The sequence below is a fragment of the Octopus sinensis genome, linkage group LG4, assembly GCF_006345805.1.
Source record: "Octopus sinensis linkage group LG4, ASM634580v1, whole genome shotgun sequence".
Lineage (NCBI taxonomy): Eukaryota > Metazoa > Mollusca > Cephalopoda > Octopoda > Octopodidae > Octopus > Octopus sinensis.
The window spans coordinates 103482259-103544791 of record NC_043000.1 but is presented as its reverse complement, the minus strand read 5'-3'; the positions used below and the strand labels follow the sequence as shown (position 1 = coordinate 103544791).

Here is a 62533-nt window from a genome sequence, read left to right as displayed (position 1 = left end):
CAAATATATATACATATATACAAACATATATATGTATACAAATATATATACATACATATAAATACATATATATATATAAATTAATAAACAAAATAATATATAAATATAAAAATATACATACATATATATTTAAAATTTATAAGTTTAAATTATTTTAATAATTTTTAAATTTTTAACTTTATATTTTAAAATTAATTTTATGTATTGGCTTATGTTTTTCACTGTTTGATTTGCCTAATAGTGGTTTTATCTCTAATTTAATATAATATATATACATACATATATATATATACAGATATACATATATATAAACATATATATATATATAAACATATATATATACATATATATACACGGGTATATATATGTATATATATACATATATAGGCGCAAGAGTGACTGTATGGTAAGAAGCTTGCTTCTCAATCACATGGTTCCAGGTTCAGTCCTACTGTGTGACACCTTATGCAAGTTTCTTTTGCTATAGCCTCGAGCCGATCAAAGCCTTGTGAGTGGATTTGGTAGATGGAAACTGAAAGAAGTCCGTCATATATATATCTATATGTATATATATATATATATATATATATATATATATGTATGTATGTGTTTGTTGTTTGTGTCTATGTCCGCCACCATCGCTTGACAACCGATGCTGGTATGTCTCTGTCCCCGTAACTTAGCGGTTCGGCAAAAAGAGCCTGATAGAATAAGTACTAGGCTTACAAAGAATAAGTCCTGGGGGGCGATTTTATCGACTAAAGGTGGTGCTTCAGCATGACTGGAACAAGTAAAAGAGTAAAGTGTATATACATACGTATATATGTATACATACATATATATATACATGCATATATATATATGTATACATACATATATATACATATGTATACATACATACATATACATACATACATATACATACATACATATATATACATATGTATACATACATATATATATACATACATATACATATGTATACATACATATACATATGTATACATACATATACATATGTATACATACATACATACGTATATATATATATATATATATACATATATATACATACATATATATACATACATACGTATATATATATATTATACATACATACATACGTATATATATATACATACATACGTATATATATATACATACATACGTATATATATATATATAATATATACATACATACACATACGTATATATATATATACATACACATACGTATATATATATATATACATACATATATATACACACGTATATATATATATATATATATACATACATATATATATACATACGTATATATATATATATATATACATATATATATATATATATACATACACTGGCAAAAATAAATTTAAGACCGGTGATAAAAATTCTATTTCTTACAAAATATTTTGTTACTAACACCATACAAATTATTTCTATCTTTTACACCTTATGCAGAATTTATTTCTCTTTCGAATGATGCAGACAATAACTATTTTTATAGAACTTGAAGAATTCTAATGCTAAATTAATATAAACGTTTCAAATTTACCGGCAAAATTAGTATAAGACCATGTAATATGTATGCAAATTTTTTCGCCAAAATAGGTGGTCACACAACTAGCCTAACTGCACATATATATACATATGAATATATATATATACAACCGGAAGTTGTAGTTCACAAACAGTAGCAGTAACTTCAGCTGACTACATGTCACTGATTGGTTAAAATTACTCAAATACGACAGCTTTAACACAAAATAACTTCTAAAATACAAAATTTTGTCAAAAACGCTAAAAGTAAACCGTGTTCTATGTGACACATTCAACCAGTTTCCGAAGTTCCAAACTGTTTTGTTAAAAAAATTTTTTTAATGTGTGCTTGAGATTGAACAGATCTGACTTAAATTTTTTAATAATAACATATGACTTGAGATGTTTGTCTTGCCTTAGCATTTGTTGTTCTCTTTGACAAATATATATATATATATATTTATATAGTTAAATTACATTGGCAAGGGATGTAAAGATAAGAAACAGGTGGTATGTATATTAATAAACAAACATTAATAACAAACACAAAGAAAATATCTGACAAATAACATTTATTGAAGCATAACAAAGAGGTTTGTGATTTTTGAGATCAAGTATCTTTGTTATTACCTTTTTTTTTATCATGTCAGTCATAAATTCTAAAGGCATAGACACACATACTACTTATGTGCATCTTGCTCACATTTACCTATATTTCCCCCCAAGTTCTGTTAATACAGAATTATAAAAGAAAATACAAATATAGGTAGGTGATTCTCACAACCAAGTATAATACAATTTTTATAACAGACGACAAATCTCTGTCAATTTGTGTCTGCTAAAATTGTTCTACAATCAACTTAAATACTATTGATGTTCATTAACAATGAACCCCATCTTCAGTGATAAATAGAGACAGATCAAGGAAACCCGTGCAGGTTATTGTGAGTGTAGTAACTGATTTTAATGCAGATGCATAACAGGTTATCATCTGAGTGGTAAACATTGATTTATAGTAGAATGGTAATTAAACTAAGAACACTAATATGGCATTTGTTTTTGGTTAAAGAGAAGATTTTCTGTAAAGCATCACAAATACAATACAGACTGAAAACTTGAAACAGATATTATACCAGAAGTTTCTTAACTGATATAGGGGATTTGAAATTTGTACTGATACTTAATCATCTGATTTTATTTATTGCTTTCTAGTTTTCAGAGCAAGGAAAAGAAATGACACAAATGATCAATAGCTGATGGCTTAATATTTTCCATTAAGCATGGAAAATATGCAGATCCATTAATTCCACTTTAAAATACAACCTCACGCATAATTGTTGAAATGACTGACATAATCCATCAGAACACAAGTACTTTACCTAATTCAAAATCTGTCATTTTGCAGTAAACCAATGTGAACAAATGATGTAAACTGTTGAGCAAGAAATATTTATGTCAGTGAAATTTGGCTGAAACTTGAATTGATTTATTCCTTTTATCTCCGAGAAGATAAAATCTTCTGGGCTAATTCTTCCAGCATTTCAACTTCCAATTACTTCTAAATACACAAAGCATATAATCATTTTATCTCATCACTGGTATTTTAATGTTTGCTTGAATTAAGTGGACCTTCATGTGTACAACCTACACCATAGTAACAGTAAAACCTTGAAGATTTCTTACAGCTGAAACACTGCTCCCAAAATCAACCATGGCATATAAGGAAAAGATAGAAAGGAGGAGTAAGAAAAGAGGGAAAAAAAAAATTAATACATGCAAATTTCAAAGCTTCATGAAATTTTAATTAAAAAATAGTTTTGAAATGGAAAGTTTTTTTGTTATTTCTTTAATATTTAAATATTTTAGAAAAGAATAAACAAAACTTGCAATTTATAGTAAATTATGTGGTTTCTCCTTGATTTTTAGTTGAATAATTATCTCTAAAAATATGACAAGAACTATTTTTTGAAGAGCACTTGAAGTAGCTGTAAGAACAAATAATCTAAAACAAAAGCAGGGATAGTGATCAGCAAATTTTGATATAAGTGGGAAAATTGCAAACAGAGAATTAAGATTTTTATAACACTGGGGTAACATAAGAAAAAAAGAAAAAAGAAAACATAACCGTAATACCACAATAACCAAATTTAGTTAAAGTATGACAGCCTTCATGGCATTATTTTCAAGACCTAAACAGTTGGTTGACTCAATAAATATAGACATTGAAATATTAAATTTTCTGTTAGCAGAAATTGTACATGAAATCAGAATTGAATATTTTCCATCTCTATGAGCAAAGGATTGTTGGTTGCTTCAGAAAAATTCAGATTTTGCATGATTAACGTTGAAGCAAGAATTTTATGGCCGGCTACTTTCGCTAATTCCAGTTAAGCGCCACATGGAAACTATATAAGCAAGATAAAGCTGGGTTGTATACCAAGATAAATTCAGATTGCTGTTATAATGGTTCAAAGTATCATGGATATGTTTGTATGCTAATAAACCAAGATGGTTTAGTAACATTGCCATGCCACTTTTAATTATTGTATACATGATCAGAATGGGTAAATAATATCTATATAAAAAGACCCAGCCCAATCAAATAGCAATATTAAATATTTGTAGGGAAATTTACTCACTGAAGCAATAATCATATTTCCACAAACTGCTATAAACCAAGCAATATATATAAGCATACTTACACTCTAGTTTCATATATACATACAAACATATATATATGTATACATATGAGTGTAGTTACACTTTAACACTTTAGCATTATATGTGTGTGTTATGACAATGAAGTCAAATGTAATAGTGACATTTTGAAATCATTTAATACATTTCAGGTTTGCTTAATACATAATAGGAAATGCATCCATTAGGTAAACCTTCTTCACTTAAAACATTTCAAAATTGGATTTGATTTCATTATTACAACTTATATGACTTGATGCCAATACAAATTGTCTGGTTTACATTCCACTTATGCAGACACTAATTCCTATACTGTGCACTGCTTCTTAGTGAGACATGAACTATATATATATAGTGTTACTTGTGTGAATTTTGCTACCCTGGTAACTGTTTATTGAATTTTCCATGTTAACGGTAAACAAAGGATAATTCATTCATCCATTTATATATATTGGAAAATATATGAAGCTAATGTATAATTACACTTTAACGGAATGTATTGTTACTAGAGGATGGAAAAAAGAAAAAAAAAGAAAGCAAGCAGAAAGTAGAGTTTTACCGAAAATCATTGGAATGTAAGGCAACAGTAGAGCAAGGCAAAGGCTCACATACAAACTGCTTAAGCCAACTAATAAATATATGTTTATATTTTCTGACTTTGTCCAATTATAGATTAATCCTCAATAAATGTAAATATAGTAGATTAAATAATCATCATTAAATAATAAGTATAAAAACAAAAAAAACTTAAGGAAACTGCAAAACTTCAGGTTTCACAGCTTTGCCAAAAGCAAATCTCATTTAAATTACTGCCAGTCCATTTAAAGAATAAATAGATAAATAAAAGAAGAAGAAAAAAGGGATTTGTGGAAGGAGTATTTAAATATTTTCATCGTTGTTGTTTTTATGGGTTTGCTTTTTAAAATTTTTTTTTAGTTTTAAACATACACTTTCTGACAAAAAAAAAGACAAAAACTCAAAAAACAAAATAAAAAAAATTCTCATTGAGTAGAGAAAGACTGCTCTTATGATGAGATGTGCTGCAGAGGTTTAGGAACCATTTTTGATCAGGGACTACTGCTTTTTTTGATTTGCTCATTTACATCTTGGCATAGCAATCTTTTGCACTGGTCCAAATTGCAATACCCTGCAAAGATAAAGAATCAAATCAAATTTAACTTTTTGGTAAGTGTAATATGGGAATTGGAATATAGGTAAATATGTATTCCTACTAACCTTTTTTGATTGCTTTATTTGCATAATAGCATAGTTTGTGAATATTTCCTTTAAGTCTTTCACCTTTTGTCTCTCAAATCTATCAATATCTTTGAGTGCTTGCTCCATGAAAACTCTGTACAAGAGAAAATATTTTACATTTAACCCATTTATGTCGAAAATTTTTCTAGTGAATGAAATTGCCTGAAAATTCAGATACTATTATTTTGAACTAAATAACAACTGAAAAAAATTTCATTCAAATCCGTTTGATACAGACTGCATATGCATTAAGAACACATTTCATTCTTTGATACAGATCATACACAAATCACAATTTGTATCAAGTATTTATTTTATACCCTTATAAATAAGGTGTCAGTTTAAACAGACGACTGGCATGAATGGGTTAATCACCATTTCCACCTCCAATTCATTATTTTACATCCACTTTCTATGCAAACATGTACTGAACACATCACCACAGTTTGAATCAGTTCTTATTCAGAATTACTGCTCTTCTAGACAAGCTAGAGGACCACATGTTCATTTTTGGCATGGTTTCCACAGCAGTGGGTGGTGGAGCAGTCTTTGTACCAACCACTTTACAAAAGTGTACTTTATTGTGGCAACAGCACTAGAGTAGAAACAAATGATGTTACTTGTATGATACTGACACTCATTTATGACTATCAAGGAAGACCAAGATAAGGAGGTACAAGCACACACACACATGGGCTTCTTTCAGTTTCTATCTACCAAATTCACTTACAATACTTTAGTTGATTTGGGGCTGTGGCAGAAGAAATGTGCCTAAATTTCCATGCAGTGGCAGTTTGGGCCAGTGTCTTCTACAATATAACCCCACAACCATGCTGGCACCTATATACATATGATGAGGGCACATAGCTCAGTGGTTAGAGCATTGGGTTCACACTCATGAGGTAATGAGTTCAATTCCCAGACCGAGCTCTGTTGTGTTCTTGACCAAGACACTTTATTTCACATGGCTCCAGTCCATTCTGCTGTAGAAATGAGTTGTGATGTCATTGGTGCCAAGCTGTATCAGCCTTTGCCTTTTCCTTGGATAATATTGGTGGCACGGAGAGGGGAGGCTGGTATGCATGGGTGACTGCTGGTCTTCCATTAACAACCTTGCCCAGACTTGTTCCTTGGAAGGGAACTTTCTAGGTGCAATCCCATGATCAAGCACGACCGAAGGGTGGGGTCTAGTGAAGATGTATCTCTTACAATACAATAACATTTCAAATAATTCACTATATCTCAATTTGGAGTATTTGCCTTCAATGTACAGATGGTTGTAAATACATACTGAGTATCTGCTGTAACAACTTTTAATTCAACTTCAGAATCCTGAATTTGCTGTTCAAGGACTTTAACTTTCTGGTCTCTTTGCTCAGGTGTATCACCTCCAAATAGTTTGGTTTTGACATTTGAAAGAGTAAAGCCACCTTGCTGTTTCCCTTGATTCTAGAGATAAAAAAAAAGGAAACAAAAAACAAAATCTTTTGTGAAAGCAGAAAGTTAATTTTAACAAGAGTAAGATATAAACAATTGAATCATTATATATATATACATTGTGGCAATCCGTTGGTTATGATGACGAGGGTTCCAGTTGATCTGATCAACAGAACAGCTTGTTCGTGAAATTAACACCATGAATCTTCGGAGAACTACATAAAGGTCATGCATATTCGTGGCGTGCTCAGTCGCTTGCATGTTAATTTCATGAGCAGGCTGTTCCATTGATCAACTGCAACCCTCATAGTCATAACTGATGAGTTGCCAATACATACATACATGATAAGCTTCTTTCAGTTTCCATCTACTAAATCCATTCATAAGGTGTTAGTTGGCCTGAGGCCATAATAGAAAGCATCTCCAAGGTGCTACACCATGGGACTGAACTCAAAACCATATGGTTTGGAAGCAAACTAGTAAACTACATGACCATGCCAAGATAGGTTTATGCATAATTTACATCAACCAAATTTCATTCACAATGTATCTGTCAACCCTGGGCTATGATAACATTCAATAAACAATTTTATTGTCGTTATTATGAGGATAATTAACTGAAAATCTATATACTACTAAAACTCTGGTTGCTTGCTTGCTTGTCTGTCATTTAATACAGCCAAACTGGCGCATAATGGGAAAATACTATGAATGTGAATACAAACAGAAAGAAACAAGTTTCGTGTAAATTGGACCACGGATTCCTAAGATGTGGAGTGGTTTTAGTATTTATCAATACCCAAAACAGTGCATAATGGAACAATACACCAAAAATAACAATCCTGGAAGGGAAGAAACTCAGCCCCACGTGAGTTTAAACCCATTCTAGATTGGAAGGCAGACATTAAACACTGATGATGATGAATTTATTAATAGTGTCCCAGTTATAACCATCCCTACTTTATTTTGGTTTTTTGTTTAGTCATAGTGCAGCTGCAATTGAACTGATCTTAGATCAAAGGCATTCTAGTCACGACCATCTAATCCCTGGTTTTATTAATAATACTGAGTCGGCTTTGATTCAGCAGACGTAAGAAAGGTGTACAAGATGTGGCCATCATGTCTTTTACTGTTGTTGCCAACATTCAAGTTGTAACCATCTTTTGTTCTTATTGCTGTTTAGCCATAGGTTAGCTCAGATCATGCAGAGCTATCTTTGATGAAAGGTATTCCAGCCTTGACTATCCTGTCTTTCATTAGGAGTTCATTATCCAATGTACATTTTTCTAAGATAATGAGATATGATTAGAAGGAAATTTGGCTGCTATTTCTGGCACCTAGAGCAGTGGTTCTCAATTGGGTTCCACATAAGATTTTATTGTTAAAACATGTGCAATAAATTGCCTATACTTCTACAATACACAAAATATTTTAATTATTCTTTTTTTTATATACAATTCCTAATATTTAATTATAAAAATATAATAGGATTTTTGAAAGATTGAATGGTTAGGAGGGTCCATCTGAGTAAAATAAGAATCAAAGGGGTCCAAAGGTAAAACATACTTGAGAAACAATGACATAGAGCAATCAACATAATGGTTTTCTTTTTGGCTTGATTACCAGTGTTTGTCACTTGGAGTGACACCTGGGTAATAACATACACAAAAATACAGCTGTACTGAGGTTAATTCATTGGTAATTTACATATTTGCTAGGTTGATGATAGAACATTTAGATAGTAATTTTAAAACAAGAGCACTCGGAGAGTGCAAACCTCCACCAAAGCAACACCAATGTCTTCTCAACAATTAGCCAGAGATGATTTTAAAATGAGACTATCTGAAATAAATTCAACTGCTCTCACAAACTAGAATACTAAAAATGAATCGGACTGCTCTCAAAAATTTTGTAAAAAAACAGGGCAAATAATCCAAAATCCTTGTCTAGAACTGGATCGATCCCAAAATCTAATCACTTTGTGCTAGTCATGAGGCCAAACATCCCTAAAACTTTCATCTGAGATATCTTGTCCACAGACAAACAAACATGACTGAAAACAATATCTCTGCCTTCGCTAAGGCAGAGGTAGTAACAAGGAAACACAAAAACACTTTAATTTCCTAGATAGTAACATTATGTGATACATAAAATATTGAACAAACATAAAATATAAGCAGCAAGTAAGCTGTAAACATACCAACATATCCTTTTGGCTTCCTTTTGTTGACAAACATTCTTCAGTTTTTTCCAGGTCATACTGTATGCATTCATATTTTCGACAAACAGACCTGAAAGAATTTAAAACAATATTGCAATTTAAAATATTTGCATACACACAAACAGGCACACACACAAATATACAAAATCACAGTTTTTGTGTGTGTGTGTGTATATATATATATATATAAGATGTACTGATCCATGATAGAAAATTCAACAAAAAAAGTACTCCATCTGGTGAGAGATAAATATTTATTTAAAGGTTGCAATACATGTATTAAAGCACTACTAATAGTTTCATATTCTTCAGGCACAAACCATCATAACAAACTAAAGAAATTGAATAATAAAAGAAATGTGTAAAAACTGAGAAGGCTGCATATAGAAAACGCAGTCAGTAAACAACAAAAAACAACAAAGAGAAACTAAAACGTCAAAAATAAAAAGTAAAAGGTAAAAGCGCTATCCTCCTTAGGGCTTAAATGATAAGACTGGAAAGATATTAAGTTAGTCAGGAATAGGTGGAATTTTCCAATTCTTAAGAATATATTTATACATATGCATGCAACTATTGAAAATTTCTGACCTGAAGTTCAACAGAGAGTTAGGCATCTTAGATCTGAACAGGATTTGCTCTCTTTCAGCCAAACAAAGTCTATGTTTATTCGATCCATTCACATTGAACTTAATGAAGAGTAAGCTTTTCTTTTTGTAACCAGTGAATATGCAAAGATTGTATCCTACATAAATGGATATACAATGTGGTGATGCATACTAGTGGATAAACCACAATTTGTCAATCACATTATCAGATGTATAGACTACAATTGTGAAGGTCCATGGTTCAGTGCTTAGAGTGTTGGGCTCATAATCATGAGTTTGATTTGTGGATCATCCAGTGTGTTGCATTCTTTAGCAGGACACTTCATTTCACTTTGCTCCAGTTCACTCAGCAGTAGAAATGAGTTGTGATGGCACTGCTGCCAAGCTGTGTTGGCTTTTGCTTTTCTCTTGGATAGCATCTGTGACATAGAGAGGGGAGGCTGGTATGCATGGGCGACTGCTGGTCTTCCATAAACAACCTGGCCCAAACTTGTGCCTCAGAGAACTTTCTAGGTGTAATCCCATGATCACTCATGACCAAAGGTGGTCTTTACTCTTTATATTACAATTAAGAAGTATATCATCAGATATATCACAATTAGAATGCATACTAATGACACTTAATTACCTAAACTCAGAGCAGAAGCAAATAGAATAACAGAAATAGTAAATGTCTTTTCTTGTTTTCAAATAAAGTTTTCTTGGAGAACTTACCTTAAAGAATCAGCAAATGCCAAGTACTCTTTGAGTTGGTCTGCATATTGTTCTTCCTCCTCCAAGATTGCATCAACAGAATTAGCAAAACTAAATGAGAGAGTAAGAGAGAAAAGCAAAATGAATAATTGTTATTTTTAATAAATGTCGAGGATTCTAGATTATTTCTTTGCTAATTTATAGATTATTGTGGGAGTGTTTATGATTTTTCAATGTATATAATGTGGGATGTAATGGTGTAATCAGGTAAATGTGATGGAGGTGGGGAGTAAGAAAGCTGTGGCTGTTTAGTCCTCAGATCAGATCTAAACAAACCTATATCAAAAGCATTTTTACCTTGACCATCCCATCTTTTTAGGAGTACATAGGACTACATTAACTAATGTGTCCAGTCTTTATTCCAACTGTAGGGAGATTTGGTTGCTATTTCTAACTGCTATAGTATGAGAAACCATTAATAAAGAATTTACAGCTTACATGTGGGTATTTCAATTTGTTTCATTGTATCCACACATACACACGCACACATGCACACACACACACACACACATACATTTCACTTTAATGGCTAAGTCAGGGGAGGAATGGCAATGCCCTATGATATTTTGCAGAGTTTCTGAAACTGGTGAGAATAGAGAGGACTTTGCTAAGACCATCTAAGGGTTGCATGGTAATGTTAAATTGGGTAATAGATTAAACCAGCATACACAAATATATTCAGAAGCACACAAAGTACTTATTATAGTACGAGCTAACTATGTGGTCACTTGACCTGCTAGAAATAATTTTAAACCTCCTTTACATCATTAAACTGCTTTAAAACAGAGAAGGACACATTGGACAATGTAATTCTAGATATACAAAACTATAGGATGTTCACATCTGGAACACCTTTAACTATATCGTTCATATTAATCAGGGATGAGTTAAGCTAAACATTAATACTTCCCTATAATATTACATATTTACTTTAGTTAATGGTAAACATTGCAAAAGATTCATAAAATTATAAAATTTAGGCTATGTTTGATATTTGCAAAATTATGTAATGCACAGGCAATAGGTTTCACTCTTTGATTGTGTCCTGAAATACTATCAAACAAATTTCTTCATATCCTGAGACTATATTTTTCATGTCCATAATGTACCTCAGAATACAGGCGCTCATGTAGCCAATAAATATCTAGAGAGTATATTTCATATAGAATTTAGATACTAGCAAATCACACATGAACAAATGTCAAGCAATAGTAACTTACACATCCATATAATGTCCAGATCCCTTCAAGCCTTCACTCATCTCTTTCTCTAAAGAACTCCATTCAGCGTAACTCTGGCATAATTAGCATGAATTTTGTGAATACCATAAAGCCGGTCGGCAAGTTTCTGAATTAAAAAAAAAATAACAATTAAAACAAGATATTATTAGGTTAGTGTTTTCACTTTTGTGGAAACCATTATCTTTTAATATGGAATTATTGTAGAATTTAGTTAACACAGGTTCTATATTCAAAATTCAAAGACACTGGCATAAATAGCATGAATTTTGTGGATGTTCTAAGACTGGTTGGCAAGTTTCTGGATTAAATAAATTTTTTAAAAATCAAACAAAAACAATGATTGAATTGGTGTTTTTAATTTTGTAGAAATTATTATTGACATTCAATTATTGTGAAAGTTAGTTAACATAGGTTCTACATTCAAGATTTAAAGCTGATAGCTGTCATTTTACATTTGTAACATAAGTATGTTGTGATATTTAAGAACCACAACAACTCTCTATATAAGGCTTATGTCACTGTTTCACAAAACTGTTCTTTCAATGTGAATATTTTAGTTTTTCTTTTTTCATTTCCTCCCACTCTGTCTCACTTCCCATCAGATATCTTTCTTGATCTTTTCTCCCCAGTTCAACATTTTTCTGAATCTGACCAGAGAATCTCATCCTGTGGTCTATAAATGCCTTAAAAACCTATGGGTATTGCTTTTCATTTTCAGATTAACTAAAGAATCTGAAGAATGGAGGTGTATGGTTTAGTGGTAAGGTGTTACACTCATGATCACAAGGTCACAGTCTCGATTCCCAGCCTGGCTGTCCATTGTGTTCTTGAGCAAAACACTTCATTTCATGTTACTCCAGTCCTCTAAGCTGTAAATAAGTAACTTTGTGATGGATTGGCATACGAGGGCAAGATGGTGACTCAGGAGAAACTAACCCAAATGGAGGCCTTGCAAGCCATGTTTTGTATTCAGCAATTAAAAGGATCAATAAGTACAACACATACTGTGAATCCCAATTGGTTGGGATTGGTTGTCCAACTATGTTGAAGGTTGATTGAACAAATAAAATACAATAGAACTCAGATGTGCATATTATCATCAAAATAATCACAATAATCTGCTTGGCTGTAAAGTTAAACAGATGAACTATTGACCACCATAAGGCAACAAGTTTAAAATCTTGCTAATAGTTATCATTTTTTTCCCTAGCTGCTCATAATTCAAAGATGAGTGATTATTTGCAATAGGAAGGATATTTAAATGTACAAGTATTTGTTGCAGATAAACACAGATGTCTAAATAGGAAAAAAAAAAATCCCATCTAATTCATGATATTATGTTGGGAAAATGGATGTAAAACTGCTATTGAGGTAAAAATTGTTTTCAAGATATAATTTTTTTTTCACGCCAAAAATAACGACAAACCTGAAAAGCATATTATAACACTTACTGCTCTGATTTTCAGTATTGTTGAAATAATGGATTGAAGTTCGTTACTGTAGTTTTTAAGCTCTTCAAATTGTCTGTAAACAAAATAAAAGAAAAACCAATAAACTTTCTGAACTGTCTCAACTGTACAAAGATCAATTTTTGTTAGGAAAAAAGATAAAATCAATTGTAACTAGAATGGTATTATTTTTCTTAATTTCTCTAAGATATAAACAGCAAAGTTGAGTGCAGCACAACTTTAAATGAGGATGTAGAGAGAGAAAATAATATTACTAGAAAGGTGCTGGCATGACTGTGTGATAAGAACTTTGATTTGCAACTGCATGGAGTTGGTTTCAATCCCAGCGCCAAGCACTTTGGGTATTTGTCTTTGACTAATGTTTGAAGTTGACTAATACTCTGTGAGTAAAATTTTCTAGATGATCAGGTGTAATTTGAGGGAGATACAGTAAGCTGAACAACCACATAGAAGCTCCTTCATAAGCTCTTATTTACAAGACAACTTACCGGTCTGGTCTTTTAAGTCGAAAGGCAGCACTAAGACTTTTAATTCTAGATTCAGCCTGAAAATATAACAGAAGTGAAGGATTAATATCTAAATGCATCTACAATGATGCATATAAATGTACGAGAACTGTACTAACAAAGCATTTAAAACTTGATATCTGCAATGACATACATAAATATATGAAAAAAACAGTACTGTCAAAGCATTTAATATAACTGGTATCTATAATGTGTACAAGTCTGAGAAAACTACTGCCAAAACATTTAAATTGCTTTAGTGGCTCTGTACTGAAGGGATTCAACCAAGCTGAAATGGGAGCTATATAAGAATATTAAAGACTTTATGGACAAGAAAAGTTGAATTAAATAAATGCATGAAGGTGATATGATATATTTAATTCCTTCAAATTCAGATTCACTACACTAACAAAGGAATATCAAATACTATTGGCTTCTGGCAAAATGATTCACTTTCTTACAATAGAAATAAACAACCTATAAATCAGTCATTTAATACACTGATACCCAAGAATTCTGTGAAGAGCAGAGCTAACAGAATCAACTAAACATCTCTACATACATACACTAATAAGAATGGTCATATGGGATGGTGATGGTTAGATCAGTAATCCTTGTAAATTGTTGTTGTTTAACCTCAGGTCAGTTTTGATTAAGAAGATCTATGACCATAAGCATACCAGCCTTGGCCATTCTGTCTATTTTTGTTCAGACATAGTATATCGAGAACTACATCATCTTCATTTAAGACAAAATGATCTGTAATATCTAGTAGGTCGAGCAAGCACATAAAATATTTCTCATTGGTTCATACAGGATTGTTAAAGCAGAAGGCTCTGTTTTCATGTCATAATTCAACAATAGGTTCAGGAATCAAAACCACAATCTTATGATCATGCATCCAACACCCTAACCACTAAGCCATGTGCTTCCATATGTAATGCTTGTAGTTATGTTTAGATGATTCTTTTGTCTCTGCTTTTTCACAGAATTCTTCAGAGTCAGTATATTAAACTATTGGTCAATTGGTTGTTTATTTCTGTTGTAAGGAAGAGAATCATTTTGCCAGAAGTCAATAATTGAATAATTCATCCTCTCTTTCTCCAAATTCAATGTGAGTCAAGTGTCATAGACAGACAAAATATAGTGACAATGAGGACATGGACTGGCGACCACTTTGCTGTTTGCTTCAAACACAGAAACACAATACCATTTGATTGTTTAAATTGTCATAGAAAAAAAAACGTAGACTGCTGCTCAATCCACAACTCTGTTAGAAGTATGTAAATCTTGTTATAGTTAAGTGTCTAAACTGGATTGTATGTTCATGCATAAACTGGATTGTATGTTCATGTGTAGTAGATGTACTCATCAGTGAGTCTGAAACTATGTGGGCATAGTTAGTCTCCACCATACAAAACCCTCAGATGAGGAAATAATCTGGTTTATTAATACATACATGTGTGTGTGTGTGTGTGTGCATGTGTGTAGTACAGTTTTGTATTTATATATGAGGGGCAAGTTTGGCTATATGAAGCTCATTTCTACTATGTAGTTTTCGGCTCAGTCTCATTGCATGGCACCTTAGATAAGTATCTTCTGCAACAGTGCCAGGCTGACCAAAGCCTTGCGAATAGATTCTGTCTCACTCAAGTAAGTATGGAAAAGTGAATGCCAAAATGATGATCATAAGTGTTAAGTTACTTTGAGTGCCACTGATAATATGTAACACAGTACAACTTGGTACACAGTCAGGTTCTCATCAACTAAATTGGCACCAGGTGAGGAGCACTACTGAAAACTCAGCAGGGCAAAATCAAAATCTGTCCTAAGGATGGATGAACCAAGTTCAGAGACTAAATAACTAGTAATAATGTGGGTTATATAGAACTACCTGAGATAGTGAACAAGTGCACTGTAAGAACACCTTAGGAGTTATAGATCCCCACATTTTGTCAGAACATCTGTCTAGGAGGAGGGTAGTTAGGGTTCCTTAGTCATAGTATGGGTGACTTGTCTGCATCAGTCTGCTGTTTTGCAAGTAAATCCAAGAAGACAAAAGATTGAAAGAGTACACTGAAAGAAAAACAAGCTATGGTAATCAACTTTTAGGTGGTTTCCAATATACTGGATTTCAAGTAGCCACCTACAACTGAGATGAAGTATTAGATGTGCTGGGCCATGCTTGTCACTGGACCTATCACCTTCATAGTGAAGATTAATGACATTGGGAAATGTACCTACCAATGTCATTATAAGGCTGCTTCTGCAATATCTAACATCTTTCCCTCTTTTTCCAGCTCCACCCCAAGTACTCTCACCCACTCTTATATAATGCAAGGAGACATGTATCTCCTCTACAACAGGAAACCTGTTCTGGCCCCTTCTTTCATAACTTAAAACCTCTTATCACTTAACATAAAGCTGTCTCCCTCTCTCAGGTAATAACACTCAGTGAAAAGAGATCTTAGTCTTGTGAGCTACATAGTGGTCTCACTACACTGGTGCCATGAAAAAAAGCCTCCAGAATACTTTGTAAAGCGGTTGGCATTAGGTGAGGTATCAAGTCATAGACATCATGTCAAAACAGACATTAGAGTACAATTTAGTCCTCAGACCCATCAGATCCTATCAAACTGGCTAACCTATGCCAGCATAGAAGATAGATGATAAAAAGAATAAGGATTTACCTTTTTCTTATGATAAGACATACAGATATATATTTTTATTTTTATGTATCACTTTACAAAAAGTAATGGTGCTATGTAATACCTGGACATGACTTGGTATTTGACAAATCAACAGCAAAAATTACATAATTAGAAATATTATGTTAAAGAATTTATTTTCACCTTGCTTTGAAACTCAGTAGCATAAGCTAGTTCCTTCCATCCAGAATCCTGAAAGGAATAGAATAAGAAAAAATATAATAACAAAGCTATGAAATGTTCAGTGATCTGAGATATGAATAATGATATATAAATAAAGAAAAATTGTTTATTTGTTTATAAAAAAAATCCTTCTCCATAACAAATTTTAAAAAAGAATTTAAATATTTTACCTGTCGAAGAAAGCTAACAAACACTTTGTCAGCACAGAGAGTTGGATGCGATGAACAACGTAGTAGAAAAATCTGAAATAGTAGATATAACACAGAATTATGCTAATCTAGAAATGCATTATCAAAGTAGTTATTGTATAAATGTAGCTGAAAATTACATTGGAAGTTGTCCTTTTAAATTTCCATAGTCTTTCAGGTATGTAGATCGAAATGGCTGGGTAAGTTGAATGTGATTAATGCTTAATTTAAACTTCCCCAGCTTAGTGATTAATGCAAAACAAAGTTGTGTGTGAGTGTGTAACAGAGAGAGAAACAGTTTAAAGGAGAGAGTTTGAAATTATTGATGAATGAAGTTTGTCTACCAAAAGCTTTGTTTTTTGGGGTGTTTAGTTTAGAATGACATTGGTGGGTGTACTGTCTCAAATACATGAAGAGTACCCCAGTGTGGAATATAGTTGAATCTTGTTTAATAAATAGTAACTGCTGAATAGGAAACACTGCTTTGTTGAGACAATTTTTGGAGATATGTGTGTAATTGTTGTGGGTGGTCAGCAGCAATCATGAGGCCTTGTATTTGTAGGCAACATGATGGATTATTTTGCTATAAAATATAGCAAACACTGATTTATTATTCTTTCCTCAAATCAATAATCTAAACTAGTAAAAATTGACATTGTTAGCTCCAAATGGGAAAGTTAAAATGGAACCAATTATTTTGAGAGAAAGGATATAAATCCACCAACCTCTAGAGCTGCTCTTCTCCTTTCAATAAATTCCAAGTTGAATTTATCAGATGGTGCATTCTGCCAGAGAAATGTTGCCTAAAAAAGAAGGTGAAGTAATATTCAATATTTAACAGGTGTCAATGACAGAAATATTAGGTTGAATCAACAAAGATAACACTTAGTATGCCATTTTGAAGTAATTTCTTTAATACTCCTGGTATTGTATTACTACTTACCTGTTCACATATATTTTAGTTTTAAGTAAATTCTTAAAGATAAGTTTTTTTCATAAGAGTATATTGCAGAAAAGTTTTTTTTCTTCCTTTTTTTGGCAAAGTACATGTAAAACATAAACACTTGTAATGTGTCACTGTCAACAAGTGTCTTAAGTTCATCATCACTGCTCTGGATAATTCCCAGACTTGCTAGAAACAACAATAGAATCTTTGTTAAATCACACTTCACCAGCTTAAAAAAAAAAAAAAGAAAGTTCACATTGGATAATGTAGTCCAGGAAACGTGTTGGAATGCTCAGTTTGAAACATCTTTGGTCCCAGGTCTGTATAATCAGAGCCGAATAAGGCTAAACATCACCATCATGTTTATGATGAATTCATATTGAAGAATTTACCATGAGAAACAATATCTGAGCTACAAACCTTTTTTTCTGGTAAAGGTGGGACTACAACTTGTGGGTAAATTGCTTCTAGATAATTCCTGATCAATTCAAATTCACTGTAACGCCTCCACACTGAAGTTGCCCCATCACCAAAACCTTTCATTTCAGGGTCAGTAACTCTGCAAAGTTCAAGAGAATATCAATTAATTTCATTAGCAAAAAAGTTTGCATATGTGCTGCAATGAGAGTACAAGGATCTCAGGTGCTCCTGATTGGAAGACAGTGCATAAGGAATAGCTGAGACATCATAAGGGAGAAGTGTGTTTGGAATGATAGACACACCTGACTTTACTGAAACTAAAAAGGAAGATGGAGAAAAAGCTACTCCTGTAGATTGTTGAATGACAAGAATGCATGAAAGAGATGACCTACTCTAAACAGAACAAAGAGGGACTAGCCATTGAAGTTGCGAACCATTTGGTCAAAAGTATGAATGAGGATATGAAAGAAGGGAAGGCAGTTGGATCATTAGGAATATTTGCTGAGATTCTTAAAATATATGGCAAAGCTGGTCATACTTTAATCACAAGCGGTTAATTAAAAACACATCATACCCAATAACTGGTGAAGTAGCATCATTATCAACTGCTACAATGGTGAAGAAGATGCAAGAGAGAGAGGGGATAGGAGTGGCTGTGTGGTAAGTAGCTTGCTAACCAACCACATGGTTCCGGGTTCAGTCCCACTGTGTGGCACCTTGGGCAAGTGTCTTCTGCTATAGCCCCGGGCCGACCAATGCCTTGTGAGTGGATTTGATAGACGGAAACCGAAAGAAGCCTGTTGTATATATGTATATGCTTATGTGTCTGTGTTTGTCCCGCTAGCATTGCTTGACAACCGATGCTGGTGTGTTTACGTCCCCGTCACTTAGCGGTTCAGCAAAAGAGACCGATAGAATAAGTACTGGGCTTACAAAGAATAAGTCCCGGGGTCGATTTGCTCGACTAAAGGCGGTGCTCCAGCATGGCACAATCAAATGACTGAAACATGTAAAAGAGTAAAGGAGTAAAAGAGTATATATATATATATATATATATATTATATATATATATATATACTCTCTCTTATATATATATATATTATATATATATATATATATATATATATATAGAGAGAGAGAGAGAGAGAGAGAGAGTTGATTGACCAGATGATGAAAATTACTGAAAGAATTAGAGCCCAGCTGAGTAGGAAGAGAATTAACCCAGAAGAGATGTACTTCAGATTTATGGCAGGACAGGATATCATTGAGGTTCTTTTCCTACTGAAGCAACTGCAGAAAAAGTTAACAAGTAAACCATTCTACCTAGCTTTTGTCTACTAGGAAAAGTAGTTTTTACAGGGTTTCATGATCTACAGTCTAGTGATCATGAAGAAAACTAAGGATAAATAAATGGCTTGTTTTAGCTATGCAAACCATGTACAGAAGTGCTGTCAGCAAGGTGACTGTTAACATTGAACTCATCAAGAAATTTAGAAAGCAGATTTATTTACATCAGGGCTCAGTCCTCCTCCCTTTTTGTTTGTTATGGTTCTCCAGACCAAAACAGAAGGTTAAGACTAGTTGTCAATGGGAACTTGGTGATCTAGTTCTTATAGGTAAACTGCTCAAACTTGGAAACCATACCCAGAAATGAGAAGCCCCAAAGTAAACATAAAGAAGACGAATCCTAGTTAGTAGGAGAGGAGGCAGGGCTGTACTGCTAGCAGAAAAATGGACATATTTGATATGCAGAAATGAAGTAGATAGGAATTGTTTCATATGGTGTTCCCTCTGTAAATTGTGGATGCACAAATGGTGTAGTGAAATCACAGGCAGTTGACAAAGAAGGGACACTAATATGTGGCAGATATCTGGAAGTAATTCGTAGCTAAAGAACACATGAAAGGAATTCCTTCAAATGTTTGGAAGGCTCTCTACAAGTAGTTGATAGCATTTGTTATCTGGGTGATTTAATTAGCACCAAAGGTGCTGGTTTCAAAGGCACCAACTTTATTGCTAACCATCACATTCTCTCTCACATTACTCCTGATATTAATCATACACACTCTTGCCATCACCCATTTCCATTGCTATTCATCACTCTCTCAACTTATTCCCTCTTCAATTGCTGAATCTCCAGTACTCATGCTTCCATCATGCTGACTTCCTCTTCCTTCAATCATGCTTTTTCTATTCAATCTTGTTACCAACAACCATTATGTAGCAATTTATCTTATTCTCTCTCTCTTCCATTATTATCAAGTCAATTACACTCTCCTCTATCACTGGCTCTCCTCCATCACTCTTCTCATACAAAGACCTGTCCAACTCATACTATGATGGAAAAACAAACATAAAATGATGATCATGAGTCTTATAGTTAATCTGAAAAAGGTTAGGTTAAGATCATTTAAGTGAAAGTTCCACACTAACTTCACAAAGTGTAAAAAAAAAAAGAAGAAAACTGAAAAAAAAAAAAGAAAACGATTCTTACAAAATAATTAAGCCACATTTTTATCCTACCACACCAGCACTATTATGAACAATTATATATAGATTTTGTATTATAATAACATATATAATGACCATTGCTTAAGTATTGAGTGTTGCAGTTCAAGTGGTAAGCTTGAGTTCAATGCCCACTGGTTTCAGTGAAACATTTAAATGGTATCACATGTATTAAAATGACTAATACTAGAGGATACTGGACATAGACAATGAAATGAGAACAATCTACCTGAGTGGTTTGTATAAAGGGTTCAATCTGAAATACTGAGAAGAGTAACAAGGCAGATACCTGAAGAAGATCAAAGGGTAAAATAGCCAAAACATGACAATAACAAACCGAGATGAGGATATTAGTTTAAAGAAATCTGTGTATAATAATAGGTAGTGTTAGCTAAAAAAGAAAAGAGAAAGAAAAAAAACTAATAATTTACCTTGTTTCAACAAGGTACACAATATATGTATCTTGCATTTTCATGGATGGTATGGTCCTTTTTTCTGGCTCTGATACAGTGATTTCCATCCATTGTAGCAAATGAGTCTGAAAGAGAACAAACAGATCAAGACATAAATAAGGGTGAAACAGCAGAATCAAAAGAATCTAGTGATAGTTGTATTGGATTACTGATTTGGTATCCTGATATGTATATAGAACTCACAAAGAAAGCTGGTAGCCATAAAAGGATTTTACTGTTACAGTACTAGGAAAGTGAGCTGTGTAACTTACAGTTACAAACATTTAACATATGTCCTAAAAGAGTGAAACACAACACTTGGCGGCAAGGATGACAACCAGAATACATTCAAACTTGAACAACTTGGAAGAAGCTAATGCCTGGCTGATACAGTTTGAAGCAAAAATTGAATGCGATGACATTGAAGATGTTAAAAAGAAACCAACATTTCTTTCTACCTGGTGGAATTTTGGATCATTCTAAAATAAAATACACTGAAATTGCTGTTCTCACATCCACCATAGAATTGGAAATACTGTATGCGAGTAGTCAACAAACAATAACAAACTTTAATGTCAACAAGAATATCCCAAGTAGCAGTAATGATGTAGTGAAATGTTGAAATTGTGGGTGTACACACAAAGCTCATGCATGTCCAACACATGGGAAAAACTGCAATAAATGTGGCAAAATAGGGTATTTTGCAAGATTTTGCCAATCTAGAAACTATTACCATATGGATAACATAAATGTATCTGTGAGTAAGACGGGATCTGCCAACAGTTTGTTGCTAAATGAGAGTAGAGATAACATAGGTTTTTGCAAGTGCTTTATAAATAACAGAAGCATAGATATGAAAGTGGATACTGGGGCAGCTGGTTCTATAGTCCCGTTATATTTGCTTCATAGTTAGGTATCCCAATTGAATCATGCCACAGTAGATTAACCACCGTTGATGGTTCAGATCTAAAGGTTGTTGGATCTATCCAAGTGACATTTAATCTCAACAACACCGATGAGTCATGAAAATTTATTGTGGTAGACAGCCTATAGTCTTTTGGGCTGATTGGAAAAGATATTAAAGGCAACTCATTTTATTTCAATTATGGTATTTTCTTCTAGGAAAGCAGTTTTGTCTGGAAACATCACCAGCCTTTAAAAAGCCTGTTTGCAAAGGATTTAGATGTATCTCGACATGCTTGACAAAAATAGCCAGGTGGAGTTTGATCCTATCACAGTACAATTTCGTCGCTAAGCATGTTCTGAGTTAAAGTATTTCACATGCCGATGCCCTCTATCAGTTGAAGTATGATGAGAATAACAACAGTGATATAATTTTCTTTGCTTCACATTTAAACAAATGTGACAATGCATGGCAGGACATTGATCCCATAATGATGGAAGGCATCCGAAAACAACTAAATACAAAGGCATTATATAACAAAATAAGAGAAAGAATTTTACAGCAAAATTGGAGATTGGTCTTGAATCTGGAACATGCATTTGTTAAAGAGAAGGATTTTCTAACATGTGAAAATGGCTTAATATATTGTAAAAATTGTCAGTTTATTCCAGCACCAGTATTAACTAAAATGCATGACACACGGAAGGGCATTCAACAAACAATAAAGAAAGCATGACTGTGTTAGGTGGCCTGGATTGGCTTATTTGGTAGAGAAGCTTGTCAAATCTTGTGACTGTTACCAGAGTGAGGCCAAATTTAGTAAAAGCAAATGATTCATGGTCTATTTCAAGGCCCTGGGAATGTATGCATATGGATTGGGCATATGTTCTAAATATTGGTAATATACTCATAACTGTAGATGCCTATTCAACATGGATCCAGGCATTCTTGTGTCCTAATCACTTGACTGAGGTGGTAAAAAGCAAGCAGCTGAATGTCTTTGCTTGTTTTGGTGTACCCCTAGCTTTAGTATCAGACAATGGGCCTGAATCTGTTGTGTCAAAGAATATGTTGTCATCAATGGGTTGCAGAAAGAGTGAGACACCTGTTGTGAAAGCTGAACTGAAGCATTTTGATCCAAAGACAGGGAATTTTGGCAACTACTTGAACAAAATTCTGTTCAACCATTGGAGTGCCTCAAGTCATTATAAATTATCACTGGCTGAAAAGTTAATGAAAAGATCATTGAGGGTTGCCGTAAACTCATTCTTTGAAATAGGTGAGGACGTGATACACAAAACCATGTTCAACAAGGTTGCAACCAAGGCAAAATGTTTAACACATGTCGGAAAGAATACTACATGGATTAAGGTGGGTTGCCCACTGCAATTAGTGGCAGTTGAGCAACTGGCTCTGCTAAATAGACAGGAACCAGAACCAGAATAGAGCACAACACCTGGCACAATGCTGAGTTTGCAAAGATGCCTAACAGTGATGGGTGTGACCATATCAAGTCCCTGGGCTAGGTATGACCCCAATGCCGGAGTCATTGAAGAAGTAGAGCAGCCTATTATTGACAATGCTAGCTGTCGAAGATTGAACATGAAAATTGCATCAAATCCTCAAATGAGGTGAAGTGCAAGAATTGCAGCAGGATATAAAAAGCCAAAATGTTTTGAGGAGGAATAATGTGATAGTTGAATGGGTTGCTGATTTGGTATCCTGATATATATATGGAACTCTCAAAGGAAGTCTCGTGCAACCATGTGAAAATCATGAGATGAGAGATGTATAGTGTGGCTTACAGTGTGTTGCTTACTCATGTTTTTTTAATTGAACTGAATTTTTTTTTAAGTATCACCATTATAGATATTTATACTCTGGTGAAATTAAGAAATCAACCCATAAATAAATGAAACCTTCGAATCCATCACTGTACACACACACACACACATACAGTTGCATATTTATGCATGTATTTAAATATGTTTGAATATAATCAAACCAAATTTTCATCATTTTGAGCCACTCACCCAATGAGTATTTCTGTTAAATTTGGTGAAAATCCACTCAGCCATTTTCCAGTAATTTTGCAAACACACAAAGACGAGTGATTACAATGCCCTGCTTTCACTTACACGTGCAGGGTAAGAAGGAAATTACTGACTGTCTGTGTTGGTAAATAATAGATATAAAATGTTTACAAACTAGAGTAAATAAGTTCACTATGAGAAGGAGAAAACTAATGTTTCAGACATGACCATTTGTCAATCCCATGAAGGATTCTGCCCAAAACATTAGACTGTTTCTCTTCCTCAGGACATTATAATTCATTCCACTTAGAGAACTTTTGGGAATGAGTTTACTGTTAGGAAGAGGAGAGATTTGACAATTTCAGACAGTACTCTTTATTGGACAACTAATATATTACAAATAATACTAGATTTTACAGTGCCCTTAATAGCCATATTGTTCACAAGAGACAGACCAACTCAGAGGACAACAATTGACAGAAGTGTCATTATTATTGAACAGGAAACAAATGCAGCACTGCAGTTGAAATGTCAACATAGAAAGAAGAAACTGATCCAAACAGGCAGCACCTCACCAATTTCTGATTTCTGATGCTAACATCAAAGAGATCAGCCACAAGCATAACAGTAGAAACTCACAGGGTTGTTGTTTGGACTGTAACAAACAAAAACTGCCATTAATTGCATATGTTGAAGTGAGAGGGTATTGGTTAGTGTTCCTTTTATGTTTGTAAAGTTGTTGTTTTTGTAATGTAGAAAGAATAAATTTTGGCAGGTAATGCAGAGTATGGTAGGACAATGTGACAATCAATACTTGATTATGAAAGCGATAAACAATGACCTTATCAGAGAATGCTTTTAATATTCTTTAGTATAGTTAAAAATTCCCTAAAATTGTTTAGTCACATAATTTTAACCTGCGGTCTTTGTATATGGAAGATATGACACCCAGAAAGAGAAACTGAGGACATCCTAATGGTAGATGGAGAAACTAGATCCAATCATGAGTTAGACATCAATGTAATGAGAGCAAGCAGGAATAGACAGAAGAAATTACTTTGTGATGTTTCATACTCCGCAACAAGCAAAAATGATAATTAATGATGATGGTTAGAGGGAGAGCTTCTGAAGCTAGCAGACAGAAAGGAGGAAATTATTCTCAGACAGGGTACTTAATAGAAATACAGTTGATTCCACAAAAGGTACTCAAAAGACAGGCAGTAGTATTAAACGGTTCAACAGTTTAGATCTATATCTAAGAATGGGTACAATCCTTCCGATGGGCTTTTATCACAATTTCTGTTTATCAAATTTCATTAACCAAGTGAAATCATAATTGTGGCCAATGCTGGTGTCATGTAACAGACACCATTGCTTGTGGTATGAAAAAAGCACCCTTTGAACGTTGGGCCTCATGGAGGCAATAAGTGGCCAAGACCTTTGGTGATATGCTGTTCTTGACAAGGCTCATCAAGTCACATGAAATTGTAGTTGTAGTCAATACCGGTGACATGTAACTGGTACCTGTGCTAGTGATAGATAAAAAGCACCCATTACACTCTTGGAGTGGTTCGTATTAGGAAAGACATCCAGCCATAGAAACCATGCCAAATCAGATTGAAATCTGGTGCAGCCCTCCAGCTTTGCTAGTTTCAGTCAAACAGTTTGACTCATGCCAGCATGTAAAGCAGATGCTAAATGATGAATCTGACTGAGCTGATAGTAGAAGGTGCTTCCCAAGGTACCAAATTCACACTGTGAAATAAAACCTGGAAACAGATAATTACCATCTTTTATTTCAATCTCATTGGACTGCAGCCATGCTGGGGCACTAACTTGAAGGGTTTTAGTTGAACAAATTAGCTTCATTATTTACTTTTAAAGTATGCTACTTATTCTATTGGTTTGTTTTGCTAACTGCTAAGATACAGGGACATAAACAAACCAACACTGGTTGTCAAGCAGTGAGCAGACAGACAGATAGGCAGGCACACACACCATACATATGATGGGCTTCTTTCAGTTTCCATCTACCAAATCCACTTGCAAAGTTTTGGTTGGCCTAGGGCTACAGTAGTCCTGAGCACTCAAAATGCAGTTAAATGTACATATGCATATATATGAGGGGGTACCCAAAGGAAACCGGAATTATTTTATTCATTTAGTCTTACATGTTTAGACTTGTGCTGCCTTCAAAGTAATCTCTATTTGAAGTGATGCATTGATCCAGATGCATTTTCCACTATTTGAAGCAGTGTTGGAACTCTTGCGAAATGATGCTTTTTAACGCTTCCATCATTTTTTTCTTCACCTCTTCCACATCTGCAAATTCCATAGCGCCAGCTTTCGCCACTAGTGATGACCTTCGGAAAAAGGTCTGGATCAACTTCCAACTGTTTTTTCAGTTCATGACACGCATTCAGTCATGACTGCTCTTGATCTTCTGTGAGGAAACGAGGCACAAATTTTGCTGCAACTCTTTTCATTCCTCACCCAGAATTCATTGGCAGGAGCTCCAGGACACACCAATTATATCAACAAGTTCAACTGTTCAGTGACAGTTCTCCAAGATCAGTTCATGAATTTTCGTGATGTTTTCATTTGTTTGGGAGGTTGATGGTTGCCCTGAACAAGGTTGCCCTTCAAGCGACAAATGACAAATGACAATTTCTAAAGCATGCAAACCACTCGTAAACTTGTATTTTGCTCATGGCAGTGGCCTTGTAAGCTGTTTGAAGTATGACAACTGTTTCAGCCACTGTTTTCCCCAGTAGAAAATAGAATTTCATGGAAGCACACTGTTCCTTCATTTCAGCCATTGCAAAAATCAACAAACAGCAGAGAAGCACTGCAAAACAAAGATGCACCACATGGCAGCACAATCCAACCAGATAACACTGGTTGGCAGACTGATGCCTGAGGGTTGCATCAAGTGGTTTCTAGTGGTGGAAGCCTGAACTACAACATGCTTGTCCTACAGATGTTTCCGGATACTTTTGGGGACCCCCTCATATAATGGGCTTTGTACAGTTTCTCTTTACCAAATTCACCTACAGGGCAATGAGCGGTCAGGGACTATAGTAGAAGACTTGCCTAAGATATTGTACAGTGGGACTGAACTTGAAACCATATGGTTAGTAGGTGAGCTCAACCTCACAGCAATACTTGCACATATTTGCTTGAGCGTGTGTATATATGTGCATATGTATGTGTATGTGTGCATGTAATTTTTACATGGAAACTGAAAGAAGCCCATCATATATATGGTGTGTGTGCCTGCCTATCTGCCCACTGCTTGACAACCAGTGTTGGTTTGCTTATGTCCCAGTGTCCTAGCAGTCAGCAAAAGAAACCAATAGAATAAGCGCACACAAAGCAGAAACTTCAAAGTAACTATAAACATTTTCTTAAAAAATGTTATTCTACTGAAAGGTGTTGGGAGACCCTTTAATTTATTTAATGTTTGTGTTTTTTAACTATACCTATACGTATAGTGCTAGGCAAAAAGCACCCACTACACTCTGTAAAGTGGTTGACATTAAGAAGGGCATTCAACTGCAGAAATCATAACAAAACAGACAATGGAGCATGGTGCAGCCTCTGGCTTTACCATCTTCTGTCAAACTAACTCATGTCAGCATGGAAAACGGATGTTAAATGGGGATGATGATGATACACATATACACACGATACACATATACAAAGATGATGATACACATATACAAAGGCGGCGAGCTGGCAGAAACGTTAGCACGCCGAGCGAAATGCGTAACCGTATTTCGTCTGCCGTTACGTTCTGAGTTCAAATTCCGCCGAGGTCCACTTTGCCTTTCATCCTTTCGGGGTTGATAAAATAAGTACCAGTTACGGACTGGGGTCGATGTAATGACTGAATCCGTTTGTCTGTCCTTGTTTGTCCTCTCTGTGTTTAGCCCCATGTGGGTAGTAAAGAAATAGATACACATATACACACGATCCCTTTGTTTATATTTTATATCCCGTGATAGATGAACATTTCCTGGATTTTCAGCCTGTGTAGAATACTTCGAATACACTAGATAATTTTTTTCCCTATCTATTCATCCTGTTTGTTAACCAGGATTTTGCATGATGTACTGACTGAGGCGTTTGTTTGGATTTCCTGAACCTCTTCTTTTTCTACTATGTATATCAACTTTTTAACATTCATCCTTTCCATACTTGCATGGGTCAGACAGAATTAATTTGCGGAGGCTTTCTACAATTAAATGCTCTTCCTGTCATCAACCCTCACCTGTTTCCATCTTAGGTAATGAATAAGGTAATAATAAACAGACATGTTTCCATTGAAGATTAGAAACAGAAGACATAGCTTGCATGACAGTGACACTTGTTTACAGCTATCACTTCAAGTCAAGGCCAGGAGACAATAATACACAGATACACACACATATATAAAAGATAGGCTTCTTTAAGTTTCCATCAACCAAATCTATTTACAAGGCTTTGGTCAGTCCAGGGATATAGAAGAAAACACTTTCTCAAGGTGCCACACAATGGGAATTAACCTGAAACAGTGTGTTAGAGAAGGAACCTTCTTACCACACATCCATATCTACACACACACACACATGTGCACATGCACATTCATAATCCATGGTGTATTTCTGCAATAATCATTATGAGTGTGCATAAATGTATATCAAAATCTATATGTGTACTGACGTATAAGAAACAAATTTCAAAGGACTTCTTTATAATAAGGAACTAAAAGCAAAAAGCAAAGCCAATTCTCAGGTTTTTAACAATTATAAAAAGTGTCAAAAAAACAGAAATTAATCGTTAGTCTACTTAAAGCCAGAACAAGCAAAGGTCAACAGATTGTTGAACTGTGTGGCAGCTTTTAAGTAGCTCTTTTCTTTTTAAGATTAACTACATTAACAGTTCCCAGAAAGAAGAAGAATGAGTCATTTAGAGAAATTCAAAGGGTTTAATATTCCTATTTAGTACAACTATTCTAATACATTGTTTTGTGGCATTTAATAACGGAAGTGTAGTGGCAGAGAGTTGGAACAGTGCATTAATGATATTTAGTTTTCAATCCTCCACAATCTGAGTTCAAGTCCCACAAGGGTTAAATTCTACCCTTTATTCGTATTGAGATTGTTGTTGTTGCTTAGCCCCAACACTTATTAAGCAACTATGTTGAAAGGCATTCCAACTGGTTATGACCAGGGATTTTTTTAGATATATTCTGTATGTCCAATTCTTTTCCCTTTCTTTTTTAAGACAGAGGGGTACAGTTTAGGGAAGATTTGGTTATTATCTCTAGCAGGTTGATTAAGCATATAGAGACTACTTCACTGATGCACAATGGTGTTGATAAAATAAGTACAAGGAATGAACTGGGGCTAAATCAGTCAACTATACACTTCCCTAAGTCATGTAAAAGGCAAAGGTAATGACATCCTTTGGTCATGAATAACCATGGGATTGTATTCTAGAAAGTTACCCTCCAAGGCATAAGTCCGGACAAGGTTGTTTATGGAAGACCAGCCTCCCCCTCCTGATGTTATGCAAGGGAAAGGCTGATACAGCTTGGCACCAGTAACATTGCAACTCATTTCTACAGCTGTATGAACTGGAACATTGTGAAATAAAATGCTTTGCTCAAGAACACAACACATAACCTGGTTTGGAATCAAACTCACTACCTCATGATTGTGTGCCTGACACTAACCACTGCCATGCAAAGTCATGTACCAAAACTGAAAACTCATAAGCATTTAATTATGAATGTATTCCTTGATGCTCTACTTTTAAAATAAATTATTATATAACTAGGTTTTTCTTTTTCTTTTATATTATAATTTCAGTTTGGTTTTATAAAAAATATATTAGGCTGGCCAAAACATTTGTTCACTTTTTTAAGGAAAATAAGACAAGTTTTAAATATAAAGTGATTTATTCAATCAATGATATAATTGCTGTTTAGTTTCAGTATCTTCTGCAATCTTGTAGGCAAATCACAAAGAATTTACCTTCTTTACAGGTAAAAGAATTTCCTTTCTTAATTGGTGAAAAATGTTAATTTGGTGTGACTGGAAGGATATTGCTCAAAGAATTTCCCTTCTTTATTTGTGTAAAACTCTTCCAGGTGAATTTTAAGATCTTCTTCAGAGCTGAATGCCAGCCTCTTCAATAAATTTTAAAGAGACTGAAATAGGTGTAAATCTGAAAGTGCAAGTTGAGCAAATATGGAAGGTGAAGCAAAATTTCCCAGCCAAGTTCCAGTAATGTCAACTGTGTCTGCAAAAAAGTGTGTGATCTAGCATTGTCATGATGAAAGACAATGCCTTTACAATTAGCAAGTTCTGGATGCTTCTAGGGGATCACTGCATTTAATTTATCCAGCTGTTAGTAGGAAGAAGCTTGTAAAAGACAACACCGTTGCAACCCCACCACCAAATTGAAAGCATAACCTTCTTTGGGTGAAGTCCTGCTTTGGAGGTTGTTTGTGGTGGTTTGCTATGCCTCCCCCCATGATTGTTTGCACTTTACATTATTATAGACATTCCATTTATCATCCCGTCACAATTCTCTTAAAAAAAAAAAAGAATTGTTTTCTTCACACTTCTGCAAATGAATCCCAGTGGAGCCATGCTCTCATTCAGCTGATGCGGGATCCTGGTAACCAAGTTGATGCAGATGATTTTCAACACTGAATCTGGATATTTGGACAATATCTGCAATCATTCTGATTGCATAATGGGAGTTGTTGTCACCTACTCCTTCACTTTGTTGCAGTTAATCTCAGTTGGCCAGACAGTGAGGTGCATCTTGGAAGAGAAAAATTTCCTGATTGAAATCTTGAAAATCATTTCTGGTACATGTTCCATAACAGCATCCTCTTTATACACAGCACATTTCTTGCAGGTTTCCACTGCTCTGTTGCTTTTTTTTATAAAAAAAAGCATAATGTGTTGGTAATGTTTGTTTTGCTTCTCCATTTTTAGGGTAATTTCAAGTGCACAAAATACAACTTGTCTCATCACAAGTTTGTGTTGAACTACATTAGTGTGTCAGGTATCTACCAAGTACACATGTGCAAAGGTAAAAAGCAAATGGTGTCAAGTATCTAACAAATATGCATGTGCAAAGGACAAAAAAGCAAACTTTTTGACCAACCCAGTTAGTTATCATTACAAGTAGTGGGGAGTCTACAGTCTTAAAGCTGTATGCAATTTTTTGATGGGCAAAGTGTAGCCTTCTGAAAAAAGTGTAATGTTTCAAGGAAAGTTAACATAGAATGTAATTTTATCGGCTTTGTTTAATGTAAACCCTATTTATTCAACTAACTGCAAATCTTAGAAACATCAATTTATATTTCTTTATCTACATTTGTAATTACTTGTTTAAAGCAAATATGTGTGTTTAAAACAGAAATTTGAAGAAATTAAAAAAAAAAATTCTGAAAGGAATGATTATTCTGAAACTCTGCCCTTTAACAACAGTTTGCTAGAATTTTTTTTAGTTTAGTAGAATTGTGAAGACAGACTACATATAGCTTACATTATGAATAATCTGACTGAATGGATTGGTGAAATTGGTAAAATATTGAACAAAATGCTTTCCTGTATTTACTTATTTTTCATTACATTCCCATTTCTAATCCTGCCAGGGTTGACATTATTTTTCATCCTTCTATAGTTGAAAGAATAAAGTACCAGCCAGAACTGACATGGATAAAAAACTCTCACCCTCTCATTAAAAACGTGAGGCTTTGTGCTTATGTTGGATATCAATATTAGTCAAACTCAACAAGATTCTGAGTTCAATTCCTGCTGAGGTTTATTTCACCTTTCATAGGTCCATAAAATACAGAACCAATCAAGAACTGTAGTTGATTTGGCAATATACTTAGCCCAAGTCTTGCCTATACATCTTGAATTTGGTTGCTGCTTCATATACAAACATCCCAGATCTCATCCAAAAGACGACCATCTGTCTGGCAAACACTCATTTGCCAACAGCTATACTGTTTCTTCTCTCCTCCACTTCTATTACTACTATCGAGGCCCTTACTAGCCTAGTTGTACACCATCATCATTCAGGACAATTTTGACATACCTATCTGCCCTCTGCCTCTCATTATCCTCCTTTTTTCCCTACACACATTACTGAACATTAACCACTGCAGCCAATCCTTCCTCACCTATCAAGAATGTCAATAGTCTGGAGAATCCCCTTCTTGCTTAATGTATTTCCTATAGATGTCAACTTACACATCTTCAAGCTGACCATAAACCACATCTAAATCACCAGTCTCAAAGGAGCTCTGAAGGTCAGGGACACTTTTTGTTTTCAATAATTAAATAAACTAATGATTGCTGATATTGGCACAATGTCATAGATTGTATAGGAGGGAACAGTTTGTTTAGTTGACCATGGATTTTTGACAGAGACTTATTAAAATAAATTCCTGCCTAGAGAATGAACAACAAAATTGATCTTCATGAGATATGAACTCAGAACAGAAAAAGGATGTAATTAAATGCTACAAGGTGTTGTGTTCAGTACAGAAGTGATTCTGCCTCCATTTAACAAGAAATATCGGAATGCAGAATTTTAGTTTATATAAAGAAGCCAAAAGTACAAAGTTTATATAATTTTAGAATGTTAGAAACAGTTAATGATGAGATAGTAGTTTATCAGAAGAAACAAACTGTTTTTTTTAGATAAGATAGGTCAAATATCAATAATATAAACGGATCTCTTACGATAAAATCAATATTAAAAGCTCAGTCAGCCATCTTTGAGAAACAATATATAAAATTTCTATGACTCTTTCCACCATTGAGAATCATCATGGTATCTATAGCTAAAAAAAATGGAAGGGTCCAATGCTTCTAGAAGTCTGTAATACAAATCATCATCATCATCCTTTAACATCCGTTTTTCATGCTGGCATGGGTTAGACAATCTGACGAGGGCTGATAAACTGGAGAGCTGCATCAGGCTCCAGTCATCTATTTTGGCATGGTTTCTGTCTGGATGCACTTCCTAGCACCAACTACTTTACAGAGTGTACTGGGTGCCTTTTGTGTGTCTGGCGCGGGTGCCTTTTATGTGTCACCAGCACTGCCATCGCCATGATTTCAATAAATTGCATTATCTTCAACAGAAACTTTATAAGACGTGCTAGTCAGCCAATTGTTAATCACTCAAGTCAACCATGAATCCTGATGAAGCTGACCTACCATCAAAAGACATTCCAACCTTTAAATATCTCATCATTTTTAAGGTCAATATTATTATCTAATGTTTACTTGAAGAAGGTGGGCTGTGATTTAAGGAAGGTTTAACTGATATTCCTACTAGTTAGAAAGACCACATTCAACCAGCCTCATTGGTCATCAAGGTTCCAGATTAGAGTAAGAACCAAATTTATTTTATGCTAAATAAAAAGAAAGATAAGTAAATGATTATGAACACAAAGTTTATTCCAAACAAGGAATTTTCCTTACAATGTAGAGTAGCAATTAGTGAAATAACTTCTATAATGTTTAACCAGATACACCTTCCTCATCATCATCATCATTTTATGTCTATTTAGGATACAGGCCTGTAGAGTGTCTGCACACTTCCCAAAGTCCAGTCATCAGAAACACACAGCAGAGAAAAAAAAAATGTCAATCTTTCATGTGTATATCGTTTTTTAACATCAGTTTCATGGTTGAATGCTCTTCCTATCACCAACCACCTTACAGCATGGATTGTGTGCATTTACTTGTGCCACAGGCAACATACTGCAAACAACTTTTGTACTCCAAGAAGAGGACACAAACAAAGCAGTAGATTTTGCAATATTGGAAAAGGGTCACAGGCAAGTAATGAATTTGGAAAGAATAAAAGAGAAGTTGCAGTCAGGTGTCAAGAAATGTTACATTTAATTGGTCTAAGAAATTGTTGTTGGTTAGCTTTAAGTTGGTTGTGATCATGCACATCAATGATCAAAGATATTCGATCATGATCATGCCATCTTTTATCCAAGCATAGTGTATCTAAGAAAACATTATTCAATATGTCTTTATTTTTTAAGAAGATAGTGTACAAAAGGAGGGGACTTTGGCAACTATTTTTAGCAAGCTCAATAACCATATACTTAAATCTATCTAAGATAGCATGGGAAAAGGAAAGGTGGAAATTTAGTGAACAGCACATTAGGTGAGTGTGTTCTACTATAGCTTCAGATTGACTTGTATAAGGGCATTGGAGTATTGTTTAATTCAAGACAACCCGTTGTGACTGTCATATCTTTTTAGGGTTACGTAGAACTACATTATCCAATGTGTCATGGTAGGATGTGATTGGGTAGCAATTTCTAATGTTAGAAGTGATAGCAGAGAGATCATTCATATTGGCTTGAGAATTGATCACACAATTAAAGTAGAGGATAAATTGCAATAAGATAATACAGATAGATTAGTTTCAGTTTGTACTAGGACATGGTATTTTCATTTTCATGTCATCTATTTCATGCTCGCATGGACTGGACAAGGCTTCTTGAGTAATCTACAGCCAGATGCCCTTCATGATACTAATCTTTGTATACTAACACTTGTTTTCAAGTATCTTTACAACATTGAACAACAAGCTGGATATAGTGTTTATATGGAACATAAACAAATATCACCTCTAGCTAAAAGGTGTCAATACAAACACAGAGACAAACATATTCCAATAGTCACACAAGTCAATCTGAAGCTATAGCAGAAAACTCTTGCCCAATGTGCCATTCATTGAAACTGAATTGGAATCCCTGTGGTTGCAAAAAGTGAACTTTTCAACCTCATAACTATGCCTGCACCTAACAAACAAATATGGATCATTGATTGTGCAATGAGAAAGGTGATTAATGATGGCCATGCTGCTATGGTGTCATGGAATGTGAACAGTAAAGGAAGAATGTGGTTAAAACAGACCAAAGTTCAGAAAATGGAGACATAATAGCCTAAGAAAATCAAGCCTGAGAGAAGCAGAGTGGGGGCGGGGAGAAAGAGAGACACGAAATGAAATTGTTACTGTGTATTAGCACTGACTGAGCAGATCTATACTGTGTATTAGCCCTGATGAAGCAGATCAATATTTAAAAGTGTTTCAATCATAACCATTCTTTATAGCTATGGTTACATAGTCTAATGCGTTCTTCTTTTCAAAAATATCAGGGTTGTGATTTGAAGGAGATTTAGCTACAACTTCTTGCAGAATGAGAAACCTCAAACAGGCTTCTTCATTGGCTCACAGCAATATGTTCCACTGACTGCATGTTTAATGGATTGCAACATGGAAAAGTGAAAGTAGAACCAATGATGATGGTAATTCAATAATAATGATTTTTGGCTATCATTTAGTTTGTTGTTGTTTAATACCAAGCCTGATCAAGAAAACCTATCATAAAGAGCATTTCAGTTGTAACCATCCTGTATTTCGATTTATTTATGTATTTTAAAACCTAGTTTACTGCAAGCTACATTATAAAATGTGCGCGTCTTTAAAAAAAAAAAACCCCTGATCTGAGGGAGATTTGGCTGCTATTTCCAGCAGATTAAAAACTAAAACCATATGTAGGTTCTTTTTTCCCCCTCATTATTCATTTATATTTCTAGTTTATTATCAAAAGACTAGAGACTTTCAAAAATTCAGCAAATATTAAATCATAACACTGGCAGGAGGTTACAAATTCGGGAAAGAGGGTAGTGGTGGTAGAGTAGATTAATACCAAACACATACCATTAAAAGAGAATTTAAATTATTTTTCACAATTTGTCTAAATTATCTGTGTAATTTTTATCTCAAAAACATTATCTTTAGTTAATGGGTTTCGTATTTTGTTTTCAGCGTTTAACTCCATAATTTATCGAAATATTCAAGAACAAAACAAACATGATATAAATAATCGGGAAACACCATTAAATATTGTTACACAATAGATGGTATTTCCGCCCATAACGACCTTAGGAAATCCTCCCCCTAGCTTTATGTTGTTTGTTTATTCAGAAATCGGTCATATTGTTAAAAAAAAAAACCCCCACAAAACATTCCAGTCACAATTATTATTTTTTCATTCACTCTCCGATTACATTATCCAATGTGTTTGCCTTTAAAGACGATAAGGTATAATTTGCAGGAGATTAGGTTGCTAATTCTAGTCTGTCGAGCGATCTAACATTTAACTTTGAATACGATAGAGATAGATAGATAGAGAGAGAGAGAGGGTGGGGTTAAATTGTGAATAAATATATGATTAATTTATAGAAATATTCCTCGCTATCTACATATGTAAATTCCTTTCCTGTATTTATTTGTTGCTATTGGTGTTGAGCCACAGGTCGGCACAGACCTAGTATAATTCCGATTAAAATGTGTCCAATCGTGACCATCGTGCAATTTTTGTGCATGTATGACTACATTATTCAATGTCTTTATTGATAAGATATAATGTGATTTAAAGAGAGATTTGGTTGTTGTTTCTAACGAACGAGCGACCACGCAGAGGTTCTCCCCTTCCCTCTCCCTCTCCTCTCGCACACGTCTGTTATTTATTTTCGCCATTGTTATATTTCTGTTATGTTTTTCTGGAAGAAATATTTTACAAACGAAAATTTATATTGAAACCAAGAATTTTAAATTTATTACTAACAGGGTATATCTTTAAATTTAGAAATAATAATAGGATAGAGAAAAAGTAATAATAATAATTCGTTTAAATTGGTGACTAGCTATCATATTGATTAGGAACTAAAAAAAAAAAATTAACGAGTCTATTTGCTGTGTCTGTATCAATTGTTTCACAAATAATTTATGAATAAAATGTTTAAAGACGAAAGGATATTACAGTTATTTAAGAGAATGTTCACAATGAAAAACCAAACAACACATACAAAAACAATACTAATACTAACAATAATATTATGCATTCGATTACGAAAACCACTTCTAATCAGTGAATTAAAACGTTCAGGTACGAAGAAAAAAAAAGATAAACATTATTATTAATAAATGAAAGAAGTGGTTTACCTTCTTCGGTGGAGGCGGGGGTGGAGAAGAATCTTCATTTTCCGAATCTGTAGATGGAGAAGCTGATTCAGTAAGATTTTCGGAGGACCCACTATCTGGGACGTCTGCCATTTTGTTGTATGTGGTTAGAACTCACGAGACATAAGGGGAAACTACTCTAAAATAAAACTCATGCTCGATCTGATAATCTCCCTTCTTATTTCTTCCAAGTTCTTTTGTTTGTTTTTTTATTTTAAGCCGTCAGACAAATTAAACCAGCAACTAATTAGTGTCTATTATGTGGTCACTCCTCCAGCCAGAAATAATCAAATTACCCTCAAATTACGACCTAGAAAGAAATTACGCATAAGAAAATGTAATCCAAGATATAACATCATAACAAAAAAGGTGGCTACGGGTGGAGCGCTTTTGATCAGAGGTTAGTTCGATTGGAGCTGACTCGGTGCTAACGACAACAGCAACAACAACAAGGAAACAAATTGATTGTCACAGCTAAGGTTACACTGGAGCATAATGTTCTAATATTTCCAAGTGCTGCTGATCGCGTAAAGAAAAAATATTAAAAAAATTAATTTGGAAAATTATGAAAGCGCATTAAGTAACTTCTTTTAAGATTGCTCTTCCTTTAGCAACAATATGGCTTTTGGCAAATGAGGGACTCTATATGTGGTCACTTCACCTGCTAGTAATAGTAGCCAAATCCCTTTCAAGTCACACCCTACCCGTTTAAAAGAGAAAAGAAGCATTGAATGATATAGTTCCATATACTTGAAAAATAAAACTTGATGGTCGTAAATGGAACGCCTATGGTTATAAGTCTACTCTAAGTTATAAGTCATTAGGGTTTAAACAACAATAGCAACGAAGATAAAAAGTGTTACTAACCCCAAAATTTCCATTTGGTAAAGGAAAAATGTTTCATACTAATTTGGAATCTTTTATCGTTTATCTTTTACTTGTTTCAGTCATTAGACTGGGGCCATGCTGGGGCACCAGCTTGAAGAATTTTTAGCCGAATGAATCGACCCCTTAATAAGTCTGACATTTATTCTATCGGTCTCTTTTGCTGAACCACTAAGTTACGGGGACGTAAACACGCCATCATCCGTTGTCAAGCGGAGGTGGCGGATAGTTACAAAGGCACACACATATGACGGGCTTATTTTAGTTTCCGTCTACCAAATTTCGTATTCACAAGGCCTTGGTCGGCCAGAGGCTATAGTAGAAGACATTTGCTCGAGGTGCCACGCAGTGGGACTGAACCCGGAACTTTATGGTTGGGAAACAAGCTTCTTTATTTCATGAAATTTGCCATAAAGGTATAACAAAGATCAAAGCAAATGCGGGCTGGACAACAACACAAATGAAATGAATGATGAGCAAAATAATGATATTGATGAGAGAATCAAACGATCGATGTCCCTCGAGAACACTGTTCTTTTTTTCTCATTTTTTTAAAAACACAAATGAGGAACCTTTTACAGTAGTCAAAAAGTTCTAAATCAATCGAGGCGCCAAAACCTCTCATTCCACCTCCCCGATCAAATCTCTCGCCGCTTGCAAGCAATCCCACAGTAGCAAATCGGGGACCCAGAAAAGATAATTGAATTCCTCCTTAGAAAAGGCATGCATTATCTTATAAAAGTAACTCTCCTCCATGACCTCCGCAGCCACCTGCGGAGGCCAATGTGGGCTATCAATGCAGGTCGGGACCGCCAGTTCCCGACCTTCAAAACTTCTTACAAAGTTCTCTACGGCCCCTCCCTTGAGAAAGAAGATCACAAATTCCTCATTATTTTCACTGGGAGAGGCCACAGTTTCCTCCGTCGGTGGCACAATTCTCACCGACGAGGTTTCGGGACATGCCGGCAGTGCACTGCAAACCGCCGGCACTGACCCATTCTTTTTTTCTTTTTTTTTTTTGCCCTTGGTACGGGAGGGGTTGGTTCCTTCGCCTTAACCGGAGGAACATCGCTTCCTCCCGCAGCTTTAGGATCCTTCGGTGAGCAACCATTGTTGCTCTCCTTCCTTTTTTCCCTCTTTTTTCCGATGGATGTCTCTCCCTCCTCACGTACCTTCATCACTCCTTCCGGAGGAGGAGGGCGGCTTTTCCGCAACTTACTGCTCCAGGACCCTACTCTGGTCCTGGGGACAGTTCTTTTTGATGTGGATCGGTTTCAGGCACAGGTGACACTTGGGAAGAAACAAAATCTCTTTGCCCTCCAAGTACCAGTTGCGCACTGGGGTCGATCTAATCGACTGCCCTCCCCCCACTAAAATTTCGGGCCTTGTGCCTAGAGCAGAAAAGGATATAGTAGAACCACTGAACTTTTCGTTGGTTGTCCGGTAACATATTAACTCATTTATCAACGCTCTCATGTATAAGAACACATGTATACATATATGTATATGTGCGCTTTTGAAAAATGTAGACCTGCTTTTATAAATATGTGTACGTGCATTATGTACATATGTGCAAATATATGTAAAATGTGTGTTTATGGCAGAATAATTGGAATTTAGGAAACCACTTAAGGGCTCACAGTTACGCAGTGTATCTAAAGCAAGTCAGCATAGTGAGGTACGTTCCTTTCCAAAATATATTCACGAATAGAATTGGACTTCGTCAGAGGCATTTGTCCTGTTGCCCCAGACAGCAGTATATATTATAACCCTGCACCATTTATTCATAGCTAGGTGAACGGGTTGTTGACAATTAAGTATTTTTATCATGAATAGACTTTCCATGAATAAAACTACCACTAATCCATATGCTGGTCACTTGGTGACCGATCAAAATCCAAAAGTTTCACGTACCTTATTCATTGATAAACAATTAGTATTTCACTATATAGAATAAAAGTTGAATCAAGTGCTGTATGATATAAATTCGAGTATCAGGTACGAAACATACGAGTGGATGGTGAAAAGACTCTGGCTTTGGATAAAAAAAAATACAGTAGGATCAGTTAATTATGATTTTATTTAACATATTCCTCATCAATAAGTTACACACTTATTGCATCGGTCTTTCAGTTTTTCTAAGCCCTGTAAAAGAACTAGGAAAGTTGGACCTCCAACTAGGCCTTTCATGACACTCTTAAAGCCAGGAACTTTTTAGCATCCCATCGTACACCCATTGTCAATCGACCCTCGAAAACAATGTCGTTGGGCTTGCCATCAGCAAAAATCTTGCAAGTATCTGGTGTTAGGATCTCTTAGCTAGGCTTTCAACCAATGGATTTCAACCATTGGTTTTTAGATGGAATTTTCCATTTAGATCACGTAATTACAGAGAGTGGTGACATGGTTGTCTCTGAACCGTACTATAATCTATCTATCATTCTTCTGATGAAATGTTACATTTATATCGCCTTCAAAGTCACTACAAATAATATAATATGCAGTCTCTGATGATCTTTTTGGTATGAAAAATACGATTGATTAAATTTTTGGTATGAAAACTATCATTGATTAAATTGGCTGAAATACTCACCCTGTCGACAAGTATACGAGTGCCTCTTTTTTCTGACTTATGGATTCGTAGACGACAACACAAACACAAACACTTTTATAATAGTATCTTCTTACCTATTGTGCTCTAATAAATGTAACGAAACCGAGGCATCATCTATTAGAGAAACACCATTTATATTATTTAAATTATTCGTAAGACCTACAAATAAATATTTTAAATTGAGTATGAAATATATTATTTTATGCATTTAGTCTTTTACTGATTATTGGAGTGTGGCACCATTTTCAAAGAGATAGACAAGCATATAAACTCCAATAATTGTTTTAAAACTTGATACTTATTTTTATCAATGTCTGTTTTCTGAACAGCATTAACAGCGCTGGCTTTAAGCAGCATAAACTTAAACCTACATTCAAACACACACACACACACTCACAATGTACTATTTGCCAAACATCACTCTACCAGAGTGACATAGTAAAAGACACCCAAAGTTCTATGCAGTGAAATCGAATCCAGAACAACCTGTGTGACTATATTTTTCATTTTAGAATCCACAGCTCAGTGATGCAGTTACTATACTTCGTTCTCTGGCACTGTGGGTTCAAGCCTAGTCATATGAACTTTTTCTTTGATATGAAAATAATGATGGAACATAGAGAATTAAATTTATTAAAACTTAGTCGTACAGTAGCAGAATGATATCATATAGATAGATAATGTCTTCGATTTCGTTCCATAGTTAAGATTGTTTACTTCTTGGAGAAAAGTGAAAAATAACAATATAACTTTAAAGGTGAAAGAGGTGATAAATGTATAATAAGGTCTTTAGCATTTGGAGACGTTATCTTCTAAGACTACACATTCAATACTATTTTGGTTTTTACATCGTCAAAAGTCATATTTAAAAAAATACACAATTTCAAAAAGTTATATATTTCATGATTCTTTAGAAACTTTCAACCATGTCACAGTTTTCTAAATAATTGTAAAATTTCCACAGATACATCTAGTGTATGTATGAGGTTTATTTAAGCTCTTTTTAATGGAGCTTCTTAATGGAAATTTGAGTTCTTGTGAGGCGGTTGCTAACAAAGTGACAAGACTTAGTTTTTTTTTAATATGTGGTTGAGTAAGTGTGTGCAGATATCAGGTGTATGTAACTGCTTTTACGATTCGTGTGAACGTGTCTCTTCAGTGATTATGTGTTTGTGCATGCCTGTGCATCAATACTTTTTACATTTGTATTTTTTAGGTGTACGCAATCAAGAGTGTGCATCTATTCATTTACAGAATCTCAGGTAGGGAGCCTTTGGAATGTTTTATAAATTTTTCCTATACTGCAAATAGATTGAATTTGTAGGACGTGTGTTAGTTTTATTTATCTATTTATTCTCTTTCTTAAAAAAATCCAAGTATTCGTAGGTTTTTGTGCAAATTCGTAGATACATAACCCAATGCACTTATGATGATAGATACGAATGAAAATTTTTAGTCGGGGTAAAAGAGCTGTATGTTCCACATTAGTTCATAAATGTGTTTTTTTAAAACTTTCGATGGTACATTCACATCCCCTGGCTTCTACAAAGATGCATGACTTCAGTTCCCTATCCCAAAGAACAATATCAAGTTTATTGTGTAAATGTGTAAATATATTCTGGTTCTGACATGCCTTTGATGTATCCTTCAGGAAAATCTTTCCTGCAGTTAGCATTGTATGTAACTTTGTATCTATATCATGTCTCAAGAGTAGGTAATATCTTGCAAACATTTGAAACAGCTGTTGATGATATAGATAATATGCTAAACACCGAAATAGAATAACCGATATGTTCTATCACAAGGTGGAGATTTGGAGGAATCATTGTCTCTCTTCTTTGTCCGGTATTCAGTAGCTATCTCCTTTTCCTGGATAGCGAAAACATACCCTTCAAGATGATATGTACTTTATCTATCACAAGTACATGAGAGGCTACTCTTCCTGTCAATGTTGCTGTTATCCTCTAGTCTACGGGATATATACCCATGCATTGCTTTTTACTAGTATGATGAGTGCACCTCTAAGCTTTTGTTTAAGCTGTTCAGTTCACTTTCTTTGGGTCAGGTGAGACTATTGTACACACAGAGTACCAACACAGGAGTTCTTCCCCTATTGTAAAGATGGTGTTGTTCTACTTTTGAATATGCTTGTAATGTACTCGTTTCTTTCTTTACTTTTCCGCAGGTGCTATCTGTATGATACAATGCGACATTCAAATGCTGTTTGAACTGACAGTATGCCTCTGCCACCATCACTTTGTTCTAAATAGATGCTGTTGATGTGGAGGTTGTTTTTAATTATTTGAAATCTTCCTCCGAGGAAGAGCTGGTTTCTAACCAACATATAAAGCTCCGTCGTGAGAATGTAGATAACAAAAACAAATTCACATTTTATACTTGAGAAAAGTCTTGCATAATTTTACTGTTCCGCTTATAGATTGTATTTGCTATGTGCGAATTAGCTGGTTGTTTTCTTTTTCTGTGGACCTTAGCTAATGTAAACTTTCACTTAAGCCTTTATTCACAAAACCAAGTGCACCAATTATCATTGGTATAAATGTGAATTTATAACCTGGATATAGAAGCTTGGGGTTTCGAAGATGTCCTTAGTTATCCTCCTCCTCCTCTTTGATTTTCGAAGAGATATTCATATTAGTAGAGCAGCTGACCTCTATGACAGTACTTACTGCTTCTTGTCTGTCTCAAACAACAATATCCGGCCCATTATATTTACTTTGACAGAAGTTTTGATGGGAATGTTCCCACAATATTCCACGTGTTGATGATTGTATATGCATTTAATAACGAGGAGATTCTTATATTTATTCCAGGACAGTCTTTTTTTCGAATGACACTGTATAGTTTTATCGACAACATCTTGTAGCATAGGGAAGTTGTACATTGATGACATTTTTAGATAGTTGCTAACCACTGATGTCTTCTATAGTAATCAGGCATAATGTACATTTTCGGTTGCACCTTGCAGCTCCAGCAACTTCACTGTCTCTTTTGTTTACAAAGTATTTTATAGCAATCTCTTCTTCTTAGATTCCAAAAGTATAGCCTTCGAAGTAAGATGTGACGTAGCAGACACGAGTCCAAAAGAGACTACACTTCATGTCAACATGACTGTCTCCTTCAAATCTTCGGGAAACATACCCATGTATCTTCTTAATTTTGGTGCACACTTAATTCTGAGCGTTTCATATCCCGGTCTTCTTTGAGATACGTTAGTCCGGCTTATGGGATGCTGTTAACCAGACTGTTTTAGGGTTATATGGGATGTCATCAGGGAAAGAATGCTTCCTGCAGACCTCACTGCGACACGTAGGATATTATTCACCTTCGCTTTTCAGTACAAAGTTTGTTTTATTTTTGCTACTATTGTTTAGCAGATGCTGTCTGAGAGCGAGCGAGCAAGAGAGAGAAGGAGAGAGAGAGAGAGAGAGAGGAGAGAGAGAGAGAGAGAGAGAGAGAGAGAGAGAGAGACTATACGACACGTATGTATGTATTGTATTCGAGAAAATAAACGATAGCAAGTTTGCCATTTTTAAGTCATCTTTAAAATATTGCGGAAGAATTTTTTTTTACCCAACAGAAGCTTAAAGCGATAACGATTCATTTTCTTAAAATATACAATGTTCTATACAAAAAAAAAAAAAAAAAAAAAAAACACTTGAATACATAAACCCAGAAGTATGATAGCATTTTCAGTATCTTCAACACAGACAACATTTGAAAAAAAAGACTGTTTAAATATCTATATAATCTAATAATATAACAATTTTGAACCTCTCCTGCACAAATTACAACATGTACAGGCTGTCACTCTGTAATATTTTCATAATTAGCCTAATTATACTTGTAACTACTAAAATTGTTTCCGTTTTGTTGTTATTTTTTTAATCTTTGACAGATCAGTTGACTATGATGCACTTAGATTTTCAGTATGTTTATTCCGAGGTCAGCAAACTACGATCAAAAGCACTCCAGACGTGACCAACTCTTCGTTTTAGCGAAGTCTAGTATTCTTTTCTACTGTAGGCACAAGGCCCGAAATTTTTGGGGCGGGAGCCAGTCGATTAGATCGATCCCAGTACGCAACTGGTACTTAATTTATCGACCCCGAAGGGATGAAAGGCAAAGTCGACCTAGGCGGAATTTGAACTCAGAACGTAAAAACGGGCGAAATGCCGCTAAGCATTTCGCCCGCGTGCTAACGTTTCTGCCAGCTCGCCGCCTTAGTGAAATCTAGAATTACATTAATTGTCTATTCTAATGAAGAATACCACATTCTATAAACAGTACATGTTTTTTGTTTTGTATCTATTGTCCATACATCTAAGTATAGAAAGTGACTATCTTTTATCGCAGGCGTGGCTGTGTGGGCAAGAAGCTTGCTTCCCAATCATGTGGTCCTGGGTTCAGTTTCCCTGTGCGGCACTTTGGGTAAGCATGTTCTAGTATAGCCCCGGATCAACCAAAAGCCTTTTATTTGCGTCTGTTTGTGTTGTCTTTGTCCCTCACCACCACTTGACAACCGGCTTTGGTTTGTTTATGTCTCTGTAATCTAGTGGTTCGGCAAGAGAGACCCATTGAAGAAGTGTCAGACTTCAAAAATAAATACTGAGGTCGAATTGATTTCTACGACTAAAACCATTGAAGGCGGTGTCCTAACTTGACAACAGTTCAATGACAGCAACAAGTAAAGAGAGAATATAGTGATTTCATGGTACAATATTATATTATTGTATAAGGCAGCAAGTTGGCAGAATCGTTAGCACGTCGGACAAAATGCTTGGTGGCATTTCGTCCGTCTTTACGTTCTAAGTTCAAATTCCGCCGAGGTCGACTTTGACTTTCATGTTATCGGGGTCGGTAAAATAAGGACCAGTTGAATGCTAGGGCCGTTACTATCGACTTACCCCCTCCCCGAAATTGCTGGCCTTGAGCCAAAATTTGAAACCAATGTTATATCATTGTTTTTTTTTAATAATTTTTAATGAGCGAATTTCACAATAAAGCAGACACTACTATTTTATTTCTGAAATGAATGGTTTCATCGTGACCGTAGACACTTAGCTTTTTAGGAGGAAGTATATCAGCAAAGTCAAAACTGGATGAATATATCAACGGCTATATTGTTTTGAAAGAATATGTTTAAAATGCATGAGTGACACAGACTGATGATAATGCTATCCACTTAAAAGGTGAAAGACATTCGACGTTGATGGAGAAATTAGTTTACTCTCCCGCTCCTTTTGTTGTATTGTTTTCTTGTTGTATACATTAGAGTTGGCACAGAAACTAAATAAAAGGAAGCACTGGCAATTGTTGACAGGCATCGTAAAGGGATCAGTCATAGTTTCAGGGAAAGAAAGGAAATGTTTTTGTAGCAAGAACCCATCCAATCTCTGTAGACCTGTTATTTGAATTAAAGAAAATTAATACAGGAACCGGGTGAAATGCTAGTCAACCATCACAATGTAAGGTCAACCATAGGCGTTGTCAAATTTAAACGAGATACCCAAATTCTTGGATCTAGTTGAATTTCTTCCAACCACTTGAAGCTTTTCGAGTTTTTATCAGATTATTTTCAAAAAATTTAGTTCCAGTGTAGTTTCGCATATTGATGACTCGCATTCCTTTTTTCCTAGATATTAATAATCGTTTCTTATTTCTTTATTGCCCACAAGGGGCTAAACATAAGGGGACAAACAAAGACAAATAGAGATTAAGTCGATTACAACGACCCCAGTACGCAACTGGTACTTAATTTATCGACCCCGAAAGGATGAAAGGCAAAATCGACCTCGGCAGAATTTGAACTCAGAACGTAGCGGTAGACAAAATACGTATTTCTTTACTACCTACAAGGGGCTAAACACAGAGGGGACAAACAAGGACGGACAAACGGATTAAGTCGATTATATCGACCCCAGTGCGTAACTGGTACTTATTTGATCGACCCCGAAAGGATGAAAGGCAAAGTCGACCTCGGCGGAATTTGAACTCAGAACGTAACGGCAGACGGAATACCGCTAAGCATTTCGCCCGACGCGCTAACGTTTCACCGCCTTAGTAGAAAGGATTAATAATCCTTTCTACTAAAGGAACAAGGCCTGAAGTTTCGGAGGAGGGAACAAGTCAAATACATTGACCCCTGTGTTTCACTGGTATTCAATTTATCGACCGCGAAAGGATGAAAGGCAAAGTCGATCTCGGAGGAATTTGAACATGTGTGTGTGTCCCACTACCGCTTGACAATCGGTGTTGGTTTTTTTTTTTACATCCCGTAACTAAGTGGCTCGGAAAAGGCACCGATAGAATAAGTACCAGGTTTTAAAACAATAAGTCCTGGAGTCGATTCGTTCGTCAAAAAGTTCCTCAAGGTGCTGCCCCAGCATGGCCGTAGTCAAATGAGTGAAGCAAGTAAAAGATAAAAGATAAAGATAAACCTTTGGAGAAAAAAAACTTCCCGAATTCAACTTTGATTTGTAATAAAATATATTGTTTTAGTTTAAGTCGTAATATGGAGCAAAGGTCGCAGTTAAATTTAGTAAGGAAGGCAGTTGAAAGCATTAACTGTTAGACATTTGGACATCGTTTGTTGAATGTAAGAACGGAAATTGTGGAAGCTCGTCGTGTGTGTATGTGTGTGAGTGCATGTACATGTGTATCTGTTTGTGTTTTTCCGCCCCACTACTTGATAACTGGTGTTGGTTTGTTTACATCCCTGTAATCTAGCGGTCCGGTCAAAGAGACCCATGGAATAGATACCAGGCTTTAAAAAAACTAGTACTGGAGACGTTTTATTCGACTAAACCTTTTCAAAGTGGCATTCCAGGATGGCTGTAGTCCAATGACTAAAACAAGTCAAAAATAAAAGATACAATGATGTCATACAAGAAGTCATAAAGTGCCACACGAGGCCCGAGTGTTGGAAGTTGCTCTTACTTCTCTCGTACAGAATCCTTCGTTGCTAGTTTTCGATTTTGTTATATTTGTTTGCAGTACACTCTTTTTTAACATGTGTTTTGATGATTCTAAAATACCGTAGATTAGATGTTTTTAGAGGATGGATCGCTCGTGGTTAGGTGTGTTGTGTAAACGTCCAAAAACTTGAATAATTAACCGAGTGAGTAGAATGTTGATTAAAAAGCATTACATTCGGTCTTCTAAGATCTGAGTTCAAATCCCAAGATTCAGCTTCATTTTAGATTTCTTCAGAGTCGACTGAGCAAGTAACAGTAATACACGGTGACTGTATCAAACAGTGAAAGGCTCACACCAATGAGAAGGAATCGAAACGCCGCTAGATCAGCTAGAAATAACAGCTAAAATTCACTCCCTTTTTTAAAAAAAGGAAACAACTATCGGTAATATAGTCTTAGACACTCTAAAATGTGGAGGGGATAGCTATAGTTGGAACATTTTTGATTCCTAGTTTTCACTCGTCAGAAATGACTAAAGGTGCTTAACGATAACAAGAACAATAATAGAACTCTCCCTTACAATGTCTTTTCACTGATGTAACCTTGAGATCACATCTAAATTAGATCATTTTACAAGGGAGAAAAATAAAAAGTAAAATCAATAACGTGATGACAACAACAGTAACAACAACAAGCAGCAGCAGCAGCAACAACAAGAATATCTCATGATACCCCCCACCCCACCATTAAATGGATGTTTACTATGAAGTGTCTTGAGTTCTTGTTTTGCAATTGAGATCTTCAAACAAAACAATCCAATTATTCTGCTTTAAATAATTAAATGGATGATGTCCTTACAACAGTTAATAACAACTCTCTCCACCATCACTCATTCTAGAAAATAAAAAACAACTCAAAAACGGTAAATATAAGTACAAAATTATTTCCTATATAAATAGGCTCAGACAAAAATCACTCAAATGCGCACGCACACATACCTCTATTATACACAGTTATACATCTTTCTCCCTTTCACTCCCCCCACTTTCTCTCACACACATGCAATACACTTCTCCCTCGTGCAGTCAAAAGCATACATGTGAGTATGCACATATTTTCTGTTATATCAAGGCGGCGGCGAGCTGGCAGAATCGTTAGCACGCCGGGCGAAATGCGTGGCCGTATTTCGTCTGCCGTTACGTTCCGAGTTCAAATTCAGCCGAGGTCGACTTTGTCTTTCATCCTTTCGGGGTCGATAAATTAAGTACCAGTTACGCAGTGGGGTCGATATAATCGACTTAATCCATTTGTCTGTCCTTGTTTGTCCTCTCTGTGTTTAGACCCTTGTGAGAAGTAAAGAAATACATATTTTCTATTATAAAATACATAATCGCTTATAAGGTGCAGGCATGGCTTGTGAGATTACGAAGCCTACTGCGAGTTCAGTACTACTGCACTGCACTTTGGGGATATATGTATCGTGGGTTAGGTAGATGTGGTTTACACTAACTAAAACTTTATTAATTACTAAATTTAGAAGTAAATGATAGCCATAGCTTTTCATGATAAAAATGTAAAGCCTTGTTTTAGTGTACAAGTCTGTAACTGCTTTATATTTTCATTTCATCAAAATTTCCCTACGACATGCAAATTAGATTTCGTCGTGCAAACGTACACTCTTTTACTCTTATACTTGTTTCAGTCATTTGACTGTGGCCATGCCGGAGCACCGCTTTTAGTCGAGCAAATCGACCCCGGGACTTATTCTTTGTAAGCCCAGTACTTATTCTATCGGTCTCTTTTGCCGGACCGCTAAGTGACGGGGACGTAAACACACCAGCATCGGTTGTCAAGCAATGCTAGGGGGTCAAACACAGACACACAAACACACAAACACACACACACACACACACACACACACACATATATATATATATAAATATATACATATATACGACGGGCTTCTTTCAGTTTCCGTCTACCAAATCCACTCACAAGACATTGGTTGTCCCGGGGCTATAGCAGAAGACACTTGCCCAAGATGCCACGCAGTGAGACTGAACCCGAAACCATGTGGTTGGTTAACAAGCTACTTTATTTTATCTAATTTGCCACAGGGGCATTACACAGATGTAGCTTTGCGGGCTGGACATAAACATTAATGGTATGAATGATGGTGATGGAACGAAGATGATGATGGGAGAAGACGAAAGCGCCCGCCGACTTCCGCTTCTCCAAAACAATGTTCTTTTTTCAACAAATCATAATGAGGCAATAAACCTCTTACAATGTTCTTTTAAAATATACAGAAAGTTCAGGTATCAATATAATACAATGTTCCTTCAAAATATACAAAAAGTTCAGGTCACCCGGCCGACCAGCGCTCTTGCTTCATTGAAGCACTCAGCCGGTTCCAGGCCAGACCACACAAGTACAAATCCATAGGTGTCCGCCGGGAAGGAATTCGCGATCCTGCACAGATCATTTTCCCATAGGACCTCCGCAGCTACCTGCGAAGGCCACTTAGGGTCTTCCGTGCAGGACTGAAGTCCCTCCCATTGGCCCCTCCTTTTCATTTTCCTTATTTCGTTCTCAATGGTCCCTCCTTTGTGGAAGAGGACCACATATTTGACCCCTGGCAGCACATCCGCCTGAGGAGGATCGGGAGACGCCGTCTGCGTGTCACAATCCGCCGGCGGCGTCCCGTTTCTCTTTTTTCGTTTTTTCTTTTTTCCCTGGGCCGCGGGAGGTTGAGGTTCCTGTGGTGCACACAACGGGTCCTCTTTTTCTCTCGCAGCTCCCGGGTCTTTCGGTGGGTCACCATTGTTGTCCACCTTTCTTTTACGTTTTGAGGATGTAACAACCTCCTCGTCACTCTTCTGCTTCTCTCCCTCCATTGGAGGGGCAGGGAGAGATTCCACCATTAACTGCTCCAGGATCCTACTTTGGTCCCTGGGGCAGTTCTTCTTAATGTGGCCGGTTTCCAGGCACAGGTGACACTTGGGTGGGGGCGTCCCTCAAGCATCACCGGATACCTGGACTCGGCCATCCTCAAGAAATCTAGAAAAACCAGACTTTCGGCTGATTGGGTTCATAGGGTCAAAACAGCTTTCGACCACTCCCAATCAGCCGCAGGCAACATTTTAACACTCAGCAACTTGGTATTGCTACCAACCAGACCCCGGCGGATAGAGTCCTCTATCCACTCGGGCTCAACTCCGGGTGGTAGGCCACAGATCCAAGCTTTTGATAGATTTTTTCCCATATAAATTGGCAAAAATAATATTTCTTTGCCATCAAGGGGCTGGCTTGCAAAATCGGAAGCTTCTTGTGGGGGAGTCAAATAGCAACACTTATCCTTTAACACTTCTTTGAGGGGGAACACCTTCACATCGTTCCCCGCCTTTTGAGTATTTCCTTGAACTTGCTCAATTCTTCTAAACTTATGTCTTCCATTTTTCCTTTTGTCGCTGCAGTATAATTCCTTGTTTCCAATACTTCGTCAATTTTCTTCAAACATTTTACCGTTTCTTCCTCAGACGACACAAAGTCTGAAGAAAAATAATTCAAACCTTCACAACTCCTCACACGGCGCCCCTCCATTAAACAAGAGGGAAAACGTCGCACCGCCATGACAACCAAAAAACACGTGTGTTACACTCAAAATCCATAATCCAACTGACAAACACTATAAACAGTTAAATTCTATTTTTAAATGACTTCCTTCTATCTTAGTAGTTTTGACTTTAAGAGTCCCTCCTAGCGTGTGGCATTTATGTGTAGCAATGCCCTCTATATAATATAAATATAAATATATTTTCGTTCGGCTTAACAGCCCTTCTTGTTATTTAACCTGTCCTGTCTTTTACTGCTTATATTTTGTACTGTCGTTACTGTCCTGTTTTTGTTACCATTTTTACCCCTCTGCAAAAAGATCTCAAATTTTATTTGATTTGCTTTTCGCAGGAAGGAAAGTTTCTATCGAAGATACGTCTCGCCTTCACCTTCGAAACGTAGAGTAGATGAAACCATGGCGACTGAAGAGGGTTTTTTTTCCTTGTGTTATTTGTCCTGTACTCTATTTTTTTGTTGTTTGGGGAAAATGTCCAGTTCCTTGGGTTTGTGTCTATGTTTTCGTTTCTCATTGTGTTCGACGTTTTTTTTTTGGTGTCCTGTGCCCATATGTGCGTGTATATATACATGTAGAGGTAGGTACGTACATATATGTATATATATATGCATATGTTTTATTTATTAATATATATATATATATATATATATATATATATATATATATATATTTATATATATTTATATATATATTATATATATATTTATATATATATTTATATATATTTATATATATATATATATATATATATATATATATATATTATATATTATATATATTATATATATATATATATATATATATATATATATATAATATACACACACATATCTCTACAGGGAGAGAGAGAGAGAGGAGAGAGAGAGAGAGAGAGAGAGAGAGAGAGAGAGAGAGAAATGGGACGGAGAATGATTTGGTGATGGATCAGTAGAACTAAAATGATGTAGGAAAAAATGACCTAAGTTGATCAAGTTGATCAATGACACTAAGCAGAAAAAATTTATTAGAGTGAAATGACATTAAATGAAGCTCCTCTTTTAAAAACACAACGTACTACCCGGCCAAAAAATCGAATCCGCGACTTTATGATCGTAGCTGATAATCTCCTGCAAAATATTTCTGGGTGTTTCTTTAATTAAATCTATTTACTTATATGTTTGTTCTACTTTATACGACAATTTTAATTAAAAGATATTTATTAGTCAAACATAGACAAACAGTAAGCTACAATTTTATTAAAGAGTATAAAAAAGATTGTGTGTCGTTCATCCTTGTATCGAAGGTATTATTCAAGAGTATGTATTTTATAGAATATTAAAGGAGAACTCCAATCAGAATGACCAGATTGACAATATACTGCTGACATGAAAACATGGCATTTAGTAAGTGAGGAAAAAGTTAATAGCTGTTATCCGAGACAGCTAAAATGCCGAACACACTCATATTATGTGCAAATTAATTAATAGTTCTGCTCTTTAGAACATAAATCTCGTCGCAAATTACTCAATTAATTTAACCTCTCGATCTTTTGTTTCGTGATAGTTAGGTTAAATAAATCGTTTTTTCCATGCATAGTGAAACCTTGAAACCCCAAACGAGCAATTTATCAATTTCGGGGGGAATTTCAGCTTGCATAAATCGCTGTTATTTCCTTATCACCAAATAAATAAATAGATAAATACTACTGCTACTGCTACTACTCTACTACTACTACTACTAATAATAATAATAATAATCCTTTTTTTTACTATAGGCACAAGACCTGGAATTTGGGGGAGGTGATAGTCGATCATATCGACCCCAGTACTCAAATGGTACTTACTTGATCGACCCCGAAACGATGAAAGGCAAACTCGACCGCGGCGGAATTTGAACTCAGAACGTAGTGACTGGCGAAATACCTATTTCTTTACTGCTCACAAGGGGCTACACACAGAGGGGACAAACACGGACAGACAAACGGATTAAGTCGATTAAATCAACCCCAGTGCGTAACTGGTACTTAATTTATCGACCCCGAAGGATGAAAGGCAAAGCCGACCTCGGAGGAATTTGAACTCAGAACGTAACGGCAGACGAAATAGCGCTAAGCACTTCGCCCGGCGCACTAATAATAATGATAACAATAATAATAATAATAATAATGATAATAATAATGATAATAATAATAATAATAATAATAACAAGAGCACTCAGAGAGCGCAAACCTCCGCCAACGCAATACCAACGTCCTCCCAACGATTAACCGGAGATTATTTTTAAAATGAGAATATCTGAAATAAAATCCTTCGATGAATATCATGCGACCTTATGGTTTTCTCTTCTCTTAAATTCCGGTCTTCCTTTAATAATCCTGTTGTTTTAGATCGATGTATAGAATCATGTATTTATAATTGAAAGAGTGCATATGGAAAACTAGAACGAAAGGAGTCGCGACGGGAACATTCATCTCTGGCCCTGCTTTGCTGTACTACTTTAGATATCATCTAAAGAGCAAGATAAGGTCGGAGAAGAGATGCCTGTCGCGAAGTGTATACGGAAAAAGATGGAAGGATGTCGAAAGGAAGTTGGGGATAAATGACCCTGCTTAATTTGTTTTCTATAGTAAAGTCGTATGGTGTAGCCGGTGGACTTCCCGGCCAAGGGTAAAATTTTTTAATCCTAATCATTATATATTATATTTTTAAAGTTATATTAATCGAACTTATGATCACTATTTGTTTGTAATATCTTGTGCTGTCCCCTCTATGTAAGATATAATTTATTATAATAAAGAATTAATCTTAGTTATCTCCACAAAATACAGATCACTTTATGTTACGTTCTTCGGCTATGTCGATGGGATGATGATATGGAACAATCTATAAATCTGGCAAGATATGTATATCAAATGGATTTCGAATGTAAATTTGGAGCTGTGAATGATATTATACAAACCAACAATAGCAACGACACCTACAGAGATATCAAAAAAAAAAAGATAATGCTAACAACAGTATTAGCTCCGTTACAAACGTCTGGACAAAGTATCTGGTCTGAGGATAACGATTTAGTCATTGTTTCATTGTCTTTAGTCTCTTTCTTCCACCAGTCTCGGATACTCCGAAAAAGTCATGGGCCCTGTCCCTCTTCGACTGACTATACTGTGTGCACGCACGTGATTCGATTATATGAACGTTTATATGTAATACACATGAAATTTGAATAAAAAATATATATGCATGTCTAACATATAATATTTGAATTGTACACACACACACACTTAAATTTACGTATGCATCTATCTATCTATTTATCTATCTGTGTGGCGAGTGTGTGTTATATAAAACTTGAATGTTTGATGTAAATATATATATATTGAACATATACATCATTAGTAAAAAATTGAAATAAAGAATGTATATATTTATACAATATATATAAAAATGGAATATATATTTATATAGAATATATATATCAAATAATGAAAATAGTGAATGTTTCTGAAGTTGGAAAGGTATTTTGTCCTTTTGTTAAAAAGTATATGTTTGTTCACTAACTTGATCCTTAATAAGTTCAGCTCCGTGTCAATCACAGAGTTTAAATGAGAGCTTCACAGTGACAGAAATTATTATTATTACTATCCGGTGGACAAGAAAATCCCGTTTACCCACGAAATAGTAACATTATTGCTATTTCTGACCTCCAAATATTTACATTAAGTTACTGTTTTTGTTGTTGTTTTTTGTGCGATAGTAGTTATTAATAATGTTGCCATTACTTCTGCTGTGTTTTCTTTGTTGTATGTTGTACACCAGTTGAATCAACATCAGGTATCACAGTAACCGTAAATTGCCAGAGAAGTTATTCTATGACTCCACCCAGAAAAATCTCATGATACGGTTTTTGTGTTACTTTTATAATAACAGACGACCCAGCGCTGTTGAAGCTGCTTAATCCTTTTATTTATTTTTGCTTTTGTTTTGTTACATTATACGTTCCCTGCGCACACAGGGATTTTGTTGGTGTTATTAAGGGGAGTAAAACTGGCTCATGTCATTCGCGTAAAGCTGTTTCTATATATAACAGAACATACTACTGAGTAATTGGGTGCGTTATGTGTTGTATTTATAGTTGGCTTAAGGTTTAAATAGAGGGAATATGGCTTCCATCTTTTTTTTTTAACTAAGCGCATGTCAGCCTAAAGATTTATTTATACTCGCACTCACATACACCCTACATATCGCAGATGGATATTTTTTTTTCTCTTTACCCAACGACATACCCTTTCACGAATGTATATAAATATTATATCTTGAAACCGCTTCATCATTGTTTGCCAAATAAACGACGAATCCCTGTAAATAATTACATTTCATGGAAAAGAAACATTTTCCACATTCCTCAACCGAAAAGATTAGAGAATGTCCGTTTTCACAAATAGGCCCATCTACAATTTATTCAAATTGTCTCTTTTTAACCCCCACACCATGACCCATGACCTACAACTATATTTACAGTTAAATGTCAGCATCGTTGAAACTCTATTTCAGTCAGGCGATGTTCTGTTTCGAATAACAAGCATTGATCACTCCTGACCATCAGGCCGAGGCGAAATGTCAATGATTACAACTTTTAGTTGTCTAGCCACAGGCCAGAATTGATCGAACAGACATGATCAAAGGTATTCCAGCCACTACCATTCCATCTTTAGGAGTGTAGTCATAACTACATAATCTAATGTATGTCCTACTCTTAAAAAAAACTGTTGGCATAGTTTGAGGGAAATTTGGCTGTTATTTCTACCAGGCTTAGCCACAACTTTGAAGCTTTTTGATTGGTTTGAGTAATTGTAAGTTTTAAATAATCACTAGTATAAAAAAATGCCCTAGTGGATAAACTATTGTGCTACCAGCTCTTTGGTTAAAAGTTCAAATACAATATATGCGCTTTCTTGTATCTTAAAGCTTTACTTTACATTTTTTTTTTTGGTATTGATTCAGTTCATTTACTTGTTGTTAATGGCGATATCAGATCAGGTATACTGACGTCCTATTCCGACGTGGGTGAGGAGTCTTACCGTTTAATGATTTGGCACTGTGAAACTGAAGTTCGGTACTGGCTCTCAAGAATCTCAGTAAGTTGAAAAGATGTTTGCTATTTCCTTTTATTCATGTGAGGTCCTAGTATATGATATCTTGAAATTCAATGATATTTGAACTGAAAAGGACATCATCCTCTCCACAGAAACTCCCTAAAAAGAAATTCCCTCTTTTCCCCACAATTTACTTCTTTACTTTTCCTTACATTTAAGATATTAAATAGTTAGTGAATTGGCATAATGACCCTTCCGAGATACATGATATATTTGCCATGGACTTTAAAATAACGTTTATACCTCTGTGTGTGTGTCTGTGTGTAAATTTTTTTTTTCTTTGTAGATATTAGGGTGTATCGCCCAGGGTTTCTTTAGAACATCTTAGCGATTAGAGGACACCAAAGACCCAGTCTTCTCGATAAGACGGCACACTTGTAGGTTCCGCTAATAAAAATCATACTCGTACAGTTGCAATGAATAACACAATAACATGTGTCTTTGTTTAGCGTCAGATCAGGCCTGATCAAGCAAACCTATTATAAAAGGCGTTTAGAAGCAATCTGTCTTTATTTTCAAATTTAGTGTATCTCGTAATACATTATTCAATATATCCCCTTGTTCTATTTTAGCGACAGTAGTGTGTAATATGAGAGTTATTTAATTGCAATTTCTAGTAGGTTCAGCTATCGAGTAAGATCCTTATTAAATGTAGGTGGCCGGAGTAATAAGCAGGAGCTAATGACACTTCTGGAATACACCACCAATATTTTCACCAGTCAATAAATGCCCTAACAACTCGGGGCGTAACGAGATACTTACAAAGAGAAAAATCTTTTCTTTCTCTCTCTCTCTTTCTCTCTCTGTGTCTGTCTGTCTCTCTCTCTCACGTCAACTTTATTTTAAAGTCAATTCTAAGTCAAGTATATTATGTTGTATCTCGGGAGGGCCATTACACCAATAATAATAATTATTATTACACACACTGGTTCAATATCACTTCTTTTATTGTTATTCAATTAGTTAGATATCTAACTGACAAGCAAATCGATGATTTGTTTAATCTGTCTGTAGGTTGAACAAACAATCAGTTGTTTGTCAATGGTAAAAAGGTGGTGAGGGGAATGAGTGAGGTTGGTTGTGAGCATAGAACGTAAAGCAACATAACTAAAATTATAAGATACTTTAACTGGTGTCTTACTATTTCTATCAATTATGGCTACCAACAAGATCCCCTCTTTTTATTCACAACAAAGAGTTTTATAAATCGCCAATGTGTAAATCTGCCTACATTTACTTATGAAGTGACCCGAGTACGAATCTTTATTTATAATCCTTACACTTACAAATATAACCTTTGAGAAAACATATCTGTGCCAGCAAATAGTAGAAAGACGGCTGAGGCTTAGCAGACATTGTCTGAAATTTGCATTTCAGTCAAATAATCAAGTGGGAACTGAGCCACGGAAGTATAAATCATGATGAGAGACCATAAAAATTATGAAGGTCTACTTTAAACTTTTTCTGTATATTCGATACTTCTAAAACTAAGTAATATAATAGTTTAACTTTACTATTTGAAACTGAAGAAAGAAAACTTTTAACTGGATAATTCTCCAATGAAACGTTCCTTCTTTTATCGGTGAAAGAAGAAAAATAAGTTCAGTATTTAAGTTGTTGACGTTTTCCCCTTATCAGATCTTGGAATCTCTGACTCATCAGTAGAAACGTCATATTTTAACCCAAACTTAACCTTTGTTCTCAATTGGCTTCTGTAGTTTCTAAGCATTTCAGAGCAAATTCTAGACTAATTTATTGTTGTAAAATTTGTGCTTAGATTTCAAGACAGGTGATATCTTGAAGGGTTCGAAATGATAAAAAGCCGGATGCTATAATAAATTTAGCCTTCAGAGAATCTTCTTTTATTTTCATATATATATATATATATATATATATATATATATATATATATATATATATATATATACTTGTATGGTGTGTGTGATAAAATGAAAGGAAAATAATATAAAAAAGATCGTCAGCGAAAAATTTATGAGACCCATATTAATTTGATGTAAAACAATGTCAATTGGGCGAAAAGAAACTTTTTAAAAATTAGAATTTCAACTAAATTAGTTCTCTTTATCGAAAAATAGTAATGGCTGCGTTCATAACGATACTGAACTAATTACTAATTATTGAAATTTTAGCAATTCGTTTCATATCAACAACATTGTGTTGTATTTATGACCAAGGTGCTCGAAACTGATGATGTAAGGCAGTTTCATTAGTAGACAACAGTAACATTGTAAAATTGACGAGTCTTTTCCTAAACGCGCCGTCCCGTACTTAATTACTTTCGCAGAAACTAGCGAGTTTCTATGTAATGGCCAAATCTTTCGAAGATCTTGTCTTATAATTTTATAAAAATATGAGGACGTTGCCAGATATAGTTCTTGATATACTGGAAAAAGAGAAAAGACTAAAACATTTTTTATCATAGATCTCCTCGATCAGGTCTGACCCAGGGCTAAAGAACAGCAATAACTTTTGCGGGAAAAAATCTACCTTCAATACACTAATGTCCTTATTTATAAAGAGACTTAAATTTTACCTGCTTAAAACAACAAAACCCCTACACGATATAAACTCTCTCTATCTCTGAATCTCTGTGATGTGGGAAAAATTAAACTGCACTTGACGCGTAATCACAGGGATGTGAGTTCGAGTCTCATGGTTGACCGCCGACAGATTTTTCTGCAAAATATGGATAGTTTATCCTGTCTTTGCTATATTGTTAGCACTATTCTGCGTTTGAGAATAATATTATTTCCTTATCTACGTCATTTATTCTTACCTACGTCTTATATTTTTCATTAGACACAAAATTATACACAAAGAGGAAAAATAATTGTATAATGGTTCACCTTATTCTATGAGTAGTTTAAGTAAAGTAAAACTGCTTCAACTGGATATTGAAAGTATGTTGTGGTCTCTACATACTGGGAATGTCTCTCATCCTACAGTACTTAATTGAACACGTTTTTATTTAGTTTCTTTGATCTTCCATCAGCTATTACTGGAGTTGACATGCAACAGCAGAGAAGATATTAAATAGCCTTTTGAGCAGATGTTAAATTAAATGATAATACTTCAGATAATATTCTACCAGTTGGGCTGTCTCAGAGGACATTCGCTTTCGTTTCGTCTATTTCGAAGGCTTTTAATGGAAACAAAAATATATTTTGTCATAGATTATATTTGTAACCATAAGATTCTCGTAGCGAAATAAATGAAGAACGGTGCTATGTCTTTTCGGTCACGTCTTTTCGTCCGACGTCTTTTTGTCTCATGATTTTTTTTGTCGAACGACAAATCCTATTAATAAAATTCTCAATGATTACCTGATTTTGATGTTCACCTTGTTTTCTAAAGAGTTTATTTAAAAATTGGACAAAATGTCATTGGATAAAAAATCATCGGCTCAAAAGACGTCGGACCAAAAGACGTGGACGAAGTGATATCGGACGAAAAGTCGGATCACAATGAGGAAGAGTACTTGGTTTACGTTACAATCATTTATATATATATATATATATTATATATATATATATATATATATATAATATATATATATATACTTGTATGGTGTGTGTGATAAAATGAAAGGAAAATAATATAAAAAAGATCGTCAGCGAAAAATTTATGAGACCCATATTAATTTGATGTAAAACAATGTCAATTGGGCGAAAAGAAACTTTTTAAAAATTAGAATTTCAACTAAATTAGTTCTCTTTATCGAAAAATAGTAATGGCTGCGTTCATAACGATACTGAACTAATTACTAATTATTGAAATTTTAGCAATTCGTTTCATATCAACAACATTGTGTTGTATTTATGACCAAGGTGCTCGAAACTGATGATGTAAGGCAGTTTCATTAGTAGACAACAGTAACATTGTAAAATTGACGAGTCTTTTCCTAAACGCGCCGTCCCGTACTTAATTACTTTCGCAGAAACTAGCGAGTTTCTATGTAATGGCCAAATCTTTCGAAGATCTTGTCTTATAATTTTATAAAAATATGAGGACGTTGCCAGATATAGTTCTTGATATACTGGAAAAAGAGAAAAGACTAAAACATTTTTTTATCATAGATCTCCTCGATCAGGTCTGACCCAGGGCTAAAGAACAGCAATAACTTTTGCGGGAAAAAATCTACCTTCAATACACTAATGTCCTTATTTATAAAGAGACTTAAATTTTACCTGCTTAAAACAACAAAACCCCTACACGATATAAACTCTCTCTCTCTCTGAATCTCTGTGATGTGGGAAAAATTAAACTGCACTTGACGCGTAATCACAGGGATGTGAGTTCGAGTCTCATGGTTGACCGCCGACAGATTTTTCTGCAAAATATGGATAGTTTATCCTGTCTTTGCTATATTGTTAGCACTATTCTGCGTTTGAGAATAATATTATTTCCTTATCTACGTCATTTATTCTTACCTACGTCTTATATTTTTCATTAGACACAAAATTATACACAAAGAGGAAAAAGAATTGTATAATGGTTCACCTTATTCTATGAGTAGTTTAAGTAAAGTAAAACTGCTTCAACTGGATATTGAAAGTATGTTGTGGTCTCTACATACTGGGAATGTCTCTCATCCTACAGTACTTAATTGAACACGTTTTTATTTAGTTTCTTTGATCTTCCATCAGCTATTACTGGAGTTGACATGCAACAGCAGAGAAGATATTAAATAGCCTTTTGAGCAGATGTTAAATTAAATGATAATACTTCAGATAATATTCTACCAGTTGGGCTGTCTCAGAGGACATTCGCTTTCGTTTCGTCTATTTCGAAGGCTTTTAATGGAAACAAAAATATATTTTGTCATAGATTATATTTGTAACCATAAGATTCTCGTAGCGAAATAAATGAAGAACGGTGCTATGTCTTTTCGGTCACGTCTTTTCGTCCGACGTCTTTTTGTCTCATGATTTTTTTTGTCGAACGACAAATCCTATTAATAAAATTCTCAATGATTACCTGATTTTGATGTTCACCTTGTTTTCTAAAGAGTTTATTTAAAAATTGGACAAAATGTCATTGGATAAAAAATCATCGGCTCAAAAGACGTCGGACCAAAAGACGTGGACGAAGTGATATCGGACGAAAAGTCGGATCACAATGAGGAAGAGTACTTGGTTTACGTTACAATCATTTATATATATATATATATATATTATATATATATATATATATACACACACACACACACGGGAGTATGTATGGGTGATTTGTGTGGTGTTACAGAATACGTTTTGATAGAGACTTTTAGGTTTTCCTAAAGGCGAAGCTTTAAAGACCCAGTAATAATGAATTTTTAAAATAAATATTTCATTCTGCTTTTAATATGGAGTTCTTGTTAAGTGGCAAACTGGCAGAATGGTTACTGCGCCGGGCAAAATGCTTAGCGGTATTTCGCCCGTCTTTACGTTCTGAGTTCGAATTCTACCAACATCGATTTTTCCTTTCATCCTTTCGGGATCGATAAAATAAGTACCAGTTTGGCACTGGGATCAATGTGATCGACTGGCCCACTCCCTTGAACTGGCTGATCTTGTGCCAAAATATGAAACCAATACTGAGTTCTTGTGTCTGTAAATGTTTGATTGTTATTTTTAAAATGTCTTCAAAATAACAATCGAGCATTATATATTTGAGTGTGTGTATTTGTGTGTATGTCTTTTAATAGTATATAAAGTTTTCTATGAGAAGAGGTGTTGCTAGCCTCCTCACTCAATCCATTTTCTCCTTTCTGGAGAAAGGGACACAATGAGTGGACCCCCACGAACTTTCACACAGCGTAATGTAGCTGATTCTGTGGGCGGGGCCGAGTGAGAGAGAAATGAATGAACCCCAATACTTATTTTAAAACCTGGTAGTTATTCCGTGGAGACAAACAAACATACGATGGGTTTTTGCACAGGTTTTGTCCACCAAATTCACTCACAAAGCATTTTTCGACCTGGTGTTATTGTAGTAGGAACTGAACCCGAAACCACATAATTGTAAAGCGAAATTCTTAATCACACAGCCACGCCTGTCTGCACATATTTATGAATAAATTCATTACTGTTTCTTACTCTTTCAATCTAATCCCTGACAAAGAAATTAAGTTAGTGCGAAAATCCAAGTTTGGTATTTTACAGAATTTGTTGACTAAAAAAGAAAG

The 62533-nt window shown here is 35.1% G+C and overlaps 1 protein-coding gene across 1 annotated transcript; it reads right to left on the bottom strand.

Moving 5' to 3' along the window:
• Window positions 1-2097: 2097 nt before the first annotated feature.
• On the bottom strand, window positions 2098-37287 carry LOC115210394 (sorting nexin-4-like). The gene is given in 15 exon segments (XM_029778983.2): window positions 2098-5386; window positions 5476-5590; window positions 6788-6945; window positions 9134-9224; window positions 10474-10563; window positions 11733-11802; window positions 11805-11859; window positions 13205-13277; window positions 13711-13766; window positions 16581-16628; window positions 16790-16861; window positions 17533-17610; window positions 18174-18312; window positions 21113-21219; window positions 37130-37287. Coding segments are annotated over 15 exon segments (1311 nt in total). The 5' UTR covers window positions 37241-37287; the 3' UTR covers window positions 2098-5338.
• Between the last annotated feature and the right edge of the window lie 25246 nt (window positions 37288-62533).